We start from the raw sequence: 72,089 nt of genomic DNA, 5'->3' as shown, positions 1-72,089 counted from the left end.
AGCTGACATGCAGCGTCCAATCCATCCACAATAGGACACTCTCTGTTAGCACTATATTACTAGGCTAGTTATATCCATGCATATCAAATACATAATGTATTGTTTAAATCATTAACATTAAAACTAAATAACATTAAAAATAAATCCTTATATTAAAACATTAATAATGACATCCAATCATTACTTCGTCTAGATAAAAGAGGTTAAATTAAACAAGTACTACTAAAGTGCCTGGATAGTCGTAACTGTTAGGTTATATAGTGTCGGTCTAAGATAAAAAAATTATCAATATGTTAGTACCCAAATCTAATCGGGTTATAGTAACTAATTCGCTAGCACTGCAGAACTATATACTACACTTTTTTTCAAAAGTTGGCATGTAATCTTGTGTATGTAGTTTGGAAGGAAAAATCTTCCAGCATACTGGAAAATTTACATAAATTATCCCCGATGACCTGTAGCTGCATAATATATGCATCGGGTAGACAGGGTGACTGTAACTGTACTATTATTCATAAGTCCTATACATATCATAGTAATTATATGAACACTATAGGAACTGATTTGTTGGTTGTTATGACACTTTGCCTTATACATCTAATACAATTACTTTATTGCTAATTACTATACGCAATGGTATTGATTTATGATTTTGTTTGGTACTCGCTAAAATTTGTAGTACGCATCTCTGATTTTTTGTCCTTTATTTTTAATGGAACCTGTGTTGCCCTCATGCATGATTCAGGGATGATACATACCATATACAGGTTACTCTGTTTGGGTTTACATTATGTTTCTAATTACCCTCAGTAGATTAAAAAAGCTGTTACCCGTATATCACCATACTGCAGGGGCTGTTTTTTGCATTTATCGAATAATGTTTTTTATTTAATATTTATTTATTTCATTTACACAGATCATCCCTGCAGGTCTGTGCGCACTGGATGAGGGCTCTGTCTGCTATACTGGTCAGCTTTATATGTGCTGTGGTACATGTGGCGTGTGATTTTCGGCCGGTCTTCCTTCTCTGTATTTGACTGTCTTTGTTTTTCAAAGCTAGGGTATCTGGTGCGCATGCGCGCCTCGTCTGCTGCGATGTCTATACGGACATTCCTGCATGTTCCCCTCGGGTATGTTGTGCTGTTTGCACATGCTCACAAACGTATAAGGCATCACCCTTGTCCTACATTGCCCATAAGCCTTTACTGGGATCGCGTCACATGACTCTCATGACGCTCAGCTGTTATATTGTTCACCATATAAACAGCCCTCAGAATTAGCTAAGCTTTGAGTGCAGGATTTGTTTGTCTCCCAGGGGCATGCTTTTCATATGAACTGCTGATGTAAGTACTTTATTACCCAGATTTAGACACATACTTCTCCCTACCCTATTAGTTTGTTTGATAACTTTATATTTATTTATATATTCAATTTTATATTTATAGACACAACGACCGGCTGTCAAGCTTTATTTGGCTACTAGCACTGCTGAAGCCTAATTAGCACATATGTCTCATGTATTGCAGACGCCACTCTACCCTTGTTGGCCTCTTCCTGACCAGGAATACAAGCTTTCTCTGCCCCTGTGCACAGACTTAGCCAAATAAACTATTTTTGAGTAAGTCTTTTTGCCCTTACAAAATATATAACCCTGCCATATTATATTATAAATGGTTGTTTATTGGCTGTATTTGTTTTTCTTTAGCTCGTACTTCCAAAAAACTCATCGCCCATCTAACTCTGGGTACATTTTAGAATATAATCCAAACTAAGGTACCTGTTTGTTGTTCGTCCATGCTTTCAATATCTGCATGCGCTCAACACATGTTCTTTTTAAATTTGTCTTTGTATCAGCTGTGATTTTAATGGCATTGTATTTCATTTCAGATAGAGAAATATTTCTCTTATCGGTTTTGTGTTTGAACCTTGGCCGTGTCCTGAAGAAGCCTAACGGCGAAACGCGTAGACATACAAGGGCTCACTGCACCTAAACACAGATGCATATATAAAAAATATATTGTGGCGCTAAAAACAGTCCAAAGAGGTCTGAAGAATGGGAGAAGTCCAATCACCAGATACAGTGCAGGTGTGAAAGGGCACTAGTCACCACGTGATAATGTAGTCTGCTTAACAGAAAGCTATACGGATTAAGCATGGATGGATATTCCTCAATAGCATCCAGCAAATCCAGCTCCCTGGCACCCCTCGTCACCACAGACAGCAACCTCCGTGTAACTTCCTTCACAAATCTACAACTCCCAGTAATCACATCAAAGATGGAGCTTTCCAATGTGTGGTCATCAAATACCCGGGAAGAGAAATAAAGGACCCATAGTGAAGCCCGTAATGATAATAAAACAACTTTATTGTAGTAACTTACAGTTAGAAGTTCAAGTTTGCATGCATCAGAAAAAGGACAATCGGCTGCAGCATTCAGCGTGCTGGTGTCAACCTGCCTGACATGTTTCTTCCTAACGGATGTCTTCAGAGACTTTTTGTTTGATATCAACGAACATTGCTGGCTGCTTGCTTATACATTTAGATCAGCGTAAATTTTTTCCTTTTATGATTCTACAGATGCATATACAGTAGGTGACCGCGATATTGTGTCAATCTCGCCGCACTTCTCGGCGAGATTTGACACCTACGAGCCCCGTCGCAGGAGCCAGCGCCGAGATGGCTCACTCATCGGGAAAGGAAAACTTTGTTTTCCTTCCGCGATGAGTGACAGGCAGTGCTGACAGCCGTCTAGTATGAATCCTGAGGCGGGAACACCGCACCAAATTTTAAATGAAAAAACCCGCATGGGTTCCCCCCTCGGGGGCATACCAGGCCCTTAGGTCTGGCATGGATTGTAAGGGGAACCCCCTATGCCGAAATCCATACCAGACCCTTATCCGAGCACACAGCCCGGCCGGCCAGGAAAGGGGGTGGGGACGAGCGAGCGCCCCCCCCCTGAGCCGTACCAGGCCGCATGCCCTCAACATGGGGGGGTGGGTGCCTTGGGGGAGGGGGGCGCCCTGCGGGCCCCCCCACCCCAAAGCACCTTGTCCCCATGTTGATGAGGACAAGGGCCTCTTCCCGACAACCCTGGCCGTTGGTTGTCGAGGTCTGCGGGCGGGGGGCTTATCGGAATCCAGGAGCCCCCCTTAATAAGGGGGCCCCCAGATCCCGGCCCCCCACCCTGTGTGAATGAGTTTGGGGTACATGGTACCCCTACCCATTCACCTAGGGAAAAGTGTCAATATAAAAAAAACACACTACACAGGTTTTAAGAGTAATTTATTAGTCAGCTCCGGGGTCTTCTTCCGACTTCGGGGGGTCTCCTTCCGACTTCTCCCGGTGTTCGACCTCTTCTCCCGGGCCCCGCCGCTATCTTCTTCCAGCTCTATTGCCAGCGAGGGGCCCGGTCTGCTGCCGCTGTCTTGTCGCCGCTGTCTTGCCGCCGCTGTCTCGCCGCTTCTTCTCTTCTTTTCTTCTTCCCCGATGTTGACACAACGCTCTCTCCGGCTCGAATGCTGTGTGTGATCTGCGGAGCCATTTATATAGGCGGTAACCCCGCCCCCTTACGACGTCATGGTCCCAGCATGCGCAGGGACTCTGGGATCACGCCCCCTTATGACGCCAGAGTCCCTGCGCATGCTGGGACCATGACGTCGTAAGGGGGCGGGGTTACCGCCTATATAAATGGCTCCGCAGCTCACACACAGCATTCGAGCCGGAGAGAGCGTCGTGTCAACATCGGGGAAGAAGAAAAGAAGAGAAGAAGCGGCGAGACAGTGGCGGCAAGACAGCGGCGACAAGACAGCGGCGACAAGACAGCGGCGACAAGACAGCGGCAGCAGACCGGGCCCCTCGCTGGCAATAGAGCTGGAAGAAGATAGCGGCGGGGCCCGGGAGAAGAGACCGAACACCGGGAGAAGTCGGAAGGAGACCCCCCAAAGTCGGAAGAAGATCCCGGAGCTGACTAATAAATTATTCTTAAAACCTGTGTACTGTGTTTTTTTTATACTGACACTTTTTCCTAGGTGAATGGGTAGGGGTACCATGTACCCCAAACTCATTCACACAGGGTGGGGGGCCGGGATCTGGGGGCCCCCTTATTAAAGGGGGCTCCCGGATTCCGATAAGCCCCCCACCCGCAGACCCCGACAACCAACGGCCAGGGTTGTCGGGACGAGGCCCTTGTCCTCATCAACATGGGGACAAGGTGCTTTGGGGTGGGGGGGCCCGCAGGGCGCCCCCCCTCCCCCAAGGCACCCACCCCCCCATGTTGAGGGCATGCAGCCTGGTACAGCTCAGGAGGGGGGGCGCTCGCTCGTCCCCACCCCCCTTCCTGGCCGGCCAGGCTGCGTGCTCGGATAAGGGTCTGGTATGGATTTGGGGGGGACCCTCACGCCGATTTTTCGGCATAGGGGGTTCCCCTTACAATCCATGCCAGACCTAAGGGCCTGGTATGCCCTCGAGGGGGGAACCCACGCCGGTTTTTTCATTTAAAATTTGGCGCGGTGTTCCCGCCTCAGGATTCATACTAGACAGCTGTCAGCACTGCCTGTCACTCATCGCGGAAGGAAAACAAAGTTTTCCTTTTCCGATGAGTGAGCCAGCGCGACATTCACAGTACCCTGTCGCCGAGAGCCAACGCGATGGTATCGCGCTGGAAACACAATCTCGCGGTCAGGTACTGTAACTGGAACATTCACTAAAGTGTAAAAAAATCTAAATGTTATTCGATTTAGTAGTCTATAGAAAAAAAAATCCATATGGCTATAATTTTACTAACGTATATACTCGAGTATAAGTTGAGTTTTTCAGTACATTTTTTTGTGCTGAAAGTGCCCCCCTCCGCTTATACTCGGAGTCAAGCACTTTTCTACAGCAGAAAATGACATTTTCCAAACCGACTTTGGGGCCCAGTATCTCGGGGCCACTTGGTGCTAGGAACCCCAAATTTGGTGTGCAAACCCGGAGGAAGTAGCACTACAACATATCCAAAATCCATATCCATATCTCGGGGCCACTTGGTTCTAGGAACCACAGCTTTGGATATGTTGTTGTGCTATTCCACTGGGTTTGCACACCAAATTTGGGGTTCCTAGTACCAAGTGGCCCCGAGATACGAGGCCCCAAAGTCAGTCAACTGTGTCCATCTGCAGCAATGTCATTTCAGGACCCTTTGGGTCCAGAAACCCCAAATTTTGACTGCAGCTAGGGGGCATCTAGGAACCCTTAACTACCGAGTTTGAAGTTCGGGGGACCTATGGCTGCAAATGGGCACAGTGAGGCATGCAAATGGGCACAGTGAGGCTGCAAATAGGCATTGTTGACCCTCTTTTTCCACTTACAGTAGCTGCGCATTTCTCACCCTAGGCTTATACTCGAGTCAATAAGTTTTCCCAGTTTTTTGTGGTAAAATTAGGTGCCTCGGCTTATATTCGGGTTGACTTATACTCGAGTATATACAGTATATTTATCCCATGTTCTCATTCACTGTGATATACCAAGAAAATTCACTAGGGGTTCCCCAAAAGAATGCCCAAATATAAACCATTGTTTCTATACCATCTATAAACTAATTATATTAATGCAATATATAAATATAAAAACAAAGTATACTCTCTTAGGAGAAGAAAGTATTAAATGCGCTCAGTGAGATTATAAAATTAATGAATATGATAGCTCATATACTGCTAAAATAGTCTATTAAATTCAAAGCATATAATAACATCAATATCTCAAGTGTTAACTCCAATAAAGATATAAAAGCATTCGATGCAGTGACAAGAAAAAAATATTCCAAATAAATAGTCCTGACAAATGTCATCAGTGGTATTTTGAATCTGACATATGAAATCAATTGCAACCACTGCACAGCCTTAAAGTCTTTCTGTGAACAATTCCTTGCATGCAGGGGAGGGGACATCAGTTAACCTCCCTGGCGGTATGATTATTTCAGATTTTTGCGTCTCAAAGCAGTACAATTATTTTGCATAGACATTTGGCGTTTTATATTGTAGGTCTGTAATTCTTAGCAATAACACACTTAGATCTGTCCACCAAGAGTCTAGTAGATATCCCGGGTATGATGAAGTTTGAAACACAAAATCATAAATTATAATATAATAAATAAATATAAATAGTTTAAAAAAATATATAATATAATAATAATAAAATAAATTTCCCCACAATTCACTATCGCTCAATTCTGCAAGTGTTCTAATTTACTATCGCTGTTTTCTAGCTGGTCTAAAACCACTTTTGACGTAAAGGGACACTTTTTGGTTGCTATGGACAATCTCAAGTTTCCAGGCAGAAAGAACAGTATATATAATATAAAACTGCATGCAGGGAATGGGCCAAAGCACTGGGGACAAAAGGGAGGTGAAATGATTTCATACAGTACTGTAATCTGTAAGATTACAGTACTTTACGTGTTATGATTTTTACACTTTTTGAAATTGCCGCCAGGGTCAGCCCCCGTGCGTCACGACGCTCACAGGGAATGGAGCCTGGCACAGAGAGGCTTCGGGCAGAGGACGGAGCCCGCAGACAGCGCGGGGGGACATCGCAGGATCCTGGGGACAAGGTAAGTATACCGCACCAGGATCCTGAGATGTAATCCCGAGTGTGGCTCGGGGTTACAGCTAATGGTGCTGAAATTTAAAACCGAGCCACACTCAGGAATACCGTCAGGGAGGCTACGAGGAAAAAAAAATTCTATTCCTTCTGGAGTGTACTATCCAAGGGTCGCTACACCGTCACCTCATCACTGCGTGACTAGCCCCCCTTTGCATATAAGCTTACCAGAGGTAAGAGTTAGACAAGCCTATCTTATCCTTCCTCCCTTGGATGCGCTCCTCCACCGCCAGAAAACCTTCGTCCTCCTCAGTCAGGATAGTACAATATCATGGTTGTATCATGTAGGAAATAGAAGGGGAGGCTCTCCATAATGTAAAATCGTTTACTACAAAAGCCCCAAAACCCCCCTTATACAAATGTGCTTACAAGGTAGATAATAAAAAACAGCATAACACAGATTCAGTGTCGGCTCACCACTGGTCGGAGTTCCGAACGGCCCGCCCAAGGCGATGAGTCCCGGGATGATGCTGTCTGGCTCTAGCTGGTAGGTCACGTAGTCACGCCCGGACGCGTTTCGTAATTCCGTCTTCAGAGGGCGTTGCCACGCAACTCGACTCTACATTTAAATAGCACAGGAGGCGGGCTCCTTAAGCAACGTCACCACGAGCATCATCGAGTTCGTTCTTGCCCCTTTGTGGAGGGTAAACAGCTGACAAGCAGCATCCAATCCATCCACAATAGGACACTCTCTGTTAGCACTATATTACTAGGCTAGTTATATCCATGCATATCAAATACATAATGTATTGTTTAAAATCATTAACATTAAAACTAAATAACATTAAAAATAAACCCTTATATTAAAACATTAATAATGACATCCAATCATTACTTCGTCTAGATAAAAGAGGGTAAATTAAACAAGTACTACTAAAGTGCCTGGATAGTCGTAACTGTTACGTTATATAGTGTCAGTCTAAGATAAAAAAATTATCAATATGTTAGTACCCAAATCTAATCGGTTTATAGTAACTAATTTGCTGGCACTGCAGAACTATATACTACACTTTTTTCAAAAGTTGGCATGTTATCTTGTGTATGTAGTTTGGAAGGAAAATCTTCCAGCATACTGGAAAATGTACATAAAATATCCCCGATGACCTGTAGCTGCATAATATATGCATCGGGTAGACAGGGTGACTGTAACTGTACTATTATTCATAAGTCCTATACATATCATAGTAATTGTATGAACGCTATAGGAACTGATTTGTTGGTTGTTATGACACTTTGCCTTATACATCTAATACAATTACTTTATTGCTAACTACTATACGCAATGGTATTGATTTATGATTTTGTTTGGTACTCGCTAAAATTTGTAGTATGCATCTCTGATTTTTTGTCCTTTATTTTTAATGGGACATGTGTTGCCCTCATGCATGATTCAGGGATGATACATACCATATACAGGTTACTCTGTTTGGGTTTACATTATGTTTCTAATTACCCTCAGTAGATTAAAAAAGCTGTTACCCGTATATCACCATACTGCAGGGGCTGTTTTTTGCATTTATCGAATAATGTTTTTTATTTAATGTTTATTTATTTCATTTACACAGATCATCCCTGCAGGTCTGTGCGCACTGGTTGAGGGCTCTGTCTGCTCTACTGGTCAGCTTTATATGTGCTGTGGTACGTGTGGCGTGTGATTTTCGGCCGGTCTTCCTTCGCTGTATTTGACTGTCTTTGTTTTTCAAAGCTAGGGTGTCTGGTGTGCATGCGTGCCTCGTCTGCTGCGATGTCTATACGGACATTCCTGTATGTTTCCCTCGGGTATGTTGTGCTGTTTGCACATGCTCACAAAGGTATAAGGCATCACCCTTGTCCTACATTGCCCATAAGCCTTTGCTGGGATCGCGTCACATGACTCTAATGACGCTCAGCTGTTATATTGTTCACCATATAAACAGCCCTCATGCCCTGTACACACGGTCGGATTTTCTGACGGAAAATGTGTGATAGGACCTTGTTGTCGGAAATTCCGACCGTGTGTAGGCTCCATCACACATTTTCCATCGGAATTTTCGACACACAAAGTTTGAGAGCTGGCTATAAAATTTTCCGACAACAAAATCCGTTGTCGGAAATTCCGATCGTGTGTACACAAATCCGACGCACAAAGTGCCACGCATGCTCAGAATAAATTAAGAGATGAAAGCTATTGGCCACTGCCCCGTTTATAGTCCCGACGTACTTGTTTTACGTCACCGCGTTCAAAACGATCGGATTTTCCGACAACTTTGTGTGACCGTGTGTATGCAAGACAAGTTTGAGCCAACAATCGTCGGAAAAAATCCTAGGATTTTGTTGTCGGAATGTCCGATCAATGTCCGACCGTGTGTACGGGGCATTACAGTGGTAGTTTCTGTACTAGCCCCTAAAACTAAAGCCCAACTCATGCTCCCTCTTCTTAAACCTCCCTCCTTACTCCTAACCTTTTGAGAGTGCAAAATTCCGTAGATGTGGACTCTGACATTCAGATAATCTAAAGTATAAGTCTTTAGTAGTAGACCCCTTTTACATGGGGCACGTCCATTTGACACACTCCACTTGCTCAGCGGTGGATCGATCCGCTGATCTCTGCTGAGCAGAGGTGAGAGATGACAGGTCCGTCTCCGCTCACTGTGTAGAGACAGACCAGTCAGAGCCCCGCTCTCCTCTATGGGGAGATTGTATAAAAACCGATCCGCCTGTCCATTTTCATCCGATTGGATCCAACCCGCCAGAAGGATGGGAAATAGGGTCTCCATCCATCTGTTTTTGGCAGACCGGATCGGATTGAATAGCAGCGGATGTCAGCGGACATGTCACATCTGACATCAGTCGTTCCATAGAGCTAAACGAGCGTCTTATCAGGTCTGCCTGAAAAATGGACAGGCGGACCTGATCAGACAGCATGTGTGTGTGTGTGTGTGTGTTGTTTTTACTTCTAGAATTTGGTTCCAACCAGATCACCAGCAGCAAGGCTATGCACAGAACTTTTTTTTTTTTTAACTTTAATGCATTAGACCCTCTTGAGCTATATGATATCTATCTATCTATCTATCTATCTATCTATCTATCTATCTATCTATCTATCTATCTATCTATCTATCTATCTATCTATCTGTGCACTCTGCACTCTGCACTTCCATCAGCAGACCTGGGACCGGCATGGCGGGTGACTTCAGATAGAAGGGAGGGAGATCAATGAACGTCCATTTGCTGATTTCCCCTTCCGACTATGAACCTGGGAACAACATGAAAAACATGACTTCTGGGTTCAAATGGCACTTTACCCAAAACTGTTCACCTAAACTATATAGAAAGTAACAGAGGAAAATGTTACACCCCGGAACCTGTGTATGGAAATTGTAGGGAGAAGGAAGCATGTAAATTATGTTGCTGATTGTATGTTAGAACCTTAAACAGAAATTTCACACCCCATTATTACAGTGAATAATCCCACCTATATATACTAAAAGTACACTATAGATTGCATTTAAATGACTCGAGTGAGACAAGTACAGGACATTGATAAATGGACCCCTATGTCATCTCTGATGTTATATTTGTAATAGACATGTACAATATATCATTGCAGTATTATTCCGATAAACCTGTCAAAGCATATCCATCACTTCCTATCCATAACATTTTTTCCTTTTCTGTGAAGTCAATCCTTAGTCGTGTATACTGTAGGTAGGTGATTGGTGTGCTAAAAATATACACAAAAAGAGAAATTTATATGTAGCTGAGTTCTACTGGAGTGTTTCTAGCACAGATCACTGAGATCACCCATGAGACACTGCAAGACCCTGACAATCACAGACATGACTCCTAGAGGCAGAGGCATGATGGGATTTGTAGTTTCCCCACAGCTTGAAGGCCGAGGTTGCCTACCCCTGAGCTACAAGATTGTTGCCATAGGAGACAGCGGACCTACCTATACAGAAGTGGCGTCTGGCTGGAGGCCTTCACCAGTATAGCTGTCTACCTATAGAAGTCTCGGAGTCTGCCAATTAACATTGCATCTACCTAAAGGTGTCCTGGCCCTAATCCTCTCTCCCACAGTTCTGTTTAAGAGACAATAAATCTCTTTGCATTCAAAAAGTGTCTGGCGCCCACCTGTTCATCTTGCATTATACCCACCATGCCTTGTAACCCACTCTACACAGAAGGATGTCAGCTCTCCTTAACTCTGGAGGTAACTATAAGGCCTAAAGAGGCCCAAGATTTTGATACATATATAGGTAGGTGATTGGAGTGTAATAAAAATATACACAAAAAGAAAAATGATTTATTATGTAGCTGAGTCCCACTGGAGTGTTTCTAGCACAGATCACTGATCTGAGAATTCTAATTTCCATCTCCCCAGTATTTGCATACACAGTGTGTGGGGGGAACACCTCCCCTGTCACTCTCTCTATATATCTCATTGTACAGGAGACGTCTTCTAGTTTGGATCTGACCCTCCAGAAACATCAAGATGTTTTCTCCCAGTTATCTGCTGACTGTCATCTTCATTTCTATTCAGGGTGAGAGATGAGGCTCCTTCCATCATCCTCTGCACATACATCTATACATTGTACAATAAATACACACATCAGGATTGATAGGAAATCAATAATCAATATGTCTCTTCCCATCCTCAGGATCCTGTGGACAGATTGTGATGACTCAGACTCCGGATTCTATCTCTGTGTCCCCGGGACAGACAGCCACCATCACATGTACATCCAGTTCTAGCACTGGCAATGTTATAGCCTGGTACCAACAGAAATCAGGAAAGTCTCCAACACTTCTCATATATGGTGCAACCACCCGACACACAGGAGTCCCAGACCGGTTCACAGGAGTGGGTGGATCTCCTTACACTCGTTACACTCTGACAATTACTGCTGTGACTGAAGATGATGAAGGAAAATATTACTGTCTGCAGGCTGCTCAGCTCCCTCTCACACAGTGATACAGAGCCGTACAAAAACCTCCTTCCTCTTTTATAAGAAACATAATCACAGATGTCATAACTGGAACATTCACTAAAGTGTAAAAAAATCTAAACGTTATTCGATTTAGTAGTCTATAGAAAAAAAATCCATATGGCTATAATTTTACTAACGTATATACTCGAGTATAGGTTGAGTTTTTCAGTACATTTTTTTGTGCTGAAAGTGCCCCCCTCGGCTTATACTCGAGTCAAGCACTTTTCTGCAGCAGAAAATGACATTTTCTGAACCGACTTTGGGGCCCAGTATCTCGGGGCCACTTGGTGCTAGGAACCCCAAATTTGGTGTGCAAACCCAGAGGAAGTAGCACTACAACATATCCAATATCCATATCCATATCTCGGGGCCACTTGGTTCTAGGAACCACAGCTTTGGATATGTTGTAGTGCTATTTCCACTGGGTTTGCACACCAAACTTGGGGTTCTTAGTACCAAGTGGCCCCGAGATACGGGGCCCCAAAGTCAGTTCGGAAAATGTCATTCTCTTCTGCAGAAAAGTGCTTGACATTTTCCAAACTGACTTTGGGGCCCAGTATCTCGGGGCCACTTGGTGCTAGGAACCCCAAATTTGGTGTGCAAACCCAGAGGAACTAGCACTACAACATATCCAATATCCATATCTCGGGGCCACTTGGTTCTGGGAACCACAGCTTTGGATATGTTGTGCTATTCCACTGGGTTTGCACACCAAATTTGGGGTTCCTAGTACCAAGTGGCCCCGAGATACGAGGCCCCAAAGTCAGTCAACTGTGTCCATCTGCAGCAATGTAATTTCAGGACCCTTTGGGTCCAGAGACCCCAAATTTTGACTGCAGCTAGGGGGCATCTAGGAACCCTTAACTACCGAGTTTGAAGTTCGGGGGACCTATGGCTGCAAATGGGCACGGTGAGGCTGCAAATGGGCATTGTTGACCCTCTTTTTCCACTTACCGTAGTTTTTTGTGGTAAAATTAGGTGCCTCGGCTTATATTCGGGTCGACTTATACTCAAGTATATACAGTATATTTATCCCATGTTCTCATTCACTATGATATACCAAGAAAATTCACTAGGGGTTCCCCGAAAGAATGCCCAATTATAAACCATTGTTTCTATACCATCTATAAACTAATTATATTAATGCAATATATATATATAAAAACAAAGTATACTCTCTTAGGAGAAGAAAGTATTAACTGCGCTTAGTGAGATTATAAAATTAATGAATATGATAGCTCATATACTGCTAAAATAGTCTATTAAATTCAAAGCATATAATAACATCAATATCTCAAGTGTTAACTCCAATAAAGATATAAAAGCATTCGATGCAGTGACAAGAAATCAAAATGTTCCAAATAAATAGTCCTGACAAATTGCATCAGTGGTATTTTGAATCTGACATATGAAATCAATTGCAACCACTGCACAGCCTTAAAGTCTTTCTGTGAACAATTCCTTGCATGCAGGGGAGGGGACATCAGTTAACCTCCCTGGCGGTATGATTATTTCAGATTTTTGCGTCTCAAAGCAGTATAATTATTTTGCATAGAAATTTGGCGTTTTATATTGTAGGTCTGTAATTCTTAGCAATAACATACTTAGATCTGTCCACCAAGAGTCTAGTAGATATCCCGGGTATGATGAAGTTTGAAACACAAAATCATAAATTATAATATAATAAATAAATATAAATAATAAAAAAAAATATATAATATAATAATAATAAAATAAATTTCCCCACGATTCACTATCGCTCAATTCTGCAAGTGTTCTAATTTACTATCGCTGTTTTCTAGCTGGTCTAAAGCCACTTTTGACGTAAAGGGACACTTTTTGGTTGCTATGGACAATCTCAAGTTTCCAGGCAGAAAGAACAGTATATATAATATAAAACTGCATGCAGGGCATGGGCCAAAGCACTGGGGACAAAAGTGATGTGAAATGATTTCATACAGTACTGTAATCTGGAAGATTACAGTACTGTATGTGTTATGATTTTTAAATTTTTTTGAATTTGCCGCCAGGGTCGCGACGCTCGCAGGGAACAGAGCCTGGCACAGAGAGGCTTCGGGCAGAGGACGGAGCCCGCAAACAGCACGGGGGGACATCGCAGGATCCTGGGGACAAGGTAAGTATACTGCACCAGGATCCTGAGATGTAATCCCGAGTGTGGCTCGGGGTTACCGCTAATGGTGCTGAAATTTAACCCCGAGCCACACTCAGGAATACCGTCAGGGAGGCTACGAGGAAAATAAATTCTATTTCTTCTGGAGTGTACTATCCCTGGGTCGCTACACCGTCACCTCATAGCCCCCCTTTGGATATAAGCTTACCAGAGGTAAGAGTTAGACAAGCTTATCTTATCCTTCCCCTCTTGGATGCGCTCCTCCACCGCCAGAAAACCTCCATCCTCCTCAGTCAGGATAGTACAATATCATGGTTGTATCATGTAGGAAATAGAAGGGGAGGCTCTCCATAGTGTAAAATTGTTTAATACAAAAGCCCCAAAACCCCCTTATACAAATGTGCTTACAAGGTAGATAATAAAAAACAGCATAACACAGATTCAGTGTCGGCTCACCGCTGGTCAGAGTTCCGAACGCGACCTACCAGCTAGAGCCAGACAGCATCATCCCGGGACTCATCGCCCTAAGCGATGAGTCCCGGGATGATGCTGTCTGGCTCTAGCTGGTAGGTCGCGTAGTTATGCCCTGACGCGTTTCGTAATTCCGTCTTCAGCGGGCGTTTCCACGCAACTCGACTCTACATTTAAATAGCACGGGAGGCGGGCTCCTTAAGCAACGTCACCACGAGCGCTATCGGGTTCGTTCTTGCCCCTTTGTAGAGGGTAAACAGCTGACATGCAGCGTCCAATCCATCCACAATAGGACACTCTCTGTTAGCACTATATTACTAGGCTAGTTATATCCATGCATATCAAATACATAATGTATTGTTTAAATCATTAACATTAAAACTAAATAACATTAAAAATAAATCCTTATATTAAAACATTAATAATGACATCCAATCATTACTTCGTCTAGATAAAAGAGGTTAAATTAAACAAGTACTACTAAAGTGCCTGGATAGTCGTAACTGTTAGGTTATATAGTGTCGGTCTAAGATAAAAAAATTATCAATATGTTAGTACCCAAATCTAATCGGGTTATAGTAACTAATTCGCTAGCACTGCAGAACTATATACTACACTTTTTTTCAAAAGTTGGCATGTAATCTTGTGTATGTAGTTTGGAAGGAAAAATCTTCCAGCATACTGGAAAATTTACATAAATTATCCCCGATGACCTGTAGCTGCATAATATATGCATCGGGTAGACAGGGTGACTGTAACTGTACTATTATTCATAAGTCCTATACATATCATAGTAATTATATGAACACTATAGGAACTGATTTGTTGGTTGTTATGACACTTTGCCTTATACATCTAATACAATTACTTTATTGCTAATTACTATACGCAATGGTATTGATTTATGATTTTGTTTGGTACTCGCTAAAATTTGTAGTACGCATCTCTGATTTTTTGTCCTTTATTTTTAATGGAACCTGTGTTGCCCTCATGCATGATTCAGGGATGATACATACCATATACAGGTTACTCTGTTTGGGTTTACATTATGTTTCTAATTACCCTCAGTAGATTAAAAAAGCTGTTACCCGTATATCACCATACTGCAGGGGCTGTTTTTTGCATTTATCGAATAATGTTTTTTATTTAATATTTATTTATTTCATTTACACAGATCATCCCTGCAGGTCTGTGCGCACTGGATGAGGGCTCTGTCTGCTATACTGGTCAGCTTTATATGTGCTGTGGTACATGTGGCGTGTGATTTTCGGCCGGTCTTCCTTCTCTGTATTTGACTGTCTTTGTTTTTCAAAGCTAGGGTATCTGGTGCGCATGCGCGCCTCGTCTGCTGCGATGTCTATACGGACATTCCTGCATGTTCCCCTCGGGTATGTTGTGCTGTTTGCACATGCTCACAAACGTATAAGGCATCACCCTTGTCCTACATTGCCCATAAGCCTTTACTGGGATCGCGTCACATGACTCTCATGACGCTCAGCTGTTATATTGTTCACCATATAAACAGCCCTCAGAATTAGCTAAGCTTTGAGTGCAGGATTTGTTTGTCTCCCAGGGGCATGCTTTTCATATGAACTGCTGATGTAAGTACTTTATTACCCAGATTTAGACACATACTTCTCCCTACCCTATTAGTTTGTTTGATAACTTTATATTTATTTATATATTCAATTTTATATTTATAGACACAACGACCGGCTGTCAAGCTTTATTTGGCTACTAGCACTGCTGAAGCCTAATTAGCACATATGTCTCATGTATTGCAGACGCCACTCTACCCTTGTTGGCCTCTTCCTGACCAGGAATACAAGCTTTCTCTGCCCCTGTGCACAGACTTAGCCAAATAAACTATTTTTGAGTAAGTCTTTTTGCCCTTACAAAATATATAACCCTGCCATATTATATTATAAATGGTTGTTTATTGGCTGTATTTGTTTTTCTTTAGCTCGTACTTCCAAAAAACTCATCGCCCATCTAACTCTGGGTACATTTTAGAATATAATCCAAACTAAGGTACCTGTTTGTTGTTCGTCCATGCTTTCAATATCTGCATGCGCTCAACACATGTTCTTTTTAAATTTGTCTTTGTATCAGCTGTGATTTTAATGGCATTGTATTTCATTTCAGATAGAGAAATATTTCTCTTATCGGTTTTGTGTTTGAACCTTGGCCGTGTCCTGAAGAAGCCTAACGGCGAAACGCGTAGACATACAAGGGCTCACTGCACCTAAACACAGATGCATATATAAAAAATATATTGCGGCGCTAAAAACAGTCCAAAGAGGTCTGAAGAATGGGAGAAGTCCAATCACCAGATACAGTGCAGGTGTGAAAGGGCACTAGTCACCACGTGATAATGTAGTCTGCTTAACAGAAAGCTATACGGATTAAGCATGGATGGATATTCCTCAATAGCATCCAGCAAATCCAGCTCCCTGGAACCCCTCGTCACCACAGACAGCAACCTCCGTGTAACTTCCTTCACAAATCTACAACTCCCAGTAATCACATCAAAGATGGAGCTTTCCAATGTGTGGTCATCAAATACCCGGGAAGAGAAATAAAGGACCCATAGTGAAGCCCGTAATGATAATAAAACAACTTTATTGTAGTAACTTACAGTTAGAAGTTCAAGTTTGCATGCATCAGAAAAAGGACAATCGGCTGCAGCATTCAGCGTGCTGATGTCAACCTGCCTGACATGTTTCTTCCTAACGGATGTCTTCAGAGACTTTTTGTTTGATATCAAAGAACATTGCTGGCTGCTTGCTTATACATTTAGATCAGCGTAAATTTTTTCCTTTTATGATTCTACAGATGCATATACAGTAGGTGACCGCGATATTGTGTCAATCTCGCCGCACTTCTCGGCGAGATTTGACACCTACGAGCCCCGTCGCAGGAGCCAGCGCCGAGATGGCTCACTCATCGGGAAAGGAAAACTTTGTTTTCCTTCCGCGATGAGTGACAGGCAGTGCTGACAGCCGTCTAGTATGAATCCTGAGGCAGGAACACCGCACCAAATTTTAAATGAAAAAACCGGCGTGGGTTCCCCCCTCGGGGGCATACCAGGCCCTTAGGTCTGGCATGGATTGTAAGGGGAACCCCCTATGCTGAAATCCATACCAGACCCTTATCCGAGCACGCAGCCCGGCCGGCCAGGAAAGGGGGTGGGGACGAGCGAGCGCCCCCCCCCTCTTGAGCCGTACCAGGCCGCATGCCCTCAACATGGGGGGGTGGGTGCCTTGGGGGAGGGGGGGCGCCCTGCGGGCCCCCCCACCCCAAAGCACCTTGTCCCCATGTTGATGAGGACAAGGGCCTCTTCCCGACAACCCTGGCCGTTGGTTGTCGGGGTCTGAGGGCGGGGGGCTTATCGGAATCCAGGAGCCCCCCTTAATAAGGGGGCCCCCAGATCCGGCCCCCCACCCTGTGTGAATGAGTTTGGGGTACATGGTACCCCTACTCATTCACCTAGGGAAAAGTGTCAATATAAAAAAAACACACTACACAGGTTTTAAGAGTAATTTATTAGTCAGCTCCGGGGTCTTCTTCCGACTTCGGGGGGTCTCCTTCCGACTTCTCCCGGTGTTCGGCCTCTTCTCCCGGGCCCCGCCGCTATCTTCTTCCAGCTCTATTGCCAGCGAGGGGCCCGGTCTGCTGCCGCTGTCTTGTCGCCGCTGTCTTGCCGCCGCTGTCTCGCCGCTTCTTCTCTTCTTTTCTTCTTCCCCGATGTTGACACGACGCTCTCTCCGGCTCGAATGCTGTGTGCGATCTGCGGAGCCATTTATATAGGCGGTAACCCCGCCCCCTTACGACGTCATGGTCCCAGCATGCGCAAGAACTCTGGGATCACGCCCCCTTATGACGCCAGAGTCCCTGCGCATGCTGGGACCATGACGTCGTAAGGGGGCGGGGTTACCGCCTATATAAATGGCTCCGCAGCTCGCACACAGCATTCGAGCCGGAGAGAGCGTCGTGTCAACATCGGGGAAGAAGAAAAGAATAGAAGAAGCGGCGAGACAGTGGCGGCAAGACAGCGGCGACAAGACAGCGGCGACAAGACAGCGGCGACAAGACAGCGGCAGCAGACCGGGCCCCTCGCTGGCAATAGAGCTGGAAGAAGATAGCGGCGGGGCCCGGGAGAAGAGACCGAACACCGGGAGAAGTCGGAAGGAGACCCCCCGAAGTCGGAAGAAGATCCCGGAGCTGACTAATAAATTATTCTTAAAACCTGTGTACTGTGTTTTTTTTATACTGACACTTTTTCCTAGGTGAATGGGTAGGGGTACCATGTACCCCAAACTCATTCACACAGGGTGGGGGGCCGGGATCTGGGGGCCCCCTTATTAAAGGGGGCTCCCGGATTCCGATAAGCCCCCCGCCCGCAGACCCCGACAACCAACGGGTTGTCGGGAAGAGGCCCTTGTCCTCATCAACATGGGGACAAGGTGCTTTGGGGTGGGGGGGGCGCCCCCCCCCTCCCCCAAGGCACCCACCCCCCCATGTTGAGGGCATGCGGCCTGGTACGGTTCAGGAGGGGGGGCGCTCGCTCGTCCCCACCCCCCTTCCTGGCCGGCCAGGCTGCGTGCTCGGATAAGGGTCTGGTATGGATTTGGGGGGGACCCTCACGCCGATTTTTCGGCATAGGGGGTTCCCCTTACAATCCATGCCAGACCTAAGGGCCTGGTATGCCCTCGAGGGGGGAACCCACGCCGGTTTTTTCATTTAAAATTTGGCGCGGTGTTCCCGCCTCAGGATTCATACTAGACAGCTGTCAGCACTGCCTGTCACTCATCGCGGAAGGAAAACAAAGTTTTCCTTTTCCGATGAGTGAGCCAGCGCGACATTCACAGTACCCTGTCGCCGAGAGCCAGCGCGATGGTATCGCGCTGGAAACACAATCTCGCGGTCAGGTACTGTAACTGGAACATTCACTAAAGTGTAAAAAAATCTAAATGTTATTCGATTTAGTAGTCTATAGAAAAAAAAATCCATATGGCTATAATTTTACTAACGTATATACTCGAGTATAAGTTGAGTTTTTCAGTACATTTTTTTGTGCTGAAAGTGCCCCCCTCCGCTTATACTCGGAGTCAAGCACTTTTCTACAGCAGAAAATGACATTTTCCAAACCGACTTTGGGGCCCAGTATCTCGGGGCCACTTGGTGCTAGGAACCCCAAATTTGGTGTGCAAACCCGGAGGAAGTAGCACTACAACATATCCAAAATCCATATCCATATCTCGGGGCCACTTGGTTCTAGGAACCACATTTTTGGATATGTTGTTGTGCTATTCCACTGGATTTGCACACCAAATTTGGGGTTCCTAGTACCAAGTGGCCCCGAGATACGAGGCCCCAAAGTCAGTCAACTGTGTCCATCTGCAGCAATGTCATTTCAGGACCCTTTGGGTCCAGAAACCCCAAATTTTGACTGCAGCTAGGGGGCATCTAGGAACCCTTAACTACCGAGTTTGAAGTTCGGGGGACCTATGGCTGCAAATGGGCACAGTGAGGCATGCAAATGGGCACAGTGAGGCTGCAAATAGGCATTGTTGACCCTCTTTTTCCACTTACAGTAGCTGCGCATTTCTCACCCTAGGCTTATACTCGAGTCAATAAGTTTTCCCAGTTTTTTGTGGTAAAATTAGGTGCCTCGGCTTATATTCGGGTTGACTTATACTCGAGTATATACAGTATATTTATCCCATGTTCTCATTCACTGTGATATACCAAGAAAATTCACTAGGGGTTCCCCAAAAGAATGCCCAAATATAAACCATTGTTTCTATACCATCTATAAACTAATTATATTAATGCAATATATAAATATAAAAACAAAGTATACTCTCTTAGGAGAAGAAAGTATTAAATGCGCTCAGTGAGATTATAAAATTAATGAATATGATAGCTCATATACTGCTAAAATAGTCTATTAAATTCAAAGCATATAATAACATCAATATCTCAAGTGTTAACTCCAATAAAGATATAAAAGCATTCGATGCAGTGACAAGAAAAAAATATTCCAAATAAATAGTCCTGACAAATGTCATCAGTGGTATTTTGAATCTGACATATGAAATCAATTGCAACCACTGCACAGCCTTAAAGTCTTTCTGTGAACAATTCCTTGCATGCAGGGGAGGGGACATCAGTTAACCTCCCTGGCGGTATGATTATTTCAGATTTTTGCGTCTCAAAGCAGTACAATTATTTTGCATAGACATTTGGCGTTTTATATTGTAGGTCTGTAATTCTTAGCAATAACACACTTAGATCTGTCCACCAAGAGTCTAGTAGATATCCCGGGTATGATGAAGTTTGAAACACAAAATCATAAATTATAATATAATAAATAAATATAAATAGTTTAAAAAAATATATAATATAATAATAATAAAATAAATTTCCCCACAATTCACTATCGCTCAATTCTGCAAGTGTTCTAATTTACTATCGCTGTTTTCTAGCTGGTCTAAAACCACTTTTGACGTAAAGGGACACTTTTTGGTTGCTATGGACAATCTCAAGTTTCCAGGCAGAAAGAACAGTATATATAATATAAAACTGCATGCAGGGAATGGGCCAAAGCACTGGGGACAAAAGGGAGGTGAAATGATTTCATACAGTACTGTAATCTGTAAGATTACAGTACTTTACATGTTATGATTTTTACACTTTTTGAATTTGCCGCCAGGGTCAGCCCCCGTGCGTCACGACGCTCACAGGGAATGGAGCCTGGCACAGAGAGGCTTCGGGCAGAGGACGGAGCCCGCAGACAGCGCGGGGGGACATCGCAGGATCCTGGGGACAAGGTAAGTATACCGCACCAGGATCCTGAGATGTAATCCCGAGTGTGGCTCGGGGTTACAGCTAATGGTGCTGAAATTTAAAACCGAGCCACACTCAGGAATACCGTCAGGGAGGCTACGAGGAAAAAAAATTCTATTCCTTCTGGAGTGTACTATCCAAGGGTCGCTACACCGTCACCTCATCACTGCGTGACTAGCCCCCCTTTGCATATAAGCTTACCAGAGGTAAGAGTTAGACAAGCCTATCTTATCCTTCCTCCGTTGGATGCGCTCCTCCACCGCCAGAAAACCTCCGTCCTCCTCAGTCAGGATAGTACAATATCATGGTTGTATCATGTAGGAAATAGAAGGGGAGGCTCTCCATAATGTAAAATCGTTTATTACAAAAGCCCCAAAACCCCCCTTATACAAATGTGCTTACAAGGTAGATAATAAAAAACAGCATAACACAGATTCAGTGTCGGCTCACCGCTGGTCGGAGTTCCGAACGGCCCGCCCAAGGCGATGAGTCCCGGGATGATGCTGTCTGGCTCTAGCTGGTAGGTCACGTAGTCACGCCCGGACGCGTTTCGTAATTCCGTCTTCAGAGGGCGTTGCCACGCAACTCGACTCTACATTTAAATAGCACAGGAGGCGGGCTCCTTAAGCAACGTCACCACGAGCATCATCGAGTTCGTTCTTGCCCCTTTGTGGAGGGTAAACAGCTGACAAGCAGCATCCAATCCATCCACAATAGGACACTCTCTGTTAGCACTATATTACTAGGCTAGTTATATCCATGCATATCAAATACATAATGTATTGTTTAAAATCATTAACATTAAAACTAAATAACATTAAAAATAAACCCTTATATTAAAACATTAATAATGACATCCAATCATTACTTCGTCTAGATAAAAGAGGGTAAATTAAACAAGTACTACTAAAGTGCCTGGATAGTCGTAACTGTTACGTTATATAGTGTCAGTCTAAGATAAAAAAATTATCAATATGTTAGTACCCAAATCTAATCGGGTTATAGTAACTAATTCGCTAGCACTGCAGAACTATATACTACACTTTTTTTCAAAAGTTGGCATGTAATCTTGTGTATGTAGTTTGGAAGGAAAAATCTTCCAGCATACTGGAAAATGTACATAAAATATCCCCAATGACCTGTAGCTGCATAATATATGCATCGGGTAGACAGGGTGACTGCAACTGTACTATTATTCATAAGTCCTATACATATCATAGTAATTGTATGAACGCTATAGGAACTGATTTGTTGGTTGTTATGACACTTTGCCTTATACATCTAATAAAATTACTTTATTGCTAATTACTATACACAATGGTATTGATTTATGATTTTGTTTGGTAGTCGCTAAAATTTGTAGTATGCATCTCTGATTTTTGTCCTTTATTTTTAAAGGGACATGTGTTACCCTCATGCATGATTCAGGGATGATACATACCATATACAGGTTACTCTGTTTGGGTTTACATTCTGTTTCTAATTACCCTCAGTAGATTAAAAAAGCTGTTACCCGTATATCACCATACTGCAGGGGCTGTTTTTTGCATTTATCGAATAATGTTTTTTATTTAATGTTTATTTATTTCATTTACACAGATCATCCCTGCAGGTCTGTGCACACTGGATGAGGGCTCTGTCTGCTATACTGGTCAGCTTTATATGTGCTGTGGTACGTGCGGCGTGTGATTTTCGGTCGGTCTTCCTTTCGCTGTATTTGACTGTCTTTGTTTTTCAAAGCTAGGGTGTCTGGTGCGCATGCGCGCCTCGTCTGCTGCGATGTCTATACGGACATTCCTGCATGTTCCCCTCGGGTATGTTGTGCTGTTTGCACATGCTCACAAACGTATAAGGCATCACCCTTGTCCTACATTGCCCATAAGCCTTTGCTGGGATCGCGTCACATGACTCTCATGACGCTCAGCTGTTATATTGTTCACCATATAAACAGCCCTCATGCCCCGTACACAGGGTCGGATTTTCTGACGGAAAATGTGTGATAGGACCTTGTTGTTGGAAATTCCGACCGTGTGTGGGCTCCATCACACATTTTCCATCGGAATTTCCGACACAAAGTTTGAGAGCTGGCTATAAAATTTTCCGACAACAAAATCCGTTGTCGGAAATTCCAATCGTGTGTACACAAATCCGACGCACAAAGTGCCACGCATGCTCAGAATAAATTAAGAGATGAAAGCTATTGGCCACTGCCCCGTTTATAGTCCCGACGTACTTGTTTTACGTCACCCCGTTCAGAACGATCGGATTTTCCGACAACTTTGTGTGACTGTGTGTATGCAAGACAAGTTTGAGCCAACATTCGTCGGAAAAAATCCTAGGATTTTGTTGACGGAATGTCCGATCAATGTCCGACCGTGTGTACGGGGCATTACAGTGGTAGTTTCTGTACTGGCCCCTAAAACTAAAGCCCAACTCATGCTCCCTCTTCTTAAACCTCCCCCCTTACTCCTAACCTTTTGAGAGTGCAAACTTCCGTAGATGTGGACTCTGACATTCAGATAAGCTAAAGTATAAGTCTTTAGTATTAGACCCCTTTTACATGGGGCACGTCCATTTTGACACACTCCGCTTGCTCAGCGGTGGATCGATCTGCTGATCTCTGCTGAGCAGAGGTGAGAGATGACAGGTCCGTCTCCGCTCACTGTGTAGAGACAGACCAGTCAGAGCCCCACTCTCCTCTATGGGGAGATTGTATAAAAACCGATCCGCCTGTCCATTTTCATCCGATTGCATCCGACCCGCCAGAAGGATTGGAAATAGGGTCTCCATCCATCTGGATTTGGCAGAACGGATCGGATTGAATAGCAGCGGATGTCAGCGGACATGTCACAGCTGACATCAGTCGTTCCATAGAGCTAAACGAGCGTCTTATCAGGTCTGCCTGAAAAATGGACAGGCGGACCTGATCAGACAGCATGTGTGTTGTGTGTGTGTGTTGTTTTTACTTCTAGAATTTGGTTCCTACCAGATCACCAGCAGCAAGGCTATGCACAGAACTTTTTTTTTTTAACTTTAATGCATTAGACCCTCTTGAGCTATATGATATCTATCTATCTATCTATCTATCTATCTATCTATCTATCTATCTATCTATCTATCTATCTATCTATCTATCTATCTATCTATCTATCTATCTATCTATCTATCTATCTATCTATCTATCTATCTATCTATCTATCCATCTATTTATCTATCTATCTATCTATCTATCTATCTATCTATCTATCTATCTATCTATCTATCTATCTATCTATCTATCTATCTATCTATCTATCTATCTATCTATCTATCCATCTATTTATCTACCCATCGATCTATCTATCCATACATAGTTATCTGTGGATGCTTTTGGTTATTGCTTTGCATGCTTTGTGCATACATTTGGTCCACATTTAGTTGTAGTTTTCAGGTCTTTAATTAGTTCATCTTTGTAATGTAGTAAATATGACATACATTTATTATAAAGAGATTACATCATTGACCATAACCATTAATTACGTTTCCATAAGTGCGCCATGCCTCTCACTGCTTTATCACTTTCATACACACCACTCAGCCCGGCAAGAGTTGGTTGACCCTCCACCATGTTTACCGGACTCTGCACTTCCATCAGCAGACCTGGGACCTCCATGGCAGGTGACTTCAGATAGAAGGAAGGGAGATCAACGAACGTCCATTTGCTGATTTCCCCTTCCGACTATGAACCTGGGAACAACATGAAAAACATGACTTCTGGCACTTTTCCCAAAATTGTTCACCTAAACCATTTAGAAAGTAACAGAGGAAAATGTTGTATGGAAATTGTAGGGAGAAGGAAGCATGTAAATTATGTTACTGATTGTATGTTAGAACCTTAAACAGTAATTTCACATCCCATTATTACAGTGAATAATCCCATCTATATATACTAAAAGTACACTATAGATTGCATTTAAATGACTCAAGTGGAACAAGTACAGGACATTGATAAATAGACCCCTATGTCATCTCTGATGTTGTATTTGTAATAGACATGTACAATATATCATTGCAGTATTATTCCGATAAACCTGTCAAAGCATATCCAACACTTCCTATCCATAACATTTTTTCCTTTTCTGTGAAGTCAATCCTTAGTCGTGTATACTGTAGGTAGGTGATTGGTGTGCTAAAAATATACACAAAAAGAGAAATTTTTATGTAGCTGAGTTCTACTGGAGTGTTTCTAGCAAAGATCACTGAGATCACCCATGAGACACTGCAAGACCCTGACAATCATAGACATGACTCCTAGAGGCAGAGGCCTGATGGGATTTGTAGTTTCCCCACAGCTTGAGGGCCGAGGTTGCCTACCCCTGAGCTACAAGATTGTTGCCATAGGAGACAGTGGACCTACCTATACAGAAGTGGCGTCTGGCTGGAGGCCTTCACCAATATAGCTGTCTACCTATAGAAGTCTCGGAGTCTGCCAATTAACATTGCATCTACCTAAGGGTGTCCTGGCCCTAATCCTCTCTCCCACAGTTCTGTTTAAGAGACAATAAATCTCTTTGCATTCAAAAAGTGTCTGGCGCCCACCTGGCAATCTTGCATTACACCCACCATGCCTTATAACCCACTCTACACAGAAGGATGTCAGCTCTCCCTAACTCTGGAGGTAACTATTAGGCCTAAAGAGGCCCAGGATTTTGATACCTAAATATATAGGTAGGTGATTGGAGTGTAATAAAAATATACACAAAAAGAGAAATGATTTATTATGTAGCTGAGTCCCACTGGAGTGTTTCTAGCACAGATCACTGATCTGAGAATTCTAATTTCCATCTCCCCGGTATTTGCATACACAGTGTGTGGGGGGAACACCTCCCCTGTCACTCTCTCTATATATCTCATTGTACAGGAGACGTCTTCTAGTTTGGATTTGACCCTCCAGAAACATCAAGATGTTTTCTCCCAGTTATCTGCTGGCTGTCATCTTCATTTCTATTCAGGGTGAGAGATGAGGCTCCTTCCATCATCCTCTGCACATACATCTATACATTGTACAATAAATACACACATCAGGATTGATAGGAAATCAATAATCAATATGTCTCTTCCCATCCTCAGGATCCTGTGGACAGATTGTGATGACTCAGACTCCGGATTCTATCTCTGTGTCCCCGGGACAGACAGTCACCATCACATGTACATCCAGTAGCAACTTAACTAGTGCTGGTAAACATTTCCTAGTCTGGTACCAACAGACACTCCACCAACCTCCAAAGCTTCTTATAAATTGGGCCAGCACTCGGCAATCTGGGATCCCGGACAGGTTCAGTGGTTCTGTATCTGGAACTGAATACAAATTAACTATCAATGGAGCAACTGCAGAAGATGAAGGAAAATATTACTGTCAGCAGACAGGGTGGACTCCTCTCACACAGTGATACAGAGCCGTACAAAAACCTCCTTCCTCTTTTCTAAGGTGATATGAAGATAGCTGTGAAGCAACCTTATTGAGAAGTAAAATGTTTTTATTAATAACAAGTAAAATGACATGTGAAAAGTATTTCTGCCCCTAGATGTCTATGATAACTTTATAACCTCCAGGCTCCTGCTATAGAGGACACATAGACCATCCACCACCATTTTTAGGATCTACAAATTATATTAATGTACAGTCTACTAAGAGGTGTTGTTTAAAGGGTAACTCTACTTTTGTGGGGAAAAAAAATTAGCAAATAAAAAAAAGTGTATATCCACTTCAGCTCTGGAAGGTTTACCCCTCCCCTTGACCAGGCCATTTTTTTGTGATACAGCACTATGTTGCTTTAACTGACAATTGCGCAGACATGCAACACTATACCCAAATAAAATGTAAACAAAAAAAAACAAAACAATATTTTATCCTTTCTGCTATAAAAAAAATCTAATTTCTTCATTAATTTAGGCAAATATGTATTCTGTTACATATTTTTGGTAAAAAATCCCAATAGGCGTTCATTGATTGGTTTATGCAAAAGTTATACAAATTGTGGGATTCTTTTATTATTATTTTTTTTTCACTAGTAATGGTGGCAGTCAGCAACTTATATTGGGACTGTGATATTGTGGCAGACAAATCGGACACCTAACTGACACTTTTGGCACTTTTTGGGGACCAGTGACACCAATACAGTGATCAGTGTTAAAAAATATGCACTGTAACTTTACTAATGACACTGGCAGGGAAAGGGTTAACATCAGGGGCGATCAAAGGGTTAAATGTGTTCCCTGGGAGTGCTTTATAACTGTGTGGGGGTGCTTGTACTGTGGACCCCAATGTGATGAGTTGCCTGCTGGTTTCATATATCTCCTGGACATGAGGTGAGATCTGCCTGCAAGATCAGGCACAGTGGTGTAGTGGATAGCACTTTCACCTAGCAGTAAGAAGGGTCGCTGGTGCAAATCCCAACCATGACACTACCTGTCTGGAGTTTGCATGTTCTCCCTGTGCCTGCATGGGTTTCCTCTGGGTACGCTGGTTTCCTCCCACACTCCAGAAGACATGCTGGTAGGTTAATTGGATCCTGTCTAAATTGGCCCTAGTAGGTGAATGTATGAATGTGAGTTGGGGACCTTAGATTGTAATCTCCTTAAGGGCAGGGACTGATGTGAATGTACAATGTATATGTAAAGCGCTGCATAAATTGACAATGCTATATAAGTACCTGAAAATAAAATAAATAATAGTTGCATTCTCTGTAATAAACTAAATTAAGAAGAGTGGGACTCCCTTATTATGACAATGTAAGATAAACTTGGGGATGCATATGCAAAAAATCCCCCTAGAAAGAGGGAACAAAGTCCCTCTATCCCTCTTCCTCCTCATTTGTCCCTCATTTTGGTCTAATCTATATAGATGTATATAAAATGCACTTTTTATCTTTCAAAAAGTGTTTCCCAGAGCTAAACCTTCCATCCAATTTCTAAATTGCCGCATCTGTAAATGTCAAAAGCCATTACAATGCAATAGTAGTGGTAAAAAAAATCACTTGTGGGTTTAACTAATTTTTTTTGTATAATTCTCCTTTAAGGGGGGCGTGGCAGGGGGTGTGTCCTATACCTACATACTTTTGCTAATAGGTGTCCCTCGTTCCCATCTCAAAAAGTTGGGAGGAATGGGTAAGAATTGTCCTAGGAGGGGAAATTTGGAGGGATGTGCTAGGAGTGGTGATTTAGAGAGATTTGTGTTGGGAGTGGTGATGGGGGAAGAGGATTTGTGCTGGGATGGGGAGTTTGATTTGGGGGGTGGCAGGGGGTAAGAATTGTTCTAGGAGGGGAAATTTCGGGGGGGAGGGTGCTAGGAGTGGTGATGTAAGGAGATTTGTGTTTGGAGGGGGAATGGGGGAAGATGATTTGTGCTAGGAGGGGTGATTTGGGGGGTTTGATGTAGAAGAGTTGATATGGTAGAGGGGGAGGGAAATTCTGCTAGGGGAAACTTTTTTTGGGGGTATTTGTGCTAGAAGAGTAAATGTGTGGGGAAGAGGATTTGAGCTGGTGGGGGGGGGGGGGGGGTTGCTAGCAGTGGTGATTTAGGGGAATTTGTGTTGGGAGGGGGAATTTGAATTTTGTAGAAGAGATGATATGGTAGAAGGGGGAGGGGAAGTGTGCTAGAAGGGAACTTTTTTGGTGGATTATTTGTGCTAGGTGGGGACATTTGGGGAGAAGAATTTGTGCAATGAGGGGGGATGGTGGGGGGATTTGTGATGGGAGGGGGGATAGGATTTGTACTCGGAGGGGGAATTTGAGAGATAGAGAATTTGTGCTAGGGGGGAGGGCATATATTTGAGATGAAAGGGGGGATTTTAGCAGGGGGTAGATTTGTACTGGGAGGAGAGGGGATTTATGCTCAGGGGGCAAGCATACGGATTAGCCCAATTTTATTTTTTGAGGGGGGGGATTTTTGCTGACACATAATGCTCATACATCTTTGGAAGGGCGCAGTTTGGCATGTTTGCCCTGGGCTCTAGGTGACCTTCTCTTAGCGCTGCTTACAGGAGTGCATTGTTTCTGTGCTCTTATAGTGTACAGAAAACATGCTGACTGTGTCATTTTGTAATAGTATAATTGTGGTATAAGAGATAAGAATACAAATCAATTAATAAGGATACAAATGTCCTCAACCACTATGATACATTCTGAAAATCCATTTTTCATAAATATAATACTCATGGGTTTGAATTCACAAAGAGTTGTAATAGCACTGTGTGGCCACTAGATGGTGGAATATCACATTAAATTGAAAGCTGTTCAGCAATGGGGTTGATTTACTAAGGGCCTGTTCACACCACATGCCAGTGCAGTGCTTTTTTTCTGCGTCAAAAAGGCAGGATAAGTAGGTTATATGGGTTCCAATGGCATAGTTCACTCCAGTGCAGTGTATTTTAGTGTTTTTCAGTTTCAGAAAAAAAGTACAACATGCTGCTTTTTTTTCTGCACAGAACTGTACTGGAACGTGGTCAAAGGCATCAAAAATTCCATCAAAAATGCATCAGACCCCAGTACAGTGGAAAAAAAAAAAAAAAAACAGGAAAAAAGAAAAAAAAAATCATCTGGAATGCATCTAGAAACGCATCAAAATGCATCAAAAATGCCCCCAAAACACAATTCAATATAACCATACAAAAACACAACCAGAACGGGTCTGGACAATATTTTTGTCGTGGGAATGGCCACTCAAATTGGAGAGTGCAAAATCTGTTGCAGCTCTGCATAGAAACCAATCAGCTTCCATTTTTTTTAGTCAATGCTGACGTTAGAAGCTGATTGGCTACCATACACAGTTGTGCCTGATTATGCACTCTCCAGTTTTAGTAAATCCCCTGTTTTAAAATATTACATCATTATTATTATTATTAAAATATTATTATTTGTAACATTGTAGCAGAGGGGTATTTGGTTTGGCGATGAAGTAGCTATATGAAAACAACAGATACTAAACTTGTAATGTACGAAACATAATATTAAAAGGTAAGAACTATGCTAGAGGATTTTAAGGATAATTTAAAGGCTGTGAGCATATTAATACACATAAACCCACATATATAGTATTTGCATACAGCAAAATGATAGAATTGTGAAGGGGAAATATTGGAAAAGGCACTAATATGAATAAAGCGAGTGTATACATGTAGATGGGAAAACCTGTAAGACAGTTCTGATGTCTAATTTATTATTCAAAGTAAATGGAGTCATGAAATCTATGTATACAGAATTTGCTGTGTGTCTTCATCATTCTCAAAGACACAATAAAAAAACACTGTAGTTGTAATTTTAGTATTTCCTATGATCTGCAGCTCCATATAGTGGCCATATTTTTTTTTTTTTATTGCAGTATTTCAGAAAAATACCACTTTATGGAGCCAGAGCTGACGGTCATGGGAAATAAACAATATAGTGATAATTTGTTGCGCCTGTGCAAACGCCAAAGACATCTGCACAGCAATTTTTTTTTTATATATATTGCCCCCATATTGTTTAGTGTGTGATTTCAGAAAGTTTTTATATTACATAATTTCAGGAATCTCCCTGCCTGAGGAAGTTTGGCAGAAATGGTTTAATTGCAAAAATGTTTAGGTCTTCTATTGATTTTTTTTTCTTTATTTTTTAAGTGAAAAATGCCTTAGGACACAATGAGGCTGCAGCACTGCTCCTCTCACTTCCTGGTAGGGTTGCCACCTCATCCCTTTAAACCCAAACACATATTAATTACACAGGTTCTGTGGCTGATTAAGGTGGTAATTAAACTCACTTAGTGCCTTATCTGCATTAAATTAGCCTCAAAACCTGTGTAATTAATATGTGTTCGGGTTTAAAGGGATTAGGTGCCAACTCTACTTCCTGGTCTCACAGTAGACACTGAGGGCATTGGTAACCATAGGCTCCTGCTGCTGCCAGTCAAACTCCTGTGAGAATACAGCAGGGGTGTGGCCTACAGGCACTGTGTGTGTCTATGAATGCACACAGCGCGGCTCAGGAGCACGTGTGCACGGGTGCCTCCTTAGCACACTGCTTGTTATGGAGTTACCCAGAGGAGGGAGGAGTGGACAGCACCAATAGGGTATTGCCAAAGAGGAGGTAAGGGTAAGGACCTTTTATCGTTGCATTGAGCAGGTAAATACACTGAGCAAAATTATAAACTCAACACTTTTGTATTTTCCCCTCTTTATCATGAGCTGAACCCAAAGATCTACAACTTTTCACAAAAGGCCTTTATCTCTCAAATATTGTTCACAAATCTGTCTAAATCGGTGTTAGTGAGCACTTCTCCTTTGCCTAGATAATCCATCCACCTCACAGGTGTGGCATATCAAGATGCTGATTAGACAGCATGATTATTGCACAGGTGTGCCTTAGGCTGGCCACAATAAAAGGTCGCTCTAAAATGTGCAGTTTTATCACACAGCACAATGCCAAAGATGTCCTAAGTTGAAGGAATGTTCACCAGAGCTGTTGCCCTTGAAGTGAATGTGCATTTCTTCACCATTAGCCATCTCCAAAGGCATTTCAGAGAATTTGGCAGTACATCCAATCAGCCTCACAACCACAGACCACGTGTAACCACACAGCCCAGGACCTCCACATCCAGTATCTTCACCTCCAAGATCATCTGAGACCAGCCACCCAGACAGCTGCTGCAACAATCAGTTGTCATAACCAAAGAATTTCTGAACAAACTGTCAGAAACCATCTCAGGGAAGCTCATCTGCATTCTCGTCGTCCTCATCAGGGTCTCGACCTGACTGCAGTTCGTCCTCCTAACCGACTTGAGTGGATCGAGCGGCCCGCGGTGGCGGTGGGGTTATGGTATGGGCAAGCGTAGTCTATGGACAACGAACACAGGTACATTTTATTGATGGCATTTTGAATGCACAGATATACCATGACGAGATCCTGAGGCCCATTGTTGTGCCATTCATCCACGACCATCACTTCATGTTGCAGCATGATAATACACGGCCCCATGTTGCAAGGATCTGCACACAATTCCTGGAAGCTGAAAACATCTCAGTTCTTGGATGGCCAGCATACTCACTGGACATGTCACCCATTGAGCATGTTTGGGATGCCCTGGATCGGCGTATACAACAGCGTGTTCCAGTTCCTGCGAATATCCAGCAACTTTGCACAGCCATTGAAGAGGAATGGACCAACATTCCACAGGCCAAAATCAATAACCTGATCAACTCAATGCGAAGGAGTTGTGCTGCACTGCTTGAGGCAAATGGTGGTCACACCAGATACTGACTGGTTTTTAGACCCCCAATACAGTAAAACTGCACATTTTAGAGTGGCCTTTTATTGTGGCCAGCCTAAGGCACACCTGTGCAATAGTCAGCATCTTGATATGCCACACCTGTGAGGTGGATGGATCATCTCGACAAAGGAGAAGTGCTCACTAAGACCCCTTTCACACTGGAGGCGGTTTTCAGGCGCTAAAGTGCTAAAAATAGCGCCTGAAAAAAGCCTCAGTTGCAAACCCAGTGTGAAAGCCCGAGTGCTTTCACACTGGGGTGTTGCGCTGGCAGGGCGTCACAAAAAGTCCTGCCAGCAGCTTCTTTGCAGCTGTGAATACACTGCTCCTCCACCGCTTCTGCCCATTGAAATCAATGGAGCAGTGCTGCTATACCGCCGGCAAAGTGCCACTGCAGCGGCGTTTTGCAGGCAGATTTAACCCTTTTTCGGCCGCTAGCGGGAGTTAAAACTGCCCCGCTAGCGGTCGAATAGCGCCTCTAAAACGACGGTAAAGCGGCGCTAGAATTAGCACCGCTTTACCGCCAACGCCCAGGCGCTGTGAGTGTGAAAGCACTCTAACACAGATTTAGACAGATTTGTGAACAATAGTTGAGAGAAATACGCCTTTTGTGCAAAAAGAAAAAGTCGTAGATCTTTGAGCTTAGCTCATGATAAATAGGGCAAACACAAAAGTGTTGCGTTTATAATTTTGCTCAGTGTATAACTTTTTTTTTTTTAATAACAAAATAAAGAACAACCTTTAATACCACTTGAAAGTCTTTGCAACTGAAACCATTTCTTCCAAACCTCCTCAGGCAGAGAGATTTCTGATCTAGAGGGGAAATATTCTGAATTCACACACTACACATGATGTTCAGTTTATCCTAACAATCCTCTAGCATCTTTCTTTATTTTTATGTTTTATACATTTTTTTTATACTCCTTGTGGTTGTGGTAAATTTCGTATAACATTTCATACATCTTTCATTACTTATATTCACATAAGTTTATTATTTGTCACCTTCATATGGTCACTTCATTGCCATATTTAATACACTTCTGCTACAATTGATACAAATAATAATTTTTGTTTAGCAACAACCAAATGTGATATTCTACCATCTAGTGGCCACATGGTGCTGTTACACGTCTTCTTTGTGAATTTAAAGTGGAGTTCCACCCAAAAGTGGAACTTCCACTCATCGGATTCCTCCCCCCCTCCAGTGTCACAGTTGACACCTTTCAGGGGGGAGGGGGTGGAGATACCTGTATATTAGAGGTATCTGTACCCACTTCCAGCATAGATAGCCGCAGAATCTGCGGTTATTTACGCTACTTCCTGTCTGCTGGGAAACACACGGGTCCCAGAGACAGCAGGGACCATCCGTATTGCGGTGCGCAACTCGCGCATGCGCAGTAGGGAACCGGGAAGTGAATCCGCAAGCCTTTACTTCCTGATTCCCTTACCGAAGATGGAGGCGGCAGCACCCGAGGACCAAGAGACGGTTCAGCCTCGGGTGCCGACATCACGGGTGCCCTGGACAGATAAGTGTCCATGTTTTAAAAGTCAGCAGCTGCAGTATTTGTAGCTGCTGACTTTTTAAAAAAAAAATTCGGCGGAGCTCCGCTTTAAACCCATGAGAGTTATATTTACAAAAAATAGATTTTACAAATGTATTTACATCATAAAGGGTGAGGATATGCATTTTGGCATGTCTGTAATCATGGACCTGGTCAAGTGGACTGGACCAATGCTAAAAATGCTAGTCTGTACCTGTTCATTGCAAACAGTCGAGTTATGGATATTTCTAGTTGAAACACTGAAAATAAAAGTTAACTCTACATATGCAGGAACAGACTCACAGGACACAATCTCTGGGTTTAAAATATAAAGTTCAAAAGCGATAACTATAATGTCCTATGTAAAAATATGCCCAACAGTGGCACTAACTGTAAAATAACATGAAGAGAGGGGGGGAGGTGGGTTTGGGGCACGTGACCTGCCCACGCACCAATAACCACTGGGCTAAAAACACAAATTTTATTATTCCAAATAAATTTATTGCAAAAATAGTGCATAATAGTATACTATGAATGTCAAACCGAGTGAGAAGCTATATGCCAAAAGTATACAGCTGAAAGTGGTAACCCACCATATGGCTCATATAACTGGTCTTCAGATATCCACATTTAAAGGACCAACAAGACTGTACATAATAGAGGACAATATTTTCCCCTGAAGGCTGTAAAGGGGCTTTGGCTCTTTTCCATAAAGCACTGCTGGCTCTAAAAGGCTTAAAATGGCTCCTTTAAACCCAGCTTATCAACAGTTTCAGCCTCTGCCCATTATTGCACTATTTGCTAACATAACTTAGACCAGATTCAAAGTCAGCTTACCTTGAGAAACTGTTTCTCACTCAAATAACCGTGTGTAAAAAAAGTGAAAAGTACAGCAAAAATTGAAATAAGTTAAAAAAGTATCCAAAGGACCTAACGTGTTTCACTCTAAAAAGAGCTTCATCCGATGTGCAGTATGTAGTGGAAATCCGAAAATATATGTGTCACCATATGGCAAAAGAACAATGGTGCCCAATAAACACGTGTCTCCTTTTTAAAGACAAGATGGCCACTAGGCCCTCCCCCTGGGTGTGTGATGATGTCATTACATCATGATGTTGCCATGCCCACGTAAGCATTAAATAGAGGTATTGCCATCTTGTGGAGAAAAAAGAGAATGCATTAAAAAATAAATGGGAGAAAAGGCAGAATATGTCACAGCTGATCATAATAAACCACACAGGGCATTAGGCAACCACCAATTAAAGTCTCACCATCCCCTAGAACAGGGATATGCAATTAGCGGACCTCCAGCTGTTGCAGAACTAAAAGTCCCATGAGGCATAGCAAGTCTCTGACAGCCACAACAATGACACCCAGAGGCAGAGGCATGATGGGACTTGTAGTTTTGCAACAGCTGGAGGTCTGCTAATTGCATATCCCTGCCCTAGAATATAAGGGGAAAAGCACTGCAGCACTTATATTCAACTGGGTAAGTATATACTGTAAATCTACCATTTTTACATTCCCTATTTAACCACATGAACAGCAGCACTGTTGATGACTATATCCAAACCATACAATTGATGTTCATGCAAGGATATTAATCACACACAAAAGGTAAAAAAGTAAATCTCTCATTTAACCAATGAGAGGTACGTGATCCTAACTTAAAGATCCTTTTTGCCCTATCTTAAAAAAACTTCTTATCCAGATCTTCCTTTCTCTGTCCCTGACTGACTTGTTGTATAGCCTAAAATCTCAGGCATCATTATTATGTTCTAATAAGTGACGGCCCGTAATGCAGGGCACATGAGGGCACCCCCCTATCCATGCGTCCGGCCCCCTAATCTACATGCAGGGTGCCGGATGCATAGATTCCAATGTTTGTTTGTTTTTTGAAGCACGTGATTAGAGCCACAGGCTCTAATAGGCTTCAAAAAAACGGTGGGCTTGGGGGGGGGGGGAGAGCCTGGTTGTGTGACAATAGCACATGATTATTTGCTTTTGTTTTCCTGATTCTACTCCCAGGTCCTGAGACCCATCACCCAATTGGCCGAAAGGAGAAGCAATCCTATTGGCCGCCTAGGAGGAGGAGGGAGGAGATGTGCGGCTGAAGCCACCTTGATGCCGAGGAGGAGGAGACACAGGAGAAGCTGCCACCCATTACCCAGAGGAATTGCTGCCTGTGACCTAGGGTGGGGCAAATGTGGGGCTATTGACCGATCAACTGCGGGGGGGTGGGCTTGTGGGTGACCCGACTGCCCGGAGGGGTGCTGGTGATCTGACCAACTGGAGGGGGGGTGGCTGCGGGCGCAATATTTGCCCCCCCTAAAAAAATATACCACCAGCTGCCACTGGTTCTAATACATGACGTCTAAATTTGTCAGTTTTTCCGACATAGATCAGGGGACAAGAGCACTGTGCCACACATACACTACACCTTCAGTACTACAATTACGGAAATTACTTTATCTTAACAATACCACCACATTTGGGATTGACAAACTCTTTGACTGTTGGTATATATTGGCAGACTTTACAAATTGTATATATGACTATGACTACTGAACATTCACAGGTGTTGACAACTATACAGTGTAACTAATATGGGAGATAGAGGTTCCTGAAATGTACCACAATGTACAGGGAAAGGGTCTGAGATGGAATTGTTCACTTTGATCCTTGACACTTGGTTGTGGAGAGGAGCTTCGCTATATTCATTCTTAGATAAATATGCGTACGTTATTATTTAAAGCGGAGGTCCGCCCCAAAAAAAAAATTAAAAACCAGCAGCTACACATACTGCAGCTGCTGGCTTTTAATAATAGGACCCTTACCTGTCCTGGAATCCAGCGATGTCGGCACCGCTGATGTTTCCATCAGCTGTCGGGTGCTGCTGCCGCCATTGCGGGTAAGGGTACCCTGGCAGTGTAGCCTTTCGGCTTCACCCCGGGAACCCTACTTGGCATGCGCGAGGCCCGCTCCTCTCTCCTACTGGCCCAGTGACAGGGGAAGGAGGACGGAGAAGGAGGGAGCCCCAGCCGTGGCATCAATACTTGCGGCTGAGGCTCCCAGAAGTAGGAAAGAATAACTGTCAAAGACAGGTATCCTGTCCCCCATACCCCCCGAAAGGTGCCAAATGTGGCACCGGAGGGGGCAGAAATCAGATGAGTGGAAGTTCCACTTTTGGGTGGAACTACGCTTTAAAGCTGAACCCTGGGATAAGCAAAATTTGTCCATGTACTAGAGGCATGTGTATTCTTACCTGAAACTCTGTGTGCTTTGTCTAATTATTTCAGATCTGTGCAGCAATTTAGTGTGAGACTTTACCTCTGCACAGGAGCTTCCTGTAATAAAGACCGGTCACTGCTGCTCTCTCTTCTTGTGCAGGGTGACTGGTCTTGTCCCCGCCCCCTCCTGTAGTTTTTTCAGGCAGTCTGTAGTGGGTGGAGCTTACTGGGTCCCTCCCAAAGCTCTGCTCTCTGTATAGGTTGTGTACAGTACAATGCTGATGTTACCACTACATTTAGAAGTTAAAAATTAGGCTTTCAAAGGCAATTGATGTATACAAAGTAGATTTATATCCTTTGTGACTATTGTATTGTATTTACATGAAAATGTTTGTTTGGCTTTAATATCAGCCCTTTTTGAAGTCTGAAACTGCAAAGTGATATACTGTTGTTAATCTTATTTGGAAAACCCCTATAATTATATATTTAGTAATGAAAATGGGAAAATAAATGCAAACTAATGTGAAATGAAGAAGTACAATGTTTTATGCCACGTACACACGACCGGACTTTCCGGCAGAAAAGGTCAGACGGAATCATTCTGTCAGACATTCCGATCGTGTGTGGGCTTCATCGGATTTTTTCTTTCTAAAATTCTGACGGACCTAGAAATAGAAATCTTTCCAACGGAATCAATTCCTATCGGGAAAACCACTCGTCTGTATGCTAGTCCGACGGACCAAAAATGACACAAGAAACAAACGAATACAGCGCTGATAAAATAAAACCACACCATAAATAAACTAAATATGAAGTGCTGCGTGCAATAATAAACAATACATGTGAATGATGATGATGGTAGGTGCAATACACAAATCAACTAAAAATTGCCAATATAATAAATATCTAGTGCAGTTTACAAAAAAATATTAATATACGCAATTGTTATCAATTGCTAAAACACAAATACCATGAATGGTGAATAATGGTATATAGTGGGTGCAATACACAAATTAGCTGCTAATTGCCAAAATGCCATATAAGTGAAGTGCAAATTGCAAAAAATAGGCCGTTGGTACTACCCAATTGCTAAAAAGGTGAGAAATAAATATATATTACCACAATAGAAATGATAAATGCTTTCAAATAATCCCCAAGAAATACCACCAACTGGGCTAGCACAGTTGAAATAATAACTACTTGCAAATAGTCCCAAATAACACCAGCTAGGCTAGTACCCAAAGCTCTTTAACAGACAGCTTTGCCGGAAAGCAGACAACGACTCTTCAGCCTGTGCTGTCAGTCAATCCCCATAGGTGTTTACCTCTGGCGTGGATATGTGTGTGAAATGGCTGATGTTCAAATCGGAAAGGCCATAAGCTTGCAGATGTCAACCCAAAAGCAAAGAAAGAAGCAATATGGTGAAGTATTGCGGAGCTATAGGATCACTTGCGCAACAAGGTGCTACTCACAAAATCCTCGGTTGCAATCAGGCATGTCAGAGAACTTCCGCGATCGCCACTAGTAGCGTGCGTTCCACGGAGCCAGGAAAAAACATCACTTGGTTAGGTGTAAGCCGGATGTTTCGTCGACGCAATCCGCCCCTCCCCCAGGGCGTCATCAAAGGACTTAACATCCAACCCACGGCTATGAAATATATAGGATGTATGGGATAAGTGACAGCCAATCAAGCCTGGTGGGAAACAAACACCACCACATGTCCTGAATCATCATATACTGTTGCAATCCAAAAAACTTTATTGCAAAAAAATAGACAACATACGATTAGTATACATAAAAACTAAAAAATGTATGTGGACGCCTAAGTCTCACATGAATAAAATACATCTCGCATCAAATTTGTTTGGTTAAAGTAAACAATATACATATTATTTGGATAGGAGTATTTGGCAAGACTATTATCAGATAAATGGATTGATAGTGAAAAAATACATAAAAAATACAAATCAATAAAACATAAAAAATAATAAAGATAGAGTAAAATGGGGGGCGTGGCCTGCAGCGGAGCCGGATGGTCGCATAATTTCAGAGCTCCATCTACCCAGGCACACAGCGGCACAAAACAACCCTTTCAAGGCATCTTTTCACCCCATTTTCACGGCGGTTCGGACCGGGACACTGTTGGGACCATGCCTAATAAGCAGCGTAACGATAGGCATCCCCAGCGCCTGACAGACTTCTACTCCATCACAGGCGCTGGAGGTAAGAAAGATGGCGCCGAGGCCTATGCGCCGCAGGTGGCCTCAAATACAAAAAAACACATCAAAAAAGAGCAATCCTCATCCCAAAACGACATCCCCTAACAGCCAACACTCCTGTCCCTCTACCCCTTCATCTAACAGCCCAGCTAAGTCCAAACCCAGGCTGGATGGCACTAGATGGGGATCGCCTGTGAGCCCTGCACTAGAGTCAGGGGAAGACACAAGGGAGATGCCTGAATCAATTGAAACCGTCCCCACACAGAATAAGCCTGTGATGGACACAGTCTTAAAAGACATGTTAATGTCTCTGAGAAGCACCATCCAGACAGATATGGCCTCATGCATGAACAGATTTAATAAAGATATCCAAGCAATGAGGGACAGGGTGGATCACATGGAGGTTAAAATGGGAGAGTATGCTCATACCATAAACGATCTGGTCGATCCCTATGAAGAAAAAGAAGGGGAAAATGAATGGATCAAAGCAAAATTGGCTGATTTGGAAGATGGGTCGAGAACGAATAACTTGAAAATAAGAGGGATACCAGAATCAGTACACCAAACAGACCTACGCTCCTACGCAACGACCTTATTCAAAAATCTTATACCAGGCCTCACTGATTTGGATGTCACAATAGACAGGATTCATCGTTTACCCAAACCGTCCCACCTATCTGACCACATCCTGAGAGATGTGCTCTTACGCCTACATTTCTTTCATGTAAAAGAAAACCTAATGCAATATATGAGAAAACAGGAGCAATTACCACCAACCTATCAGAATTTACAATTCTTTGCTGACCTCTCGCAATACACGCTCCTAAAAAAAGGAAAAATCTAAACACAGTAACCAAAGTATTGAGGAACCAAAAAATTCCTTACAGATGGGGATACCCAACCAAAATCACTGTGACCAGAGAAAATCGCACATATGTGATATCTTCCCTGGACAAAGGACTTGCAATCTTGCGAGAATGGGGCATACTCCTAGAATCAGATGAGGTCAACCCTACCACCAGTACACCACGTCAAGTTGACAGCGAATGGAAAGAAGTCACTGCTAAAAATGCAAAATCTCACGTATAAATTCAAGCGGAAATCTTCTTTTAGCTCCCTAATCCCTGGGGGGGGCGAAGTACGGGAATTACAGGCTGAACTAAATTCCCCCAATACCATTTAGCAGCAACCGCTGCCTATAGGTGCTTTGCACCAGTTCTACTATTTGCACCATGTTAAGTGCACTATACTTGTCTTATTCGTTTCATTGTTATCCTTGTTTTCTTTTTTCATTTTTCTTACTTGTTTTTTGGGATACCGAAGGCTTCAGATCACTGGAAGGAACATTCCACCAAGCTTCAATCTCAACTGCGTTCACCCGTAGAAAAGCATCTCCTCAACCACTACATGAAGGCATGGTCAACACGCATATTATACATCACAACTACACTGCAAAGCTGGCATGTGATAAATATAAGACATTGAGTCAGTTAAGGGATTCCTGCAGGATCCTAGCATACTCAATATCTGTCAAATATGACACTTCATTTTTTATCCATTAATGCAAAGGGACAAAGGGAACCACCCGAAACGAAACGCAAGTCTCTCTGGAATGAGGCTCTTCTGCATGATAGTGACATAGTTTGTGTACAGGAGACACATTTCAGTGCAGTAGCTCCACCCAAATGCACGCACAAGAATTATCCCTTTATTACTACTGCTAATGCGAATTCCAAAACCAAAGGAGTGTTGATAGCAATCAGAGACTCAATAGCGTTTAAAATGCACAAAGAAATTAAAGACCCGAACGGCAGGTTTTTAATTCTTACGTGCGATCTAAACTCAACCACTTATACGATTGTTACGGCATACTCACCTAACAAACGTCAAATCCACTTCTTCAAAAAGCTAATGAAAAAAGTCATTACTCATCTTCAAGGCTTGCTCATAATGTGTGGTGACTTCAATGCTATCCCAGATCCAGAAATGGACTCCACGTCCCAACCGAAACGTAAAGTCTCTACTCTACTCCCTGTTATACACAATCACAATCTATACAACGCATGGCAATGTTTTCATGCTAGTGAAAGAGACTACACCTACTTTTCTCCACCACATCAAATTTACACGAGGATCGACATGTTCCTAATAGACCAATGGGTCCTATTCCAAACCACATCCGCTACTATTAACATAATATCCTGATCTGACCATGCCTCTATTGTCCTTTCCATAGCTGACTTGGCATCCTCAAAACAGAGACCAATGTGGCGGTTGAACCCTTTTTTACTACAGCAAGAAGAACACAGGATGACTATCAAAACCCGCTTAGAGGAATTTTTCACTCTTAATGAAGGCTCAGTCCAGGACCCTTTTATATTATGGAATGCCCATAAGGCATATATGAGAGGGATGTTGATACAATTGGGAGCAAAAGCAAAGAGGCAGAGGCAAAAGCGGCTAGCAGAGCTTACTGAAAAAATATCAATCCTAGAAGTCCAAAATAAAAATATAACCACCCCTACTTTATCCAAACAACTGTCGCAACTCAGACAGGATCTTAGATTAATGCGACTAGACAATTTTGAAAAAACTCCCGTAGACTAAAAATGAACTACTATGTGCATGGAAACAGAGCAGGGAAATTACTAGCGCAAAACTTAAAAGGGCATAGATATAGAACTAAAATACCTTCTATAGTACACCCAGGCACTAAACAAAAAGTATATCATCCACAGAAAATAGCAGACGCTTTTAGTTTTTACTACAGAACACTATATAATTTAAAAGATGACCCTAATACAATACAACCTAATATTGAAGATATCAATAACTTTCTTGCCAAAATAGACCTACCAAAATTAACCAAAACACAATCCCAATCTCTGAGCCAACAGTTTACATTGCAAGAAATCCAAAACGTGATAAAATCCCTCCCACCAAACAAATCTCCAGGTCCTAATGGATTCAGTGGGGAATATTATAGAGAATTCTCGAATTTATTATCCCCATATTTACTTCAAATTTGTGATTCTGCCACTGCCTCTGCCTCTTTTCCTCCCGAAATGTTGGAAGCGTTGATTGTCACTCTGCCAAAATGAGGGAAGGATCCTAGCTCACCAACAAATTTTAGACCGATTTCACTTTTAAATATTGATTTAAAAATATATGCTAAGCTGATAGTGATACGCCTAGTATCCATACTTCCTACACTCATACATCCTGACCAAACAGGATTTACCCAAAACAGACAAACTTCCGATGCCACCCGTAGAATCGTGAAAATAATACATATGGCAGAACTACAGAGGAGGCCTTCTCTGCTTCTCACATTGGATGCAGAGAAGGCCTTCGATCGCATACATTGGCGGTATCTGGCCGAGGTACTGCGGCCATTTGGGTTTGATGGTGGTATATTCACGGCTATAATGGCTCTATATTCCAAACCATCTGCTAGAGTATACATGTCTGGTGTCCTGTCTACACCCTTTACCATATCAAACGGCACTAGGCAGGGGTGTCCACTATCTCCTTTAATTTTTAATCTTTTGATGGAACCCCTGGCCATTTACATTAGAAACCATCCTCTCATCAAAGGCTTACCAACAAATGGCGGGGACCACACTATCGGCTTATTTGCAGACGATATCATTTTGATACTAACAGAAGTGGGTCCTTCCCTGGCGGCAGCATACGAAACCTTGAATATGTTTAATCGTATATCATACTATAAGGTTAATGAAGGCAAATCCCACATACTAGGTCTAGGAATAGACAAACATACAGAAACCAGACTTAAGTCACAATATCCATTTTCATGGAATGAGGAGGGAATACATTACCTTGGCATTACTCTCATTGCAAAGACTGACCAACTGCTTGAGGCAAATTACACTCCATTTATAAACCAACTCACCCCCAAATTAAACGCCATCTCCAGAACCAAATTAACATGGTCTGGAAGGTTGGCAGCATTCAAAATGAATGTATTACCACAATTTATCTATTTGTTCCGCACCCTCCCCATTCCAGTCCCAAACTCTTTTTTCTGTAAGACACAATCACTAATTAATAAATATTTATGGCAAGGAAAGAAGGCTAGATGTGCCTTCCAGAAATTGATCAAATCTAGGAATGTGGGAGGAGTAGGCCATGTCCTTATAAAGGACTATTATCAAGCAGCCATTTTAGCACAAATCCGCCAGTGGTTCTCACACACCTACACACCTAGATGGGATGAATTAGAGAATCAGCAAAGTCCAAACAAAAAAGTATCAGATCTCCTCATGGCGAGTTGTTTCATGGCACAATCGCCTAGAGACATCTCGCCTACCATAGTAGCATCACTTCGTGCTTGGAAACTCTTTTGAATACCCCCACAGATGACATTCCTTCCAAATCAATTCCCTTACCCATATCAAACCTACAGCTCTTAATACCCAATTTAAACATCAAACACTGGGGGTCTAAAGGCATCGTTAATGTCACAGATCTCCAAATTGGGCCATCTCTCAAAACTTTCAGGACACTCCAAATAGAATATAATTTAAACAATAATGATCTATTTACATATCTCCAGATCTCACACTTGCTAGCAAAAATTGTTACACCATTCGTTACGCTACCCTGGAAGATAGCTTTATATCTATCAAATCCCACCACTACAATTAAGGGCATCTCGCTATTTTATAGCATTCTGAATCAAAAATCAATATTTGTCAAATCAGCCTCCATGAGAACAATGGAGATTGATATGTTGGCCACTTATTCGACTGAACAGTGGAAAAAGGCGCTGACATCCACCTATAAATCCACTAAAAGTGCTAATTTATGGGAATTATATCAAAAGTTATTGTTGAGATGGTACTTAACACCCACAAGAATAGCAGGGTTTCGACCCACAAACATCTCCACTATGCTGGAGACAATGTGGCCATAGAGGCTCACTAATCCACATATTCTGGAAGTGCCCACTATTACAACCCATATGGTCATCCATTTTTAATATTATAGATCAAATTATAGGGACAAAGACCACAAGGAAGCCAGAATTAGCCATTTTATCCCTTGGGATTGAATTGATCCCTCCCCATTAAGGAAAATAGTAACACACATACTACTAGCTATGCGTTTGGAGATCACTAGACACTGGAAACAAAAGGCTGTGCCAACTTTTTCCGAAATAATAAAAACCACTAATCTGCATGTATCGTACGAAATAATGTTTGTTTTTGTTTTTTCTTCTTCCCCATCTCCCCCTCCTCCTCCCCCTCACGAATGTGGACTCCCCTCCTGAGATGTAGCTGTACTTGGGGAGGAGGTGACGGAAGGGAGAGAGACTTTAGATGCACAATACGCAGCTGCAGTATGAGTTTTCGTGGGTGGGGGAGGAGGGATAGGTACTAGGTAGGCAATTGATGTTTGTTGTGTATTTGTCAACCTGTTGCCCTGATGGTGTCACCACATTATGACAAACAGTGGCTTATAGGTGTAGGATACGCGTGGCGTGTCCACACCTGGGTTTAGGGATAAGGGAATTTGGGGGCGGAGAGGTACACCCTATAAAAGGCATGAGTACCAATTTTTTTTTTCCCTTCATCTTCTTTAGAGTGCAGAAATAGTTTGAGTTCATTTTCATATATATTATATATCGCAATAAAAGCAGGTTTTTCTCTCGGGTCCCACTTTAAGACCTTTCCTGTGTGTATCCACTTCCCCCTCATAGGTATACCAGCCCTCTGGTAGGGATTGGTTTGAGGTGTGTTTTGCTTTTTGTTTTTTTGTTTTTTGTTTTTTTTGGATTTTTTTTCTAGTTATGGCGGTGTCCTATACTTTTTGTAAAGCATACTCATTTAATTTTTTTGTTGGATTTGGTATCGGACCAGATCCAAAGAGAGAGTTATCTCTCTCATTATTTTATTTTTTGTCTCTTTCTTTCACCTTTTTTTCCTCCTTTCTCCTTTTTTTTTCTTTTCTCTTCTTCACAAGCCAGGAAATGACGGCCAAACAATCTTCGCCAGTCTCATTGAAACTCTGTTCATATAACGTTAAGGGTATCAATAAACAATCAAAAAGAGGTCAAATTTTATAAGCTCTACATAAAGCTAGGGTAGATATTATACTTTTCCAAGAGACCCATTTTAAAGCAAATTGTATCCCAGCATGCTCACAAAGATACTATTCAAGTTGGTTTCATAGTACCTTGTCCTCGTCCAAGAGTAGGGGAGTCTCCATCGCTATCCATAAACGTCTACCAGTATCGGTCTTGGAGCATGTGACTGACCCCAATGGCCGGTATCTTTTTCTCAAATTCAGGCTGTGGAATAGAGTCTATACAATCGCCAATTTCTATATTCCTAATTATGATCAAATAACGGCAATTACACAATATCTTTATCTCTTGACAAAATTTGCAGAAGGTACAATCCTTGTAGCAGGAGATTTTAATATGGTTCTAGAACCCCAACTGGACACCTCCTCTCAGCGATCAAATATCCCCTACAGTCGGTTGAGAGCCCTGAAAAAAGAGTTGTTTGGACACGATTGCTGGACTTATGGCGTATTTTAAATCCTAAAAAGCGGGACTATACATACTATTCCCTAGTCCACCAATCCTATTGTAGGCTAGATTATTTTTTCACGGGAACACAACTATTGGAATGGAACCCAATAATGGACATTAGGTCTTTCATCTGGTCTGATCACTCACCTCTTTTTTGACAGTACAACCTCCCCAGATCCCACGGTCTGATTGGTCATGGCGTTTAAACGAAACCCTTATGCAAGACCCATTATGTCATCAGGCAGTTTTGGCAGCGATCAAGAATTTTATCGCTGACCATGAACATGATGAGACCCCATTACCTATACAGTGGTAGGCCTTGAAAGCAATAGTAAGAGGACTATTTATCCAACATGGAGCTCGCTTAAAAAAGAAAGATCAGCAACTATACAGGACGACCTGTCAAAACTTCGGGTGTTGTAGATCTCACACAAAAAGACCCCAACTCCGGTGCTATTGGCTGATATATCTTTGGTACGATCATCTTTGGAGGTTTCCCACTGTAAAAGTCAATATAGATATGCCCTGGGAAAGTACCGGTATGGAGACAAGGCTGAGTGATCACTTTCAAGGTCTTTGCATCCTCGACCCCCAGTAACTTTTATACCTAGCATTGCGTTACCATCTGGAGAAATTATTTCAGATCCAAACCTTCTTCAAAAGGCATTCTGTGATTATTTCACAGCGTTGTACAATCTTACTCCCCCATCATCCTGCGACCCAGACTCTCTTGGTCATCGTATACAGGAATATGTGTCCGAAACTGCTATACCAATATTAGATGAAAATAGTGGGAATTCTTTGGACTCCCCGTTTTTACTCGAGGAATTATTAGAAGTGATTACGAATACACCATCGGGTAAAAGTCCCGGCCCCGATGGTTTTACATCGAAATTTTATAAGACCTACAAGGATTCTATTACACCATTTATGCTTCGAGTGTTTAATAGCATATCTGATATTAATGGGTTTGTAGCCCAGACATTAGAAGCGCACATCTCACTACTTCCTAAACCTGATAAGGATTTAAACTTGTGTTCTAGTTATCGTCCTATATCCTTAAGTGGGGTAGATATCAAGATATATGCCAAATTGATTGCCTCACGTCTTCAATCCCATATTCCCAATTTGGTACATACAGACCAAGTTGGGTTTGTACAGGGGAGAGAAGCACGCGATAACACGCTTAAATCCCTTTTACTCATCGAATATACCCAATCAGCAAAGATACCAGCTTGGCTTCTCTCTGTGGATGCTGAGAAGGCATTTGACCGTGTTGGGTGGCCGTTTTGGGCATAATTTTTGGGACATGATACTGCAGCTTCATACCCGTGCAACTGGGGTGACTATTCCCAACACACCTCAAATTACTTTGTTATCCATCTTACCTGGCTCATACAAAAGCATTAAAAAAGGCCTTTTAAGACACTGGTTGACAGCTGCAAGGGCAGTAATACCGCGCCACTGGCGGTCAGCACATGCTCCATCGCTGACTGATTGGATTCTAGAGATGTACCATATTGAGAGGATGGAGACTCTTCTATCACAGGAATTGGACACATATGAACAATGTCGTCAAACTTGGCTTCCTTGGAAAGTGCTAAGGGAATCCCCTGAACTACGGAATCTGTATGTGGTTTGGAGGTAGGATATGAAACTGGTGGAGAGGCGGTTTGAGTGAGGCGATCCTGGTTTGAGTAACTACTTTGGGTAGTGTATTTAATCAGAACATTACGGTCTCTTTTTTTTTTTCTCTTCATTTACTTTTTTTGTGTTGTGTCTGTGTGTGTGTTTTGTGTGATTATAGCTAATATTACTGTGGGAGTTGAAGAAAGGGAGTAGGAAATTATATATTTTTTTTTTATCTAAATGGATGAAAGAAAATAAGGCAGGGATATCCCTATTAGGGTTTAGGGATGTATGGTCTTGGGCGGTGGTGGCGGAACTTGGTGCAGGGGGTGTTTTGGGACCATGCCTCCCTTGAGTGTGGGGAGGGTAGAGGAGTGCCTGGGGTTCTGGGGTCCGCCATCACGGGTCTGGAGTATGATCAAGGGTTGTCTCTCTCCCTTGTTTGTTTATGATTTTTTTTTTCTCTTCTTTTTTCAGAGACCCCTTCAGTGTGTTGGTATATCTTTGTTTTATGTTTTATATATTATTGTAATGTGGTATTTATATTATTGGATGAGAGTAATGCTTGTCTTTTTTTTTTCCTCCTTTTTTTTCTTTTTTTTGTTATGTAGATTTAAATTTTCAATAAAAACAGAATGCTGCAGAAAAAATAAAAAAATAAAAATAAATATAAAAATAAAAAATAAATGAAAATAAAATAAAAATATTAAAAATAAAATAAAATAAAAATAAAAAAGTAAAAATATAAATTTAAATACAAAGATCAAAAACAAAAAGTAAATAAACACAAAAAATGAAAAACACTTTTCTATCCATTCCTATTCAACTTAGAATGCAGTGATTGAAATTGATTACATAACAATGCAACAACATATTAGGGGGAGGTATGACCACCCTACTCCCCAATCTATAATACACTCCAATCAACAGTATAAAACAGATATCCAACAAGTAAGATTATGACAAAATATTTTCAAATTACCAATTAGATAGGAAGCAATTTAGCTCTAGCTCAATATTGAGCCCATAAGGATGTAAAGTACGAAGCCGGTGGATCCATTGGGTTTCATTCTGTGAAATGGCTCTCTTAAGATCAGAGCCTCGCCAATGCCCCTCAACTTTATCAATTCCACAAAAGGTCAATAAGCTGGGGTCCCTATTGTGGAATAGCCTAAAATGGTTTGAGAGGCCATGGTGTTTATAGCCTTTCTTAATTCTATTGACATGTTCTCTAAGTCTAACCCCTAGCTGTCTGGTGGTCCTCCCCACATATTGCAGATTACATGGGCAGGATAGTAGATAGGTCACATGCGTGGTACTGCATGTGATAAATTTCTTGATTTCAAAAGCCCTTCCTTCGGATAATGACCTAAAGTGGGTAGTTTTTTTCTTCCGAAATTTTGAAGTCCTACATATCATACACCTGCCACAACTATAGAACCCAGTCTTATCCAAAAAAGTACACACCTTCCTGGGTGGATTCACCACATTGTGTGCCAGTTGTAATCTAAGTGTGGGTGGCTTTGTGTAGATAAATCTTGGTCGAGTAGGTAGGATTTTCTTCAAATCTATATCTTCCAACAGTAGAGGCCAATGTTCTTTAATAATTTTTTCAAAATGACGATATTGTCTATTGAAACCTGTCTTGAATGCTATACTATAATCATTTTCTTTCATGACTTTAGGTTTGAATAAATCCTTTCTATCCATTTCACCAACTATCCTTTTGGTGCATTCCAAGTCTTCCAGTTTGTATCCCTTGACTCTAAAGCGTTCCAGAATAACATTGGCTTGTGAGTTGTAATCATCTTCTTTACTGCAGTTTCTTCTCACTCTGAGCATTTGGCTTTTTGGAATACCCCTCAACCATCTCGGATGATGGCAGCTGGTCAGCGGAATATAGCCATTCCTGTCAACATCTTTAAAAAAAGTGCGCGTGCATAGTTTGTCACCCTCTCTAAAGACAGTGAGATCTAGGAAATTGATCTCCGTATGACTAAAACTCTCAGAAAAGGAAATATTGAAAGAATTTTCACTAATTTTCTTTAAAAATTCACAAAAAGATTCTGGTGATCCTGCCCAAATTATAAAAATGTCATCAATATATCTTTTGTAGAGTCTAAGCTCCGGTATATTGGTTTGGTATATAGCTTGATTTTCCCAAAAACTCATGAAAATGTTGGCTACTGAGGGGGCATACTTAGCCCCCATTGCCACACCTTTAATCTGTCTATAATACTCTTTTTCATGCCAGAAAACTCGCTATATACAAACATCCAACAAAAACATGCCCTTCAAGCCGTTGAACAGGCTTTGGGAAGTACCAATATTAAATCCAAACAGAAAGAGTTTCTTTTGAAAGCACTTGATATGGCGATGAGCCATAATTTTTTCTGGCATGAAAAAGAGTATTATAGACAGATTAAAGGTGTGGCAATGGGGGCTAAGTATGCCCCTTCAGTAGCCAACATTTTCATGAGTTTTTGGGAAAATCAAGCTATATACCAAACCAATATACCGGAGCTTAGACTCTACAAAAGGTATATTGATGACATTTTTATAATTTGGGCAGGATCACCAGAATCTTTTTGTGAATTTTTAAAGAAAATTAGTGAAAATTCTTTCAATATTTCCTTTTCTGAGAGTTTTAGTCACACGGAGATCAATTTCCTAGATCTCACTGTCTTTAGAGAGGGTGACAAACTATGCACGCGCACTTTTTGTAAAGATGTTGACAGGAATGGCTATATTCCGCTGACCAGCTGCCATCATCCGAGATGGTTGAGGGGTATTCCAAAAGGCCAAATGCTCAGAGTGAGAAGAAACTGCAGTAAAGAAGATGATTACAACTCACAAGCCAATGTTATTCTGGAACGCTTTAGAGCCAAGGGATACAAACTGGAAGACCTGGAACGCACCAAAAGGATAGTTGGTGAAATGGATAGAAAGGATTTATTCAAACCTAAAGTCACGAAAGAAAATGATTATAGTATAGCATTCAAGACAGGTTTCAATAGACAATATCGTCATTTTGAAAAAAATATTAAAGAACATTGGCCTCTACTGTTGGAAGATATAGATTTGAAGAAAATCTTACCTACTCGACCAAGATTTATCGACAAAAGCTACCCACACTTAGATTACAACTGGCACACAATGTGGTGAATCCACCCAGGAAGGTGTTTACTTTTTTGGATAAGACTGGGTTCTATAGTTGTGGCAGGTGTATGATATGTAGGAATTCAAAATTTTGGAAGAAAAAAACTACCCACTTTAGGTCATTATCCGAAGGAAGGGCTTTTGAAATCAAGAAATTTATCACATGCAGTACCACGCATGTGACCTATCTACTATCCTGCCCATGTAATCTGCAATATGTGGGGAGGACCACCAGACAGCTAGGGGTTAGACTTAGAGAACATGTCAATAGAATTAAGAAAGGCTATAAACACCATGGCCTCTCAAACCATTTTAGGCTATTCCACAATAGGGACCCCAGCTTATTGACCTTTTGTGGAATTGATAAAGTTGAGGGGCATTGGCGAGGCTCTGATCTTAAGAGAGCCATTTCACAGAATGAAACCCAATGGATCCACCGGCTTCGTACTTTACATCCTTATGGGCTCAATATTGAGCTAGATCTAAATTGCTTCCTAATTGGTAATTTGAAAATATTTTGTCATAATTTTACTTGTTGGATATCTGTTTTATACTGTTGATTGGAGTGTATTATAGATTGGGGAGTAGGGTGGTCATACCTCCCCCTAATATGTTGTTGCATTGTTATGTAATCAATTTCAATCACTACATTCTAAGTAGAATAGGAATGGATAGAATAGTGTTTTTTTTTCATTTTTTGTGTTTATTTATTATTTGTTTTTGATCTTTGTATTTATTTTTATATTTTTACTTTTTTATTTTTATTTTATTTTATTTTTAATATTTTTATTTTATTTTAATTTATTTTTTATTTTTATATTTATTTTTATTTTTTTATTTTTATTTTATATTTTTTCTTTCTTTCATTACTTATTTTATTTTACTCTATTTTTATTCATCAATTTTTATTATTTTTTATTTTTTATTGATTTGTATTTTTTATGTATTTTTTCACTATCAATCCATTTATCTGATAATAGTCTTGCCAAATACTCCTATCCAAATAATATGTATATTGTTTATTTTAACCAAACAAATTTGATGCGAGATGTATTTTATTCATGTGAGACTTAGGCGTCCACATACATTTTTTTAGTTTTTATGTATACTAATCGTATGCTGTCTATTTTTTTGTAATAAAGTTTTTTGGATTGCAACAGGATATGATGATTCAGGACATGTGGTGGTGTTTGTTTCCCACCAGCCTTGATTGGCTGTCACTTATCCCATACATCCTATATATTTCATAGCCGTGGGTTGGATGTTAAGTCCTTTGATGATGCCCTGGGGGAGGGGTGAAACGCGTCGACAAAACATCCGGCTTACGCCTAACCAAGTGACGTTTTATCCTGGCTCCGTGGAACGCACGCTACTAGTGGCGATCGCGGAAGTTCTCTGACATGCCTGATTGCAACCGAGGATTTTGTGAGTAGCGCCTTGTTGCGCAAGTGATCCTATAGCTCCGCAATACTTCACCATATTGCTTCTTTCGTTGCTTTTGGGTTGACATCTGCAAGCTTATGGCCTTTCCGATTTGAACATCAGCCATTTCACACACGTATCCACGCCAGAGGTACCGCCTTGTAAACACCTATGGGGATTGACTGACAGCACAGGCTGAAGAGTCATTGTCTGCTTTCCGGCAAAGCTGTCTGTTAAAGAGCTTTGGGTACTAGCCTAGCTGGTGTTATTTGGGACTATTTGCAAGTAGTTATTATTTCAACTGTGCTAGCCCAGTTGGTGGTATTTCTTGGGGATTATTTGAAAGCATTTATCATTTCTATTGTGGTAATATATATTTATTTCTCACCTTTTTAGCAATTGGGTAGTACCAACGGCCTATTTTTTGCAATTTGCACTTCACTTATATGGCATTTTGGCAATTAGCAGCTAATTTGTGTATTGCACCCACTATATACCATTATTCATCATTCATGGTATTTGTGTTTTAGCAATTGATAACAATTGCGTATATTAATATTTTTTTGTAAACTGCACTAGATATTTATTATATTGGCAATTATTAGTTGATTTGTGTATTGCACCTGCCATCATCATTCACATTTATTGTTTATTATTGCACGCAGCACTTCATATTTAGTTTATTTATGGTGTGGTTTTATTTTATCACCGCTGTATTCGTTTGTTTTTTATTTTTCAAGTATTAGTACTTTTTTACAGCAGCGATAATATTTATTTGGTCTATTTGTCACCAGCACTGCTTCTTTCACATAGTAAAAATGACACAAGGGCAGCTATTGGCTACTGGCTATTGAACTTCCTTTTTCTAGTCCCTTCCTACGCCATCGTGTTCCAAACGATTGGACTTTGGTGTGATCGTGTGTAGGCAATAGGGATGAGCCGAACATCCCCCGGTTCGGTTCGCACCAGAACCTGCGAACGGACTGAAAATTTGCACGAACGTTAGAACCCCATTGACGTCTATGGGACTCTAACGTTCGAAATCAAAAGTGCTCATTTTAAAGGCTAATTTGCATGGTATTATCCTAAAAAGGGTTTGGGGACCCGGGTCCTGCCCTAGGGGACATGTATCAATGCAAAAAAAAAGTTTAAAAACGGCCGTTTTTTCGGGAACAGTGATTTTAATGATGCTTAAAGTATTAAAAAAAAGTGAAATATTCCTTTAAATATCGTACCTGGGTGGTGTCTATAGTATGCCTGTAAAGTGGCGCGTGTTTCCCGTGCTTAGAACAGTCCCTGAACAAAATGTCATTTTTAAAGGAAAAAAAGTCATTTAAAACTGCTTGCGGCTTTAATGTAATGTCGGGTCCTGGCAATATGGATGAAAATCAGTGAGACAAACGGCATGGGTACCCCCCCAGTCCATTACCAGGCCCTTTGGGTCTTGTATGGGTATTAAGGGGAACCCCGCACCCAAATTAAAATAAGGAAAGGTGTGGGGCCACCAGGCCCTATATACTCTGAACAGCAGTGTACAGGCGGTGCAAACAAGACAGGGACTGTAGGTTTGTTGTTAAGTAGAATCTGTTTGTAATTTTGAATGGGTACATTTTTAACGTGTTTAGCTCAAGCCAAAAAATCTTTTTTAAGCTTTTTGGAAAACATAGGGAAGGGTTATCACCCCTGTGACATTTGTTTTGCTGTCTGTCCTCCTCTTCAGAAGATTTCACCTCACTTTTTGTCCCAATGACAAATGTTTTTTGAAAATTTGGGTACGGAGCACCGCACCGCTGGTTCTGAGGACAAAGCACAGGAAGAGGCCATGGAGGAAGAAGAAGAGTAGGGGGTGGAGGAGAGGTGTGTCACAATCATTAGTAGTGGCATTTTGGAGGCGTGGTGGCGGAACAACCTCCAACACTACTGCACCTTGTCCTGCATCCTTCCCAGCTGCCAGCAGAGTCACCCAATGCGCCCTGAAACTTAGGTAATGTCCCTGTCCATGCCTGCTGGACCATGAGTCAGCGGTAATATGCACCTTACCGCCCTGTCCAGCGAGGCATGGACATTGCCTTCCACATGCTGGTAGAGAGCCGGAATCGCCTTCTGTGAGAAAAAGTGGCGTTTGGGTACCTGCCACTGAGGAACCGCACATTCCACAAACTCACGGAAGGGGGCAGAGTCTACCAACTGAAAAGGCAGCAGTTGAAGTGCTAGCAATTTTGCCAAGCTAGCATTCAACCGCTGGGCATGTGGATGGCTGGGAGCAAACTTCTTTCGGCGGTGCAGCAGCAGGGGCAGGGAAATTTGCCTGGTACAATCTGACGTCGGTGTACCGAAAGCAGATTGGTTGTGACACACCTAATTCTACACCTTCATTCCTCTCAGTGCAGGTCTCAGAGAGGACTGAAGATATAGTGGGGTTGGAGATATCAGCAGATGAGGAGCAAGGAGAGGTCCTCTTTGTTCTTTGGTGTGGGTCTTTTAGATGCGCTTGCCAACGAACTGCATGGCAGGTCAACATATGTCTGGTCAAGCATGTGGTACGTAAGCGGGAGATGTTTTGGCCACGCGAGATACGCTTGAGACATATGTTGCAAATAGCAGTGGTGCGATCTGATGCACTCGTCTCAAAAAAGGCCCACACCAAAGAACTTTTTGAATAACGCGCAGAGACTGCAGCGCCCTGCACATGTGGAGCTTTGGGGTGTGATGCAGTCAGTGTGCTGCCCTTAGGCTGGCCCCTGGAGGGCATCCTGCCTCGTTGCTGATGTGCCGCCTCCTCCTCCTCTCTCCTATCAGGCACCCACGTTGAGTCAGTGACCTCATCATCCCCTCCCTCCTCATCACTGGAGCAAACCTGGCAGTATGCTGCAGCAGGGGGAGCATGACTGCCAGATTGCTGTCCTTCTTGGGCACCCCCTCTGTCCGTGCTCATGTTACTGCCTTCATCAAGCTCAGTATCATCATCAGAGCCTTCCAAACGCTGGGCATCCTCCTGGAGCATTTACCCAACACTGTGGTCAAACAGTTCAAGGGACTCCTCAGGAGGACATGGTGGGGCTAGGGAAGGAGTCACTGATGACATTGAGCCGAGGGAAGAGGCCACTGCTTTGCCAGACAAAGTACCCTGAGCATGGGTGAGAGAGGATGAGGACGGCTTGGTCATCCACTCGACCAAGTCTTCTGCATGTTGCGGCTCAACACGGCCAGCTACCGAAAAAAGGCCCAGCGTGTCCCACGGCCACGTGCTGATGAGGATGCACCGTCTCCACAAACAGCACTAGACACAGAGCCTACTTGCCCTCTTTTATTGGCTTGTGACTGTCTGCCTCTCCTTCTTGGCCTTCCAGACATACTAATGGCCCATAGCTGCACTAAGCTGGGATATATATATATATATATATATATATATATATATATGTACTGATACTGCAGCTAGCAAAATCAACTGCCTGCCTATAGTAGAAGAACACCACCAACCTTCTACAGGTAGCTTTAGCTGAACACTGTGCAGAGCTCGCAAAAAACGAACTTGTAGCTTTTTTAGCTGCCTGCGGTAGTGATAGGATCAGGAAAACACCACCAACCTTCTACAGGTAGCTTTAGCTGAACACTGTGCAGAGCTCGCAAAAAAATAACTTGTAGGTTTAGCTGAACACTGTGAGGAGGACGCACCACACTAACTTGTAGTTTTAGCTGAATACTGTGAGCAGGATGCACAGCACTAACTTGTAGCTTTAGATGAACACTGTGCAGAGGTCTCACTACACTAACTTGTAGTTTTAGCTGAACACTGTGAGCAGGACTCACTACACTAACTTGTAGTTTTAGATGAACACTGTGCAGAGGTCTCACTACACTAACTTGTGAGCAGGACGAACACTGTGAGCAGGACGCACTGCACTAACTTTTAGCTTTAGATGAACACTGTGCAGAGCTTGCAAAATAATAACTTGTAGGTTTAGCTGAACACTGTGAGGAGGACGCACCACACTAACTTGTAGTTTTAGCTGAACACTGTGAGCAGGACGCACTGCACTAACTTGTAGCTTTAGATTAACACTGTGCAGAGGTCTCACTACACTAACTTGTAGTTTTAGCTGAACACTGTGAGCAGGACGCACTGCAGTAACTTGTAGTTTTAGCTGAACACTGTGAGCAGGATGCACTGCACTAACTGTAAATAGTCTAGCTGCCTGACTGTGGTACTAATAGGATCAAAAGAACACCAGCAATTTTCTTCAGGTAGCTGTAAATACTGTAACAAGACAAGCCTGCCTGTCAGTAGGAAGATAACAGGAACGGATCTAGCTAAACTGAATACAGTGTATATATATATATATATGCAACACCTGGGATGCATATATATACACAATACACTGTAAGTGCAGCTAACTCACTGATTGTCCTACCTAATCTAGCTAACTCAAATTAAATGACACTGTCTCTCTGTCTATCTATGTATCTCAACGCCGGAACACACACTACACAGGGCCGTCGTGCAGGCGGCCTTATATAGTGTGGGGCATGTTCTAAAACCCCTGAGCCATAATTGGCCAATGCCACCCTGGCTTTGGCCAATTACAGCTCTCTCTACCGACAGCGCTGTGATTGGCCAAGCATGTGGATCATAGTGCATGCTTGGCCAATCATCAGCCAGCAATGCACTGCGATGCCGCAGTGAATTATGGGCCGTGACGCGCCACACGAATTTGGCGCGAACGGCCCATAACTTCAGAATTCGGTGAATGACCGAACAGCTAATGTTTGAGTCGAACATGGGTTCGACTCGAACATGGGTTTGACTCGAACACGAAGCTCATCCCTAGTAGGCAAGTTCGTTTCAGCAGAACTCTGTCGGAAAGACCGTCGGAGTCTATTCTGACGGAAAGTCCGGTCGTGTGTACGCTGCATTAGTCTTCTTAGATAAAGTTCAGTTTTATTTGAGTATTTTTCAAGTATAGCTCACTGATGTAGAATACATTATTTGTATCCTTCAGTATTTGCATACACAGTGTGTGGGGGAACACCTCCCCTGTCACTCTCTCTATATATCTCATTGTACAGGAGACGTCTTCTAGATTGGATCTGACCCTCCAGAAACATCAAGATGCTTTCTCCCAGTTATCTGCTGGTTGTCATCTTCATTTCTATTCAGGGTGAGAGATGAGGCTCCTTCCATCATCCTCTGCACATACATCTATACATTGTACAATAAATACACACATCAGAATTGATAGGAAGATATACAGACACTGATCAATAATCAATATGTCTCTTCCCATCCTCAGGATCCTGTGGACAGATTGTGATGACTCAGACTCCGGATTCTAACTCTGTGTCCCCGGGACAGACAACCTCCATCACATGTACATCCAGTACTGGTACCAACAGAAGCCCCAACAACCTCCAAAGCTTCTTATATATGCTGCAAGCAGTTGTCAACCTGGGATCCCGGACAGGTTCAGTGGATCAGGATATGGATCTGAATTCAAACTAACAATTAATGGAGCAACTGAAGATGATGAAGGAAGATATTACTGTCAGCAGTGTTATAAGTTCCCTCTCACACAGTGATACAGAGCCATACAAAAACCTCCTTCCTCTTTTAGAAAGAAACAATCACAGATGTCATAACTGGAACATTCATTCACACAGTTTTAGACCCCGTTCACACTGGAGGCATTATTCAGGCGTTCTAGCGCTAGAAATAGCACCTGTAAAGTGCCTGAAAAACGCCTCCCAGCCTGAGTGCTTTCACGCTGGAACGGGACGCTTTTAGGATGTTATAAAAAAGTCCTTCAAGCAGCGTCTTTGGGGCAGTTTAGGAGCGGTAGATATACAGCATCTAAACCACCCCTGCCCAGTGGAAGGAATGCTGAAGCCGTTTCTTTTACCCCTCTTTTTCGTCCGCTAGCGGGGGGGTTTAAAAGCTCCCCGCTAGTGGCCAAAAAGCGCCACTAAAACTAGCAGTGCTTTACTGCTAATGCCGGGTGCAGCTCAGTGTGAAAGGGCTCTAAATAAACTTCTAACCTAATTTTGATTGTTAGTGAGATGATTATTAATCATGTTGGCAACTTTAACCACTTGCCGACCAGCCACAGCAGGGTCAGCCCAACCATTAAGGCCGCCCCCTGGTCCATTGCCACCTCCCCTGTCCATACGTCCGGCCCCTTTCAGGACGCCAGAGCATGAATACCAACGGGGAGGGGGTGTTTTTTTTGAAGCACCGATTAGAGCCAGAGGCTCTAATAGGCTTGAATATAGGGTGGGCTCGGGGCGCAGAGAGCACACTTACAAGGCACCCAGGTGTGTTACAACAGCGAATGAAATGAGCTCCAATGACACGTGTCCATCTGTCCAATATGTCTGTGTCTCTTTTATCTACACCAGGAACTCTGACAAGGTACAGTACCTGACCGCGAGATTGTGTTTCCAGCGCGATAGCATCGCGCTGGTTCTCGGCGACAGGGTACTGTGAATGTCGCGCTGGCTCGCTCATCGGGAAAGGAAAACGTTGTTTTCCTCCCGCGATGAGTGACAGGCAGCGCTGACAGCTGTCTAGTATGAATCCTGAGGCGGGAACACCGCGCCAAATTTTAAATGAAAAAACCGGCGTGGGTTCCCCCCTCGGGGGCATACCAGGCCCTTAGGTCTGGCATGGATTGTAAGGGGAACCCCCTATGCCGAAAAATCGGCGTGGGGGTCCCCCCCAAATCCATACCAGACCCTTATCCGAGCACGCAGCCCGGCCGGCCAGGAGGGGGGGGTGGGGACGAGCGGGCGGCCCCCCCCCCTCCTGAGCCGTACCAGGGCCACATGCCCTCAACATGGGGGGGTGGGTGCCTTGGGGGAGGGGGGCGCCCTGCGGCCCCCCCACCCCAAAGCACCTTGTCCCCATGTTGATGAGGACAAGGGCCTCTTCCCGACAACCCTGGCCGTTGGTTGTCGGGGTCTGCGGGCGGGGGGCTTATCGGAATCCGGGAGCCCCCTTTAATAAGGGGGCCCCCAGATCCCGGCCCCCCACCCTGTGTGAATGAGTTTGGGGTACATGGTACCCCTACCCATTCACCTAGGCAAAAGTGTCAATATAAAAAAAACACACTACACAGGTTTTAAGAATAATTTATTAGTCAGCTCCGGGGTCTTCTTCCGACTTCGGGGGGTCTCCTTCCGACTTCTCCCGGTGTTCGGCCTCTTCTCCCGGGCCCCGCCGCTATCTTCTTCCAGCTCTATTGCCAGCGAGGGGCCCGGTCTGCTGCCGCTGTCTTGTCGCCGCTGTCTCGCCGCCGCCGCTGTCTCTCCGCTTCTTCTCTTCTTTTCTTCTTCCCCGATGTTGACACGACGCTCTCTCCGGCTCGAATGCTGTGTGCGAGCTGCGGAGCCATTTATATAGGCGGTAACCCCGCCCCCTTACGACGTCATGGTCCCAGCATGCGCAGGGACTCTGGCGTCATAAGGGGGCGTGGCCCCAGAGTCCCTGCGCATGCTGGGACCATGACGTCGTAAGGGGGCGGGGTTACCGCCTATATAAATGGCTCCGCAGCTCGCACACAGCATTCGAGCCGGAGAGAGCGTCGTGTCAACATCGGGGAAGAAGAAAAGAAGAGAAGAAGCGGAGAGACAGCGGCGGCGGCGAGACAGCGGCGACAAGACAGCGGCGACAAGACAGCGGCAGCAGACCGGGCCCCTCGCTGGCAATAGAGCTGGAAGAAGATAGCGGCGGGGCCCGGGAGAAGAGGCCGAACACCGGGAGAAGTCGGAAGGAGACCCCCCGAAGTCGGAAGAAGACCCCGGAGCTGACTAATAAATTATTCTTAAAACCTGTGTAGTGTGTTTTTTTTATATTGACACTTTTCCCTAGGTGAATGGGTAGGGGTACCATGTACCCCAAACTCATTCACACAGGGTGGGGGGCCGGGATCTGGGGGCCCCCTTATTAAAGGGGGCTCCCAGATTCCGATAAGCCCCCCGCCCGCAGACCCCGACAACCAACGGCCAGGGTTGTCGGGAAGAGGCCCTTGTCCTCATCAACATGGGGACAAGGTGCTTTGGGGTGGGGGGGCCGCAGGGCGTCCCCCTCCCCCAAGGCACCCACCCCCCCATGTTGAGGGCATGTGGCCCTGGTACGGCTCAGGAGGGGGGGGGGCGCTCGCTCGTCCCCACCCCCCCTCCTGGCCGGCCGGGCTGCGTGCTCGGATAAAGGTCTGGTATGGATTTGGGGGGGACCCCCACGCCGATTTTTCGGCATAGGGGGTTCCCCTTACAATCCATGCCAGACCTAAGGGCCTGGTATGCCCCCGAGGGGGGAACCCACGCCGGTTTTTTCATTTAAAATTTGGCGCGGTGTTCCCGCCTCAGGATTCATACTAGACAGCTGTCAGCGCTGCCTGTCACTCATCGCGGGAGGAAAACAACGTTTTCCTTTCCCGATGAGTGAGCCATCTCGGCGCTGGCTCCTGCGACGGGGCTCGTAGGTGTCAAATCTCGCCGAGAAGTGCGGCGAGATTGACACAATATCGCGGTCACCTACTGTAATTGTCCACTTACCTACAATAGAGATCATTATTGTGAAGAGATTCAAAGCTGGTTCCATTATTTTGTATGGAAGTTTAGCTACTTCTGTCCCCATGGAACAATAGTCAATTGGTTGCCAAAAAGCTCTTCTATAAAGTCCCCCATTCACCCTGGGACTGACAGTCAGGTTTGAAATCCTGGTGGGGAGTTTTAAAGGGTTAGTTCACCTTTGTTGGCCATTTTACAAGAAAATCCCCCATACATTCTACTATCCCCAGTACATTACATACCACTCCTCAATTGTTCAAATAGTTCTTTTTGTCCTCCTCCATACATGAAGGCCATCCAAAAACTCCTTAGAAGCTGGTAGACATGTGCAGTTTGTTTCTTTTTGAATCAAAATTCTGATCAATTACGATTACAATAGTAACATATTGAAACAAATCTGAAATAACGAGACAAAATTCAGCCGAAATTTGAATTTGAAACTAAATTCAAATCTAATTTGAAAATGAATTTGAATCAAAAATCGAAGACAAGAATAGAATTAAATAGAATAGAAAATAAAGAAATAGAATAGACTAGAGTTAAACAGAACACAATAGAATAGAAAATAAAAGATTATAATTAAATATATTAGAAAATAGAGGAATAGAATAGAAAATAAAATAAAATATAATAGATTATAAAAGAATAGAATGGAAAATAAAGAAATAGAATATAATTGAGTAAAACAGAACAGAATAGAATAGAAAATAAAAGAATCAAATCAAATATACTAGAAAATAAAGGAATATAATAGAAAAGAATAGAATAGAAAATAAAAAATAATAAATTAGAAAAAGAATAGAGTAAAACTGAACAGAATAGAAGTGAACAGAATAGAATAGAAAATAAAAAAATAATATGATAGAGAAAAACAGAACAGAATAGAATAGAAAATAAAGAATATAAATCAAATATATTAGAAAATAAAGGACTAGCATAGAAAATAATAGAATAGAAAATAAAATCTGAAATAACAAGACAAAATTCAGCCAAAATTTGAATTTGAAACTAATTTGAATCAAATTCAAATCTAATTTGAAAATTAATTTGAATCAAAAATCGAAGACAAGAATAGAATAAAATAGAATAGAAAATAAAGAAATAAAATAGACTGGAGTTAAACAGAACAACATAGAATAGAAAATAAAAGAATATAATTAAATATATTAGAAAATAGAAGAATAGAATAGAAAATAAAATATAATAGTTTAGAAAAGAATAGAAAATAAAGAAATAGAATATAATTGAGTAAAACAGAACAGAATAGAATAGAAAATAAAAGAATCAAATCAAATATACTAGAAAATAAAGGAATATAATAGAAAATAATAGAACAGAAAATAAAAAATAATAAATTAGAAAAAGAATAGAGTAAAACTGAACAGAATAGAATTGAACAGAATAGAATAGAAAATTAAAAAAAAAATAATATGATAGAGAAAAACAGAACAGAATAGAATAGAAAATAAAGAATATAATTAAATATATTAGAAAATAAAGGACTAGCATAGAAAATAATAAAATAGAAAATAAAATATATTAAAAAAGAATGTAGTAAAACAGAACAGAATAGAATACAAAATAAAAAAAATAGAATATAAAAGAAATTAAAGGAATAGATTAGAAAATAATAGAATAAATTAGAATAAAAGAGAAAAGAATAGCATAGAACAAAATAGAAGAGAATAGAATAGACTATAAAATAAAAGAATAGAATACAAAAAAAAAATAGAATAGAATAAATACAACTTTTTTTCCTTCTGCACATGTCTAGTAGCTCAACCACTTTAAAGCAGAGTGGGCTGGACATTGGAAGTGCGCCCTCTGTGGCCAACTTGTGTTGCTCAAACAACGTACATGTATAGTGCGCTCTCTCATCTGCACTTACTGGCTGAGCTCAGTTGCTTCTACAGAGTCAGTGCAATGTTAGAACGAGCCAGAGTGGCCACTGGGGGCACACTTCCACTGTCTGGCCTGTCCTATTGCAGAAGGGGGTCAGCTACTAAGGAATTTTTCAGACAGGCTGCTGACAACCTACATGTATGGAGGGGGGCAGGAGCAACTATTTGAACAGCGGAGAAGTCTTATGAAACGTGATGGGGATGCTGGAACACAAAGGTGAACTAACCCTTTACATGGAGATTTCTAACAAATCTTAGTGGAGAAGAATTAGAACCGATGTCAAGCTTTTAGGAGATCTCTTTTTGTCACTGTGACTAATGTGCCCACAATATTTGCAATATTACAAATACTCTATTTTAACTCTTTCAGCACCAGAGACTTTTTTTTGTACAGGTGTTAAAAAAGAAACACTTTAGGGAATGAAGATTACTTAATAACACCAAAACATGTAATATTTTCAGAAAACAGAGACCCCGGACAATAAAATATTGGTAGTGCCAAGTGAAGACACTTTAGTAAAAAATACTAAAATACACTTAAGGTAATTTTAGGGCACACAAATTGTATATATTACACACTTATTGGTAAAATATAGAAGACAAAGCTGCTCTGAGTAAAAAGATACCCTACATCTCAAACTTTAAAATTGGATTCACCCATGAAATAGCGACAAATGGGCAATGTAGTGGAAAGGATTACTGTGGGTACATGGAAGGAATTAGGTGGATGTACAGCTGGCTGTTCACTTCCACCTGACAGTTGACAGTCAGCTTGTCAGATATACACACATTCCCAATTGCTGTAGCAGCTAGGCGTGTGTGTGTGAAAATCTGCCTGCTGCTGACGAACTATGACAAACAACAGTGGCAGCAAAAGGGTTAAAGTGATTGTAAACCCTCACCTTGAAAAACAACCTATATGGTTTACAATAGAAAGGAAAGGAAAAATATTTGTGTTTACAATAGGTAAAATACCTTTCTTATAAGTGATCATATTCCCTCTGTTGTTAGCTACATAAGAGCTGTGGGAGCAGAAACAGCAGTACACTGGTCTTCCCAGTGAAAAGCTGTGCAAGGGGTGTGTTAGGACAAATCTGATCATTGGAGAATAGCAGGGTTCCCAGTATATCTAGAGAACTGATTGTGCTGTGTTCTCTTGCTTAGTGTGGTCAGTTTTTAATAGGAAAGCAGAGGGACTGGCAAAAGGAAGCAATTCAAAGAGAACAGGATACTTTTTCATGCAAGTACATGGTACAGTAGGCACAGATCAGGAATATGAAATTTGGGTTTACATATTCTTTAATAGAAGTATAACATATAACTATGGTACAGAATTCCCTATATTTTAGGAAAAAAAAGGGAAAAAAGTCATGTAAAACCACTATCACTAGCACCGGCTATAATGAATTGTCGGTCTGGCAATACACATAAAAGTTCATTGATAAGAACGGCATGGAATGTCCCCACAGGGGAACCTCGAACCAAATATTTAAAAAAAAAATGCGTGGGGGTCCCCCTAAATTCCATACCAGGTCCTTCAGGTCTGGTATGGATATTAAGGGGAACCCCGCGCCAAAATTAAAAAAAAAATGGTGTGGGGGTCCCCCTCAAAATCCGTATGGTGTCAAAAAAAGTGTCAAAAAGGTTAAAAAACACAAGAGACGGTTTTTGACAAGTCCTTTATTAATTTCTTCTTCTTTCCACTTCTTCTTCCATCTTCTTTCTTCTGGGCTTTCTTCGGTGTTCTTCTTCTTCTCCATCTTCTTCTTCTCCATCTTCTTCTTTTTTTTTTAACAGAAAAGTTTTTATTTTCTCCAGAAGGAGAGTATTTGAACATATAAAACAATAAAAAAAAAAAAAAATAACAGAATGCTGCTACACAATATGCATATACATCATGGTGAATAATTTCAAATCAGACTACTTTAAGTCATCCTAATACAAAGTTTTGTAAAAATCTTGATAAAGGAGTAATAATACATTCATAAATACCAAATCTTTTGGTTAATGCATTTTCAAGTGTCTAATGGAAGGTGACAATCTCTTCGGCTGAGAAGCAGGTGGTAATGCTAGTCACTTTTATTGTATTTTATTTTACTTTGGGGGGGAGACAAATAGAAAGGAAGGAAGGGGGGGGAGGGAAGAAAGGGGGGGAGAGAAGGGAGGGGGGGCAAGGGAAGGGAGGGCGGGAGAGGACATAACAGATGTGGGATTTTGCACACATCAAATAAATTATATTGACCTTACTGGTGAGACCAAGCTCCCCAAACCTTTGAGAATTTTTGGGGGCATTTGCAGTTAATATAAGTGAGTTTGTAAAGTGGTAGTGTGGAATTTACTAAGGCTTTCCATTGAGCGACCGTGGGAGGGTCAGGTTGCTTCCATTTAAGCAGTATAGTTTTTCTAGCATAGAACGAGGCATAGAACACAAACAATCTTTTATGGGTATTAGCTATGAGGTTATCACATACTCCCAAAAGTAAGACAATCGGGTTTATTTGTATATGCAGGTTACCCACTGAATTAATCACGTTCACCACCTCTAGCCAATACTGCTGTATGAAAGGGCACGACCATACAACATGTATAAAGGTACCTAGTTCTCCACCACACTTCGGGCATCTGTCTGACAATGTTGGATATATTTTAGACAATCTCTGTGGCGTATAGTACGCTCTGTGGAGAAATTTGAGCTGAATATAGCGATCTTTCGCTGAAACCATGAGAGGAATGTACTGCTGTATTCCTTCCTCCCAATCGTCAGCTGCGAGGGCAGGCAAGTCCTCCTTCCTTTTGTCAAAAAGCTTAGTCCCCCAGATGGTTCCTCACTTAGTATTCGTAAATATAGGGAGGATAAAATGCAGTCCACATATCTGGAAATCAAAAAAGACTCAACCCCATGTGAGTGTAAAGTGATTCCCCAAGGGAATTGGGCCTGTATTGCATGACGCAATAGCATTCACGAGGGGAGTTGAAAGTCATTTTTCAAGTTATCATAGGGAAGGATCCCCCCCCAACATTACCTGTTTTAGTATTTTAACCCCATATCTTGCCCACAAGGCCGGATCTGGAACTGTTTGAAGATGTTTCAATTTGGGATTACCCCATAATGGCGTGTATGGGGATACAGAATTTGGTTCAGTAAGTTTCTTAGACATTAGCTCCCAAACTCTAACTGTCGTGTGCATTGAAGACGTCATGTCTGGATGTGCTCTAGGGCCCCTGAAGACCAAATTGCTCAGCGCCGAATAGGATCTCAACAGCAGCCTCCAAGTTAACTGCTGGATTGGACTTCGGCTGGGAGAACCACCAAGGAACAGTTACAACTGCTGCCCAGTAATATTTTTTGAAACAGGGGAGTGCCAGACCTCCCAACGACAAGGGAAGTTGTAAAGTGGTCAGGGCAACTCTAGGGGTTCGCCCATCCCACACAAATGTGTGAACTATTTGATCCAGCTTAGCAAAGAAGGAATTAGGGATGGGAACCGGGGTATTACGAAAAACAAAGAAACTTGGGGAGGAACGTCATCTTAATAAGATTGATCCTTCCTACTGGTGAAAGGGGGAGAGATTTCCAAGTCTGACATCTGGTGGCTAGTTGCTGTAGGATCGGATAAACGTTATCCGCTAGATATTGAGATGGATCTCGCTGTATTTCGATCCCCAAGTATCTGAACTTAGACACCATGGCCAGTGGTACCCCCGGGTCCACAGGGGTTGGGGTGCGAGATAGTGAGAATAGGGTCGATTTGATCCAGTTGATCCGAATGCCTGAGAAAGATCCATAGCTGTTAATAAGTTCCAGTGCCCCCGCCAATGAAGCAGACGCATCAGGGAGATACAGCAGTGCATCATCCGCGTATAGTGAAAGTCTCTCAGTCAATGGACCAACCGCTATGCCTTTAACCATCGGGGATGCTCTAAGTAGGATATCCAGGGGCTCGATGGCCATGGCAAACAGCCCCAGGGACAATGGGCACCCCTGCCTGGTTCCCCTGCCCAGGGAGAAGGGGGGAGAGTACTCCGTTTGTGCGGATTCGTGCGGTGGGACTATTATAGAGGAGTTTCACCCAAGAGATAAATTTTGGGACCAAAGTTAAACCTTTCAAGGACCTGCCATAAGAACTCCCATTCAACCGAATCGAAGGCCTTCTCGGCATCTAAAGAGGCCACCACACCCGGGAGGTCCTTTTACCCCGCCAAAGATATGTTTGTGTATAATCAACGTAGGTTAATATCGGTACCTTTACCTGGCATGAATCCCGTTTGGTCGCCATTAATTATAGGGAGGATGACCGAGTTAAGCCTAGTTGAGAGTATTTTAGTGGTTATCTTGGCATCTACGTTTAAAAGCTATATGGAGCGGTACGAGCCACAAGATGTAGTATCTTTATTAGGTTTGGCTATAACCACAATAACTGCCTCCGACATAGAGGGAGGTAGGCAACCTTCCCATAGCATCTTTAGGAGTAGGCCATGGAATTTAGGGACAAGAAGATCGCTATTTGCTTTATAAAACTCTGCTGGTAGGCCGTTGGGGCCTGGAGTTTTTGCTGACTGGAGTGCCCTCACCACCATTTGGACCTCCTTAACAGTAATCTGGGCATCTAATGTATTACGAGCCTCGTCCGAGAGTTGTAGAAATTCTATTTGATTAAAAAAATGATGAAGATTTTCACTAGTAAAGGTGACATTAGGAGTATAGAGATGTCTATAATACTTAGCAAATTGATCCTTTATGCCAATAGGATCGGAGCAAAGCTCTCCCTTATCATCCTTTATGTGGGCAATATGTGACTGGGAGGAGCACTCCTTAGCCAACCATGCTAATAGACTACCCGTCTATTCTCTCTGCTCAAAAATTCTCTGTGACTGAGCAAGCAACTGTTTCTTGATGGTCTCAACCCTCATTAGGGAAATTTCCCTGTCTAGGGATTGCAGAGCATCATATGTCAGTATATCTTTAGTATGCACATGTCTGTCTTCTAGTAGGAGAGCCCTCCTCTCTGCCTCCTCCAATGCCAGTCTTGTGTCCCTTCTGACCCTCCCGATCGCAGTTTGATATTGGCCCCTAGTATATGCCTTAAAGGCATCCCAAAGTGTCCTTGGGGGGACCGTACCCTCATGAATTGCCCAGTAGACTCCCAGCTCTCCCTCCACCAGGGGGGTTACTCTTTCATCTGTAATCCACAAGCCAGAGAGCCGCCACAGTGCAGCACCTGCCAGCGAATCTGTCTGTAGTTTAAGCAGGAGAGGTGCGTGATCCGAAATGCCACGCGGCAGGATCTCAACCTCCTGTATCCGGGAGAGCAGGGAGACCGTGGCATACATCAAGTAAATTCTGGAGAAAGAGGCATACGTAGGTGAGTGACAGGTATATTGTTTCGTATTTGGGTGCCTTAGTCTCCATATGTCATTGAAACCAAAATTTTCTGCCCAGTGGGAGAGAGGGGAGACACTAGGGGGTCCTGCACTAAATCTATCTAGAGCAGCATTCGAGACCATGTTAAAATCTCCAGTTAATATAACTCTAGCTGACGGGTATAATGCTATTATTGGAGTAAGCTTCCCAAGTATATTCACCGTGGCAGGAGGGGGAATATATATGCCCACAATTAACAGCTCCAGTCTGTCACACATTGCATGAAGGGACACGTATCTCCCCTCCGGATCCAGGTGGAGATCCAACAGGGTAAACCCAAGGGACTTGTGTATCAGGACGCTGACACCCCTGGAATAGGAGGAATAGGTTAAGTGGTAATATGCACCAACCCAGGGTTTCCAGAGTGCCAGCGTCCTGCTCCCAACCAAATGTGTCTCCTGAAGTACACATATGTGTGGATTGTATTTTTTCAAAAAATTAAATACCAAAGATCTCTTTATCTTGGAGTTCAAGCCTCGAACATTCCAAGACAAAATAGTCAGGGGAGTCATTTAAATTTTATATGAAATGTAGAAAGGCAATCAAACAGCATTATCCAGAACAGACTGTATATAGAGATACACAAGAATAACAACCTTATTCACCATTTTGAGAACTCTGTCAGGGAGAGTATCCCTGCCATCTAGTGGAAAAAGATCAGAACTGCACTGACCCTTAATCTAGGAAACATTTACATATAGTTGAGCACACATGTAGCAGCAAAAAAGTCCCAACAAGGAGCAAAAACCCGTCCTCCAACTCCATCTCCCATCCCCCCACCCCGCACCACCCCCGAACTTCGGTGTGCTTCCTTCCCAGAAACTGTCATGGCAACAGCCAATGGGGGAAATGAACTGAAGGACACCTGAGTGTCACAGTACGTGCAATATGTCTTCCGGCAACATTTTTAAAAGGATCAACGGTCCCTGCAGATTGTAGAATCTGGATCACCCGGGAAAAAACAGACAGATCTCCTCCGGGGGCACACTTCTTCAACGGTTACAAACTCTTCTAGGGAGTGCAAAGAACAAGGCATCCCTCCCTCCTCCACCCCCAAGCGCACAGCAGCCATGTGTATTATTATTATTATTATTATACAGGATTTACGTAGCGCCGACAGTTTACGCAGCGCTTTACAACATTAGGAATCAGAGGGCCCTGCTCGTTAGATCTTATACTCTAGGTACAATGTGTAGGAATAATGTATGATCCACATGTGGTCAGTCACACTATGCATAAAGATCTTCAGCCGGAACTTAGGAGGTCTGTTAGATCATGTCCAACTGTCCCACTCCAGAAGAAGGGGGAGGGGGGGGATAAATCAGCACCCCAATCTTGTATTTAACGACCATGGGAGGGAAAGTCCCCCAAACCATGGGTAGTATGTAGGATAATGTAAGCATACCATGCGTCTCTTAGCAGTCATCAATTCCTGGGTAGGGTCTCCAGCCAGTGCGATGCATCTTCAGGGGAGGTAAAAAAGCGCACCGTCTCACCATCTTGGACTCGCAGCCTAGCTGGAAACAGCATGCTGTACTTTATCTTCCTGTTACGCAGGTCAAATGAGCGTCGCAACTTCTGTGTGTCTAACGAGAAGTCTGGAAAGATCATTAATTTCGCTCCTTCATACCGTAATTGGTCGATTTTCCAAGATTCACGCAGGACCGCATCTCGATCTCTAGATGAGCAACTTCAGAATAAACGTGCGTGGAGGAGCTCCCGGGGGCCCCCGGGCAGCAGGCATCCGATGTGCCCTCTCCACCACAAAGAAGTCTGAGAATGGCGCTTGGGGTAGAAGTGTGCGTAGGAGGTGTTCCGTGAAGGCCGTGGGATCAGTTTCTTCAGCCCCTTCAGGAAGTCCCACCATGCGGAGGTTATTCCTCCAATTCCTTATTTCTGCATCCCCTGCGCGGGTCTCCAGGGATTTAATTTTAGTTTGCAGCGTGCGGAGTGAGACTGTATGGTCCTGCAGCGTGTCTTCTGTGTCCCCCACGCGGCACTCAGCTTCTGTAAGACGAGAGCGGAAAGTGTCCATATCTCTCCTAATAAGAATAATGTCTAGCTGCATCTGTTCAATCTTGCCTGTGAGGGTCGATTGACATGTAGTAATCACCTGCATGAGAGCCTCAAAATTAGACTGCTCCTTCTCGGCAGGCTCTGGCTCAGAATCCTCTGCTTGGGACGCCATACTGGAGCCAGTGGCGGGACGGGAGCTCCATGTAGCAGTATTCGGGGCAGCTTTATGGGACTTTCGGGCGGACAGGGACCCCTTCCCCTTTTGTCATACCGTTCTCTGCCTTCAGCTGAGTTGTCCCAGGCTATGTAGGATCACCGGTCTTCAGGGAAACAGGGTTGTTTGCCGGAGACTGAGCGGAGCTCCTTCACTGCACGTCTGCTCCGGTCTCCATCTTAGACACGCCCCCTCCATCTTCTTCTTCCTCCGCTCTTCTTGTCCCACATCTTCCTCTGGCTTCTTCTCCGCTCCGTCCACACGATCCGCCTCAGTGGGAGTCTTCCGCTGTGTGACGCTTCGGTTCTTCTGACACTTCTTATATAACGGAGGGCGGGGCCTCCTCTGACGCACGGGGACTTCACGGGGACTTCCTTATGGCTTTCCCCATGTTGTCAGAGGGGGGGCGTGGTCACCCGGTTACATCCCCAAACACTTTTTATGACAATGTCAACACCCCAAATTGTTCGCAGTTCGGCGAACAGGCGAACAGCCAATGTTCGAGTCAAACTCATGTTCGACCCGAACATAAAGCCTATCCCTACTGTGTCAGTAGTTTTTTTATTTTCAGTTTTTTTTTACATTTTTTTTTTTACAATTCATATTTTTGTTATTTTTATTTTTACAATGCTTTTTTGGGGGGTAAATATTTATTATAATTCTTTATAATAAATTAGGATGCTTTACGTGCTTAGTTATGAATGGACAGAGGCAGTGATCACTGACTCTCTGCATTTGGAAAAGGAAGGAGCTAGTAAATACGTTATATACCGGCTCCTTCCTCCGCTCTCCATCCTGACAGATCTGAGGCAGGGGGGACTGGAGGAGGACCCGGAGAGAGTGAGGACCATACGGGGGAGCCGGAGAGAGCGAGGACCATATGGGGGAGCTGGAGGGGGACATGGAGAGAGCGAGGACCACACTGGGAAGCTGGAGGGGAACCTGGAGAGAGCAAGGATCATATGGGGGAGCTGGAGGGAGTGAGGAGAACACGGGGGAACCGGAGGGGGACTCGGAGAGCCAGGGAAGGAGGACACAGTGGACGATTGATGCGGTGGTGGGGGGAGGTACAAACACCGATCTCCCTGTGTGGCTTTCAATAAAGCATTTGACAGCTGTGGGAGGGAGAGAAGGAGAAGCAGCTGTCAAATGCTTTATTGAAAGCCACACAGGGAGATCGGTGCTTGTATCTCTCCCCACCACCATACCGATCAACTGTGAGGCTGCCCCCCACCCCCGCCCTCCCTGCTATGCTGAGGATGCCTGGCCTGATACAATATGTATTGGATCAAGCATCGGAGCATTTGCGTGAGTACCGATACTAATGAAAAGAGGTTGGTATCGGCACCGATACCGATACTAGTACCGGTATCGGTGCAACCCTACCAATTACCGATACCTACCTCAACTTTTTGTTTACACCTCAGCTGTAAGCAATGGTACAAAGCATTAAAAAGTTATTTAACAAATTAAATAAATAGATTTTTTTAAATTTTGCGCTTTTTTCAATGTGAAACATGTAAATATATGTTAAAGGCGTAAAAATATTAATGAACAAAGCAAACAAAAAAAGTTTTAATTATTAACAGTTTATAAAATAGAAGTAAATAGAAAACAAAAAATTAGCAGGAAAATAATAATTAAATGAACAAGGAGAATAAGGAGTTAATAAGAATGATTATAGTAAATTCAGGTTTAACAAAGGGTTAAACAGAGAAACAAAAAACAAAATAAAAAATAAACATTTTTACTTGACAAGGTTGCTTTAAACTGACTTAATTTGCAGACCGAAGTTCATCCCTTTGATCTGTAAATGAATAAACAGAAAGACACAATGTTTCTTTTTATCTGTCTTTTTCAGCGCTTAGCAA

General features: G+C 42.8%; 1 long non-coding RNA gene across 1 annotated transcript; it reads left to right on the top strand.

The window, feature by feature from the left end:
* The first annotated feature begins 57,175 nt into the window (after nucleotides 1-57,175).
* Nucleotides 57,176-57,450, top strand: LOC141120145 (uncharacterized). Its single transcript, XR_012239477.1, has 2 exons — nucleotides 57,176-57,259; nucleotides 57,392-57,450. It is a non-coding gene; the product is annotated as an uncharacterized lncRNA (long non-coding RNA).
* The last annotated feature ends 14,639 nt before the right edge of the window (nucleotides 57,451-72,089 follow it).

This window comes from Aquarana catesbeiana, linkage group LG01 (genome assembly GCF_042186555.1).
Source record: "Aquarana catesbeiana isolate 2022-GZ linkage group LG01, ASM4218655v1, whole genome shotgun sequence".
In the NCBI taxonomy this organism is placed as follows: Eukaryota; Metazoa; Chordata; class Amphibia; order Anura; family Ranidae; genus Aquarana; species Aquarana catesbeiana.
Note: the sequence above shows the minus strand (reverse complement) of the source record. Positions and strands in the feature narration are given on the sequence as shown.